The sequence below is a fragment of the Oncorhynchus masou genome, chromosome 25 (assembly GCF_036934945.1).
Source record: "Oncorhynchus masou masou isolate Uvic2021 chromosome 25, UVic_Omas_1.1, whole genome shotgun sequence".
NCBI lineage: Eukaryota > Metazoa > Chordata > Actinopteri > Salmoniformes > Salmonidae > Oncorhynchus > Oncorhynchus masou.
The window spans coordinates 31976536-32039733 of NC_088236.1; the positions used below are offsets into that span (position 1 = coordinate 31976536).

Here is a 63198-nt window from a genome sequence, read left to right on the forward strand (position 1 = left end):
ACGCATGGAGGAGGAGGTGTTATTGTGTGGGGGTGCTTTGCTGGTGACACTGTCTGTGATTTATTAGAATTCAAGACACACTTAACCACCATGGATACCACAGCATTCTGCAGCGATACGCCATCACATCTGGTTTGGGCTTAGTGAGACTATCATTTGTTTTTTCAACAGGTCAATGACCCAACACACTTCCATGCTGTGTAAGGGCTATTTCACCAAGAAGGAGAGTGATGGAGTGCTGCCTCAGATGACCTGGGCTCCACAAACCCCCGCCCTCCACCAAATTGAGATGGTTTGGGATGAGTTGGACCGCAGAGCGAAGGAAAAGCAGCCAACAAGTGCTCAGCATATGTGGGAAATCGTTCAAGACTGTTGGAAAAGCATTTCAGGGGAAGCTTGTTTAGAGAATGCCAAGAGTGTTTAAAGCAGTTATCAAGGCAAAGGGTCACTATTTGAAGAATCTCAAATATAAAATATATTTATATATTACACTTTTCTTGGTTACGACATGATTCCATATGTATTATTTCATAGTTTGAATGCCTTCACTATTATTCTACAATGTAGAAAATAGTAAAAATAAAAACCCTTGAATGAGTAGGTGGTCTAAAACTTTTGACCGGTTGTGTAATTACTTGTGTCTAAATAAAATGATTCAAAATACTTCACCAGAGAGCATAGGCCTATGCGTAGTTGATTATAGAGTTGCAGCTGTCAGTGAAAAGCAACTAAAATAAGTGTGAAGATAATGTGTCTTGAGTATGATTTAAAATGTTGAGACAAGAAGGAGGGATGTGTGGCTAAGATGGTACATCTCCCTCCAGAATGTATGTACTCAGCTCTCCAGAATGGCTCAACTGTTTCCCGACAATTATTGCGCAGTCGTTGTTTCATTGTGTGAATTGTTTGCCCTTTGATTGTTTATTTTTAAATCAATTCCTCATTACATACAGTTGAAGTCAGAAGTTTACATACACCTTAGCCAAATACATTTAAACTAAGTTTTCACAATTCCTGACATTTTATCCTAGTAAAAATTCCCTGTCTTAGGTCAGTTAGGATCACCACATTATTTTAAGAGTGTGAAATGTCAGAATAATAGTAGAGAGAATTATTTATTTCAGCTTTTATTTATTTCATCACATTCCCAGTGGGTCAGAAGTTTACATACACACTCAATTAGTATTTGGTAGTATTGCCTTTAAATTGTTTAACTTGGGTCAAATGTTTCAGGTAACCTTCCACAAGCTTCTCACAATAAGTTGGGTGAATTTTGGCCCATTCCTCTTGACAGAGCTGGTGTAACTGAGTCAGGTTTGTAGGCCTCCCTGCTCGCACATGCTTTTTCACACATTTTCTATAGGATTGAGGTCAGGGCTTTGTGATGGCCACTCCAGTACCTTGACTTTGTTGTCCTTAAGACCAAGCTTTAACTTCCTGACTGATGTCTTGAGATGTTGCTTCAATATATCCACATAATTTTCCTACCTCATGATGCCATCTATTTTGTGAAGTGCACCAGTCCCTCCTGCAGCAAAGCACCCCCACAGCATGATGCTGCCACCCCCGTTCTTCACGGTTGGGATGGTGTTCTTCGGCTTGCAAGCCTCCCCCTTTTTCCTCCAAACATAACAATGGTCATTATGGTCATCCAGCATCTTCACAAGGTCCTTTGCTGTTGTTCTGGAATTGATTTGCACTTTTCGCACCTAAGTACGTTCATCTCTAGGAGACAGAACACGTCTCCTTCCTGAGCGGTATGACGGCTGCGTGGTCATTATATGAATGGAATAGCATTTGTACAAAATCATACAAATTAGAGGACGTATAGTATTATACGTCTTAACTGGTAGTACAACAGCATACGAGTTGGAATATGTCTTTTTTCAAATTGACTTATTTAACCTTTATTTAACTAGGCAAGTCAGTTAAGAACACATTTTTATTTACAATGATTGCCTAACAAAAGGTAAAAGGCTGCCTACGGAGGCAGGGGGCTGGGATTAAACATGTAAAATAAATTAAATACAAATATAGGACAAAACACACGTCATGACAAGACAGACAACACAACCTACAACACACAAGACCTAAGACAACAACATAGCATGGCAGCAACACATGACAACAAAGCATGGTAGCAACACAACATGATAGTAACACAACATGGCAGCAGCACAATATGGTAACAGCACAAAACAGGATACAAACATTATTGGGCACAGACAACAGCACAAAGGGCAAGAATGTAGAGACAACAATACATCACGCAAAGCAGCCACAACTGTCAGTAAGAGTGTCCATGATTGAGTCTTTGAATGTAAGTTATCATAAGTCTTGGAGGACTAAAATAATTATGCTTCTTTCTGAGACCAGTTTGCTTCTTGCTTCAAAACAACAAAGGAGAATTATTGGGTGAATTTATGTTGGTTTTTAGGTGAACTAATGACAAGGGTTAGTTTAATATTAATATTATTCTGTAAGTACATCTGTGACACTCAGTTAGTATGATATGTTACATTACGTTTATATTATGAATGAAATAGCAGTCATACAATATCATAGGAATTAGAGGACTATAGTATAATTTGTCTTACCTCATCATACAATAGCATACGAATTGGAAGAAGTAACTCGAAATGTATCTTGTGGAAGTATTTCATTATACCTCTTTCTCTGAGACCAGGTTGCTTGTTGCATAGTAACAACAAAGGAGAATTACGGGGAGAATTTACGTTGTTACAAAGGTTGGGATAATTTATGTGAAAGGTTAGGGGAACTAAAACTACAAAGGTTAAGTGAATTTATGAAGTAGGTGAATTGGGTTAAGTTTAGAATAAGGGGAAGGGTTAGCTAAAATGCTAAAGTTACCCCCGACGCAACCCGAACACATTGCAACCTTCGACGTCACTAAGAGCCAAAAGAGCTCAAAGGGACATGGTGACATAAAAAAAAAATCCAATAAGGTAAGTGTTTGTCACAACAGGTCCCATCCAACACAATTCTGTCACGTTTGATGACTGTCTTTTACAGGCAATCCAAATGTCACAAACATACCAATAAAGCCTCTGATTATTTCATATTAGTCAATAAAAAATGGAGGACAAAACTTTTTTACTTAGGCTACTTGCTGCAGAGCAGATTACATTTTAGGGGTGTAGAAGGTGGGCTGAAATGTTATCTGCTGCTCTGCAGAAAGGTGATATGATACAGTATGTTACTGTTTGATTTGTGACCTACATCATCTAAAATACAAAACAACCATAAAAAACACAAGTATAATATATTGTATGTGTTCCCCATGTTGTCATGCTGGGGCTCAGAGTTACACATAGGATAGTATGTCAGTCAGGTAATCTCATCACAGACTCAATTTAATTAAAGAGAGTATGAAGAGATATGGCTCAGGGCAGGCCAAGTGATATGATTAGACAGACAGAGTCCTGAGGACAATGACCCTGCTTTGATTCATTCCCTCCCCTATCTCGTCACTCACTTTGACTAGCATAGGGAACACTCAAAAGGCTCGCTGCAGCCAGCCGGGAAATAGAACCAAGTTGAGAAAAGCTCTGGGGTAGGCTAGAGTATCCTCCGGGGAACATGTGACACTAGCCACACCAATCTGTCACACCATCAATAACTGGTGTCTTCATCCTTTATACATTACTGGGAACACAGATGACTTTTTCCATATACCACTGTTCTTAGCAGACAACCTTGATATGTCTCTTGTCGGTCCAGATATCAATTCACACCTTTTTCCAAGACAGTGGGATGTCTGTTAAGCAGCATTTCGATGTTGATATTTTGAGAATTACCAGGGGAGCTCAGAAATCTCCAACAACCAAGCATGTCTTTATCATAGCTCGCTATCATGCAGTACTATGCAAAGCAACCATCTCCCCATTTGAGCGGAGCAGTCATAAAAGATATGTGATAGGCCTCTTGGGAGTGGGATGTGTTGGAGGAATGCATGTGCAGGTATCCTCCTGCCCGTGGGGACAGGGGAGCAATGGCTTTGCACACCAGTTGATCCTGTTTGATAAAGGCCCTAGCAAGACCAGCTTATATGTCTCAGCCTGGAGGAAGTGTCTGACTCTCATTCCAACGCAGAAGAAAGTTGATCCGATGGGAAAGAGGAGGGGCCTGCAGGCAACACTTTTGTGAGGAGGAGGGCAACACACCTTGTCAACAAGACACATCCATCCACTGGTAGCTTTACAACTACCTACACAAAACCACTGTCCTCCATCTGCTCTTCCCCAACCACACCCACACTACCAGACAGACTCCATCAATGCTTGAATCAAATAGCTTCTTGCCACAGTGTCCACTCAAGTCTTCCTCTTTCACAGTCATAATCACTCATTTAGTCACCAAATGTTTTTACACAATATAAATCTGTAGTGGAGACTAGGGGCAATTGTAACAATGTTTGTCTATTACTCCACTGCTCAGAGATCACTTGAACTAGGCTAGTTATTTTTTATATAAGAAAATCACATTGCACTTTATTACGGGCGATAGGTTCAGTACACATCATTGCATTTTGTATCAGAATGTAGGCTGGCCCTCATTGAAGTCTCGTGAATGATGCATTGCATTCTTTTTGTTAATAAAGCCCTCTTGTATAAACTTACGCCATACCTTACCTCATTGTTAACCTTCAGACGTATAGGTTACCAGACCCGGACTCAGGGATGGCTGACCCTGGAAATCCCTTCAATCTCCACTGAGTTAGGTAAATCTGCTTTTTGTTTTTTTGCGCCTCATGTGGAATCATCTCAAAGCGAGCAGGGTTGGTGGAGTTGGTGCCTCTAGGGAAATTCTGGGAATGTTAGAGGGCCTTTTAACTGAATAATGTGTTTCATATAATTGTGTTTCTTTAATGTGTTTTGTGTTTTCTTTTCATGTAATTTGTCATTGATGTGTATATAGATATGTATAGTGTAATAGTTGTTTATTGATGTGTTCAATCAGGGCTCATCTGTGAAAGAGGCTGTGGTCTCAGCATGATTCCCTGCTTAAATACAGTTGAAATATAATACAAATAAATGAAACATTTGTTTCCTAATCAATGAAAATTAATTGTTCCTACAGACAGTGAGTCACGCGGCCGTGGCTTGCTATGTAAAGCAAGCAGACAGGCATCGAGGCATTCAGTTACTGTTTGATTGAATGTTAGAATGGGCCAAATGAGTGACCTAAGCAACTTTGAGCATGGTATGATTGTCTGTGCCAGGCGCACCGGATCCAGTATCTCAGAAACGGCCACCCTCTTGGTTTTTTCTCGCACGATAGTGTCTAGGGTCTACCGAGAATGGTACGACAAACAAAAAACATCCAGTCAGCGGCAGTCCTGTGGGCGAAAACAGCTTGTTGATGAGATAGGTTGAAGGAGAATGGCAAGAATCGTGCAAGCTAACAGGTGGGTCACAAGCAGACAAATAACAGCGCACTACAACAGGGGTGTGCAGAACGACAACTCATCAATCCTTGTCACAGATGGGCTATTGCAGCAGACGACCATACCGGATTCTACTCTAATCAGCTAAAAACAAGACAAGTGGCTCCAGTGGGAACGCGATCACCGAGATTGGACAATTGAGGAGTGGAAAAACATTGCCTGGTCCGACGAATCCCAGTTCCTGTTGTGCCATGCTGATGACAGAGTCAGGATTTGGCGTAAGCAGCTTGAGTCCATGGACCCAACATTTACATTACATTTAAGTCATTTAGCAGACGCTCTTATCCAGAGCGACTTACAAATTGGTGAATTCACCTTCTGACATCCAGTGGAACAGCCACTTTACAATAGTGCATCTAAATCATTTAGGGGGGGGGGGTGAGAAGGATTACTTTATCCTATCCTAGGTATTCCTTGAAGAGGTGGGGTTTCAGGTGTCTCCGGAAGTCCTGGCGTCGTGAGGGAGTTTGTTCCACCATTGGGGGCCCAGAGCAGCGAACAGTTTTGACTGGGCTGAGCGGGAACTGTACTTCCTCAGTGGTAGGGAGGCGAGCAGGCCAGAGGTGGATGAACGCAGTGCCCTTGTTTGGGTGTAGGGCCTGATCAGAGCCTGGAGGTACTGGGGTGCCGTTCCTCACAGCTCCGTAGGCAAGCACCATGGTCTTGTAGCGGATGCGAGCTTCAACTGGAAGCCAGTGGAGAGCGGAGGAGCGGGGTGACGTGAGAGAACTTGGGAAGGTTGAACACCAGACGGGCTGCGGCATTCTGGATGAGTTGTAGGGGTTTAATGGCACAGGCAGGGAGCCCAGCCAACAGCGAGTTGCAGTAATCCAGACGGGAGATGACAAGTGCCTGGATTAGACCTGTGCCGCTTCCTGTGTGAGGCAGGGTCGACTCTGCGGATGTTGTAGAGCATGAACCTACAGGAACGGGCCCCGCCTTGATGTTAGTTGAGAACGACAGGGTGTTGTCCAGGATCACGCCAAGGTTCTTAGCGCTCTGGGAGGAGGACACAATGGAGTTGTCAACCTTGATGGCGAGATCATGGAACGGGCAGTCCTTCCCCGGGAGGAGGAGCAGCTCCGTCTTGTCGAGGTTCAGCTTGAGGTGGTGATCCGTCATCCACACTGATATGTCTGCCAGACATGCAGAGATGCGACATCAGAAGGGGGAAAGGAGAAGATTAATTGTGTGTCGTCTGCATAGCAATGATAGGAGAGACCATGTGAGGTTATGACAGAGCCAAGTGACTTGGTGTATAGCGAGAATAGGAGAGGGCCTAGAACAGAGCCCTGGGGACCCCAGTGGTGAGAGCGCATGGCGAGGAGACAGATTCTCGCCACGCCACCTGGTAGGAGCGACCTGTCAGGTAGGACGCAATCCACGTGGGCCGCCCGGAGATGCCCAACTCGGAGAGGGTGGAGAGGAGGATCTGATGGTTCACAGTATCGAAGGCAGCCGATAGGTCTAGAAGGATGAGAGCAGAGGAGAGAGAGTTAGCTTTAGCAGTGCGGAGCGCCTCCGTGATACAGAGAAGAGCAGTCCAGTTGAATGACTAGTCTTGAAACCTGACTGATTTGGATCAAGAAGGTCATTCTGAGAGAGATAGCGGAAGAGCTGGCCAAGGACGGCACGTTCAAGAGTTTTGGAGAGAAAAGAAAGAAGGGATACTGGTCTGTAGTTGTTGACATCGGAGGGATCGAGTGTAGGTTTTTTTGCAACTCTCGCTCTCTTGAAGACGGAAGGGACGTAGCCAGCGGTCAGGGATGAGTTGATGAGCGAGGTGAGGTAAGGGAGAAGGTCTTTGGTCTGGAGAAGAGAGGAGGGGATAGGGTCACGGGCAGGTTGTTGGGTGGCCGGCTGTCACAAGAAGCGAGATTTCATCTGGAGAGAGAGGGGAGAAAGAGGTCAGAGCACAGGGTAGAGCAGTGTGAGCAGAACCAGCGGTGTCGTTGACTTAGCAAACGAGGATCGGATGTCGTCGACCTTCTTTTCAAAATGGTTGACGAAGTCATCTGCAGAGAGGAGGAGGGGGAGGAGGATTCAGGAGGGAGGAGAAGGTGGCAAAGAGCTTCCTAGGGTTAGAGGCAGATGCTTGGAATTTAGAGTGGTAGAAAGTGGCTTTAGCAGCAGAGACAGAGGAGGAAAATGTAGAGAGGAGGGAGTGAAAGGATGCCAGGTCCGCAGGGAGGCGAGTTTTCCTCCATTTCCGCTCGGCTGCCCGGAGCACTGTTCTGTGAGCTCGCAATGAGTCGTCGAGCCACGGAGCGGGAGGAGGACCGAGCCGGCCTGGAGGATAGGGGACATAGAGATTCAAAGGATGCAGAAAGGGAAGAGAGGAGGGTTGAGGAGGCAGAATCAGGAGATAGGTTGGAGAAGGTATGAGCAGAGGGAAGAGATGATAGGATGGAAGAGGAGAGAGTAGCGGGGGAGAGAGAGCGAAGGTTGGGACGGCGCGATACCATCCGAGTAGGGGCAGTGTGGGAAGTGTTGGATGAGAGCGAGAGGGAAAAGGATACAAGGTAGTGGTCGGAGACTTGGAGGGGAGTTGCAATGAGGTTAGTGGAAGAACAGCATCTAGTAAAGATGAGGTCGAGCGTATTGCCTGCCTTGTGAGTAGGGGGAAGGTGAGAGGGTGAGGTCAAAAGAGGAGAGGAGTGGAAAGAAGGAGGCAGAGAGGAATGAGTCAAAGGTAGACGTGGGGAGGTTAAAGTCGCCCAGGACTGTGAGAGGTGAGCCGTCCTCAGGAAAGGAGCTTATCAAGGCATCAAGCTCATTGATGAACGCTCCGAGGGAACCTGGAGGGCGATAAATGATAAGGATGTTAAGCTTGAAAGGGCTGGTAACTGTGACAGCATGGAATTCAAAGGAGGCGATAGACAGATGGGTAAGGGGAGAAAGAGAGAATGACCACTTGGGAGAGATGAGGATCCCGGTGCCACCACCCCGCTGACCAGAAGCTCTCGGGGTGTGCGAGAACACGTGGGCGGACAAAGAGAGAGCAGTAGGAGTAGCAGTGTTATCTGTGGTGATCCATGTTTCCGTCAGTGCCAAGAAGTCGAGGGACTGGAGGGAGGCATAGGCTGAGATGAAGTCTGCCTTGTTGGCCGCAGATCGGCAGTTCCAGAGGCTACCGGAGACCTGGAACTCCACATGGGTCGTGTGCGCTGGGACCACCAGATTAGGGTGGCCGCGGCCACGCGGTGTGGAGCGTTTGTATGGTCTGTGCAGAGAGGAGAGAACAGGGATAGATAGACACATAGTTGACAGGCTACAGAAGAGGCTACGCTAATGCAAAGGAGATTGGAATGACAAGTGGACTACACATCTCGAATGTTCAGAAAGTTAAGCTTACGTAGCAAGAATCTTATTGACTAAAATGATTGAAATGATACAGTACTGCTGGAGTAGGCTAGCTGGCAGTGGCTGCGTTGTTGACTTTGTAGGCTAGCTGGCAGTGGCTGCGTTGTTGACACTACACTAATCAAGTCGTTCCGTCGAGTGTAATAGTTTCTACAGTGCTGCTATTCGGGGCTAGCTGGCTAGCTGGCTAGCTAGCAGTGTTGATTACGTACGTTACGTTAAAAGAACGACAATAGCTGGCTAGCTAACCTAGAAAATCGCTCTAGACTACACAATTGTCTTAGATACAAAGACGGCTATGTAGCTAGCTAGCTACGATCAAACAAATCAAACCGTTGTACTATAATGAAGTGAAATGAAAATGTGATACTACCTGTGGAGCGAAGCGGAATGTTGACCTGGTTGTTGAAGTTCTATTCAGTAGACGTTGGCTAGCTGTTGGCTAGCTAGCTAGCAGTATCTCCTACGTTAAGGACGACAAATAGCTGGCTAGCTAACCTCGGTAAATTAAGATAATCATTCTAAGTCTACACACTCTAAACTACACAATTATCTTGGATATGAAGACAGCAAAGACAGCTATGTAGCTAGCTAACACTACACTAATCGAGTCGTTCAGTTGACCCAACCTGTCTGGTGTCAACGGTTCAGGCTTGTGGCAGTGGTGTACTGGTGGGGAATGTTTCCCTGGCACACATTAGGTACCCTGATACCAAGTGAGCAATGATTGAACGCTATAGCGTATCTGAACATTGTTGCTGACTAAACCCAATAGAGCATTTTTGGGGTGAGATGGAATGGGCTGTTTACAGCATGAATGTATTGCGTGATGCCATCACTTCAGCATGGACCGAAATCCTTGTGGAACATTTCCGACACCTTGTAAAATCCATGCCCTGAAGAATTCTGGATATTCTGGAGGCAAAGGGGTGTCCGACCCGGTACTAGATGGGTGTACGTAATAAACTGGCCGGTGAATGGAAGTATTTGTATGTAAGCAATATTTACAGTAACAGTTCCGCTCAAAACATCTTGAATAGTCTGATGGTGCCCAGATCATATCTGTTCACAACTTCTTTGGCACCCTACAGGACCCCAAGGCTGCTATTATTTGGTTAGTTAGTATTTGTATAATTCACGTATAATTCATACCATCTTAAAGGTAAAATCACTTCCCACTGGGCAAAAACTGATTAAATCAACTTTGTTACCACGACATTTCAACAAAAAATATAACATGTGATGACGTTGAATTAATGTGGAAAAGTGATTTGGATTCACAAGAAGTCATCAATGTAAGATAATTTCATACCTAAATCCAATGACATGGTGAATTTTTATTTTATTTTCCATGAGTTGACAACTCCACACAATGTATATCAAAACTAGACGTTGAAATGACGTCTGTGCCCAGTGGGTTGTTTTCATCATTTGGCTGCTTGGATTAAGCAGCCACAACAAAACATCATGTGCCTAGCAAGAGACAACAATAGTGACACATGTCAATATTTAGCCAGCATATAGTGATACATTATGCCAGTTTGAATTCTTGGACATTAATGCCCAGGACAGTATAAAAAATCAGACATTTGGCTCAAAATGTCAAGCAGGGAAAGAACCTAAATGGGCATGTACTGAGTGAGTTTCATCACAAGTAACTTGTTTCTGTTTGGAGAAACTCAAAATGTTACAATTGCCCCCTGTTGGAATTGCCCTTGGTCTCCCCCACAAACATTTTGTCTCAAAGAGGCTATGTTTTCAGAGTGTCTATTAGTAGTTCAGAGAGGATATGAATGTGGCTGGACGACACTGCATGCATTACTTTTCCCTTTCTCTGTGACATGTGAATGACAAGTTTATTCTTTCCCTTTGAGTACAAGACCGCTCCCATGATGGGCATGGAGGGAGGAGCAGGGCAGATACTGAGAGACAATACTGTGATGTCCAGTGAGTGACAGGCCTCGCCCTACGATAACCCCCGACTGTCAGTTCTGTCCCAGTGAGCAGAGGGCACTGGGGACCTGTCTCAGACACAGCCATCCCATAGACAGGGGCCCAGCCCTCAACAGAGACCCCTGCATCAACAGCCAAAGTGCATGTATACTCCTTGCCAACAGCTGTCATATTTACCTCAGTGTGCTGTTAGAAATTCTATGCTATACTGCTGAGACTGCTGCTTTCTTTATCCTTTTCTTTTGAAAACATTTACATCATCATAAAAATATTACGTATTTTGTTCCACTGCAAACTGTGTTGCAAGAACTGAACTACAACCCAAAACCACAATAGCCACAGTAGGATGAAAACACAGATGATCATCAACTCCTAACCCTCAATAAAGAGGCTGGCGAAACAACCCACTTGAGAAAGTAAAATATATTGTTTCTGACGTTATTACTGAGTAATTCACAGACCACATTTTTCCTTCCTTGTCTGCATTTGTGCTTCAAAATATTTATTTTGGGTTGTAAGTCTTGATTACAGCTCATTATAGGTGACATGGTTTTAGGGATCTATTCCATCCGTATCACAGAAGTTCCGAGTTATAGTGTGATTGACATTTAAAGGCAATGTTCCCGAGATAGCAGAGACCACATTCACGGTAAACGCTGTATATGTCGTCTGAAACGGAAATGGCCTTTACATTTCTATCACACAATCTGTAGCCCTTCACAGATACAGACTGAACCCTCAGTGGCTATTAAAGAGACCAGTATGTTCATCGGCTCTAACAGCACAGTGCCCCCTCACTCTGGGAATGTGCCCACCCTTCACTTTGGGCACTGCCCCCTCACACTCTGGGCTCAGCATGTGGAGACACTCTGCCTCTAGGACAGGAGACGGCCTCGGTCTCCTCCACAACTCATAGCAGATGGAAGCTGGCCGAATTGATATTCATGAGCACCTGCATTGTACCGATCCCTTTTGTCCCCTTCTACCCCTCATGTGCATTGACAGCCCCCTCCACTTTCTCCTCCCTTGTTCCCATAAATAATCGGCTCAATTGCGATGTGACAGCCAAAGGCGCACAACAACAGGCTGATGTCACCACTCCTCTCTCTGGTGGAGGCTTTAATAAGCAAGTACCCCCGCCATCCTCACAAGCTCCACTTGCTATTGAAGGTGAATAATGATGTCTGATTGACAATGCGTCACCTCTGTGGGGAGTCTGCAAGGTGAAGGGCAGGTCATCTGTCAGTCCTGACAGGGCACAAAGTGTGGACAATAATGGAGGATTTGTGTTGCTTGAAAAACAGAGACATGGAGCCCAAGGTGGAATAAATCAGGACAACTTAAGTAAACAAGAAAATAAAGCAATTCATCTGAGTTCCCTACAGCCATGGACAGGGTCAGTGTTAAAACACCAATAACTAATCCAGCACTCTGTGGAAACATTATGCATTTAAATCAGGCATTTTCTTGAGGCTGAAGCATTCTGTTTTAAAATATAATTCCCAGACTACAAATGAGGACTTTTTATTGACTGATATTTCTTCACACTATGCTTGTTTTTCTCAGTCTCAAAGACTGAGTATGTTCAGCACATCCTAATGACAACAACGAACTAAAAGTTATGTTTGAAGACATCACCTAGCGTTGTCCCACCCACTTAACTTTGCCCCACCCAACTCTTCCTAGACCATCTGTCAAAGGGATAATACCATCCATTTAATTGCACCTGCCGTCTTAGCAATGCATTAGCTGTCCATAAACCCATGTTCCTGGAGTCCATTCTATTCCTATATGGAGCCCTTGACTGTCACCTCAGCCACAGCACACAGATGTACCTTTTATTAGTACGCGTTTCCAGGGATTAATACAATTCCTCCAAAAAACAACATTCCGGTGACATCATTGGCCTCTCAGATTCCAGGAAGGGAACAGAGGCGGTTTCTCATTACCTGGTAAAGGACAGATGAGGCACTGTGTCCCTGGAAAGGCCTTTTCTCAAAACAGTGCCATTTGAAACATTCACTTCATCCCTCCTGCAGCAATTAGTCATTAGTTGACGTTACATATTTCAGTTCAAATACACAGGTTTGAAGGATAAAACAGCTCACACATGAATCAAAAATCTAACTCGTTCTTGCATCCTTCCATATTTACCTTCAGCAATGATATTCCGTAGGCCATAAAGGCTACTTCCATTGAACCTAGCAGTCAAAGCTAGCTCTTAACAGGGATCAGGAGCTGTCCCTCTGTGTGGAGTTAGTTTAAGCCTGTTGCATGGAGACAGCAATCCAGGTGATGCATCAGCCCATAGCAGGAAGCCAGAGGCAGACATGGGTATCAGGGTCTGTGTGGGTTGATGGATGGCACTGGAGAGCCAGCCAAACCAAGCCATTTACACTGTAATAAATTAAATGTTTACGGCTGCCCACGGCTCTCTGTACTAGCGGACATTTCTTCTGGTGTCAGCAGCACATTATCATATTTAATCACCCCCAGTAACCTACACTAAATGGGTAGGAGATTGAAGTGGCCATCAGTCCATCTTCGTAAGTATGATTTACATCAAACAACAAAATCAAGATATTTATGCACCTGTTTATTAAGTCCTTTCAAACTCTGAAAGCTTTATTGATTTTTTTTTTTCGATAGCATTTTATTTAATGTAATTCTTTTACGACGACATAAGTGCTCTGCAAACCTTTATCAGAAGATCCCTGAAAATAAACGGACCTCCTGTTAAAGCATGAAGAGGATACGGTCATTACATGGCAGGCATGCACAATGAAAGTGCATGGTGTTATCTAAAGCATAGAATTCTGGTTCTTTTTAATAAGCATGGTTAACAACTAGAAATCTTTACAGTTGTGATCATACTTAAAATAAACGACAGATCATGAATGAGAAGAGGTACATAAAAGACAAAACCCTCACACGCACACTCCCACAACGTACAAATACACAAGCATACACTTCAGACATTAAACATATGTATGCACGCACAACTACAGCATAGTAAAAGGAACATTGCTGGTGTCTCTGATCGACACCAACTGCAGACATTGAGCTAAGAATAACGCTGTATTGCAGGTTGTCATGAAAAAACATTTGGACCTGAAAAGATTGATAGAAAATACATATGTTTCCACTAGTGGTTAAGCAGCCAATTGATTAATGGTAAAAAAAAGCAAAGCTGACAAATGTAGAAATAGCGAAAACTGGCCAAGTAATATTTAATACAATTTATAGTTATTTTCATGTAGCAACTCCCCTTATGGACTATACTCAAATGGATCAAACATAAGCTTCCTTGTACAAAAAGAAAATAAAAAAAACATGGTAATAAAAATAAAGAGTGCTGTGTAAATATATATTCATATTTATAAATTTAACTGTATTTACAAGGAGATTGTAACATGAATGAAATAACTGACCACTGCACCAATATATACAAGGTAGAGTGCCTTCAGAAAGTATTCACATCCCTGGACCTTTTCCACATGTTGTTGTGTTACAGTCTGAATTTAAAATACATTCAATTGAGATTGTGTCACTGGCCTAAACACAATACCCCATAATGTCAAGTTTAATAACGTTTTTTGAAATTACAAAAAAATGAAAAGCTGACATGTTTTGAATCAATAAGTATTCAACCCCTTTGTTATGGCAAGCCTACAGTCTAGGAGTAAAAATTTGCTTTATAAGTCATATAATAAGTTGCAATAAGTGTTTTAACATGATTTCTTTTATGTCTACCTCATCTCTGTACCCCACACATACATCTCTGTACCCCTCAGTCGAGCTGTGAATTTCAAACAGATTCAACCACAAAAACCAGGAAGGTTTTCCAATGCCTCACAAAGGGCACCTATTGGTAGATGGGTAAAAAATAAAAAAGCAGACATTGAATATCCCTTTGAGCATGGTGAAGTTATTAATTACACTTTGGATGGTGTATCACTAAAGATACAGACATCTTTCCTTACTCCGTTGCCGTCGAGGGATTTCACCATGAGGCCAAAAGAGACTTTAAAACAGTTACAGAGTTTAATGCCGGTGATAGGAGAAAACGGAGGATCAATAACATTGTAGTTACTCCACAATACTAACCTAAATGACAGAGTGAAAAGAAGGAAGCCTGTACCTGGGGCGGCAGGTAGACTAGTGGTTAGAGCGTTGGGCCAGTAACCCGAAAGGTTGTAAGATCAAATCCCCGAGCCAATAAGGTAAAAATGTGTTGTTCTGCCCCTGAACAAGGCCGTCATGTTCCTCGGCCATCATTGTAAATAAGAATTTGTTCTTAACTGACTTGCCTAGTTAAAATAAAGGTTAAAAAATATTCCATAACATGCATGCAAGTAACACTGCAAAAAAATGTCAAAGAATTCAACTTTATGTCCTGAATACAAAGTGTTATGTTTATAGCAAATCCAACACATCATGGAGTACCACTCTTCATATTTTCAATCACGGTGGTGGCTGCATCGTGTTATGGGTATGCTTGTCATCGGCAAGGACTAGAGCTTTTTGGGGGGGATAAAAATAAGCACAGTCAAAATCCTAAAGGGAAATCTGGTTCAGTCTGCTTTCCAACAGACACTGGGAGACAAATTCACCTTTCAGCAGGACAATAATATAAAACAAGGCCAAGAATACACTGGAGTGGCTTACCAAGATGACATTGAATGTTTCTGAGTGGCCTAGTTACAGTTTTGACTTGAATTGGCTTGAAAATCTGTGATCTGTGGCAAGACTTGAAAATGACTGTCTAGGAATGATCACGAAGAACATTTTTAAGAATAATGGGCAGATATTTTACAATCCAGGAAAGACTAACAGTTGGAATCACTGCCAAGTTTGATTACAACATGTATTGACTCAGGAATATAAATACTTATCAAGGTATATTAGTGTTTTATTGTTCATATTTTTCCATATTTTTCTTCCACCTAGATATGACTATTTTGTATAGATCGTTGACAAAAAATGATAATTAAATCCATTTTAATCCCACTTTGTAACAACAACATTTTGAAAAGGTCAAGAGGTGTGAACACTTTCTGAAGGCACTGTATGAATGTCCCTTGTTAATATATTCTCTGGATTTGGTCTTAAAAGCAAAATAATTTCATTTATTATTGATGAACATTGGAAAAATACAACAGACATAATCCTAACTCAGATCCATCCAATTCATAATTCTTTCAGTTTAGTACAGTCTGTTTATCTTGTTCCATGGAATGCCCAAAGTGGAGAAATTAGTCTTTGCTTCTCCTGCACCGTTTGACACAAAAAGAAAGACAATCCCAGCAATACAAAGTGCCCCAAAAACATATCCACCTCAATCACGAGCCAAGAAACTGCTGCAGCCTTGAGTCCTTGATGCCCAACCGGTACGTTTAAAAGTTTCAGAATTAAGCTTTGTCCCACTCTACACCAGTGTTTTGCCTAGTCTCTGGGAGGGTTGGGAGAGTTCATACCAGGCCAGTGGTGCAGAGAAGGAACGACAGTAAGAGGAATGTCAGGGTGTTTGAGGGGAGTGAGGTATCAGCGCTTCTTGAGGGCCACCCCGTTGGAATGGGGAGGGAACTTTGGCAGGCAGGGCTCCTCAGCCCCAGCATCATGGGAGAAGACAGAGTCCTCGCCAGAGGAACAGGTGGAGCTGCGAGTGTCAGGGTAGCTGGGGGAATACTGGTCCAGAGGCACAGACAGCTCCAAGTACTCCTGCAAACACACACAGATGGGATTTATGAGAGAGGATTGGACACACTGGCCAGAACACAGTCATATATCTGTCTTTGGATATCATCCATTTCACAGCCACATACAGACAAGTGGCTTAAATATCAAGTAAACACAACATTTTAACATTTAGCATTTTGTTCTGACAGTAATACAAGGATGTGAGTTTATCACCTTTGTTGACTCTGTGTGAACTGCTGAGGCGTGCTCAATGTGGAGACTCACCTGGTTGGACGTCATGGCCAGGGTGCGGTCCAGGTCTTCCACCAGCTGTTTGAACGTGGGCCGGTGAGAGGGAACGGCATGCCAGCAGTCCCTCATCATCATGTATCTGGGAGAGAGGAGGAGAAATGGAGAGAATAGAGGGAGAGTGGGAAAGAGTCCTAATTCTGCTGCTGGCTTGCCTGTCTTTTTTATTATCAGAGATCGATGTCTTTGCAGCAGCTGCATCCCTGTGCTCTGGGATAAACCCATAGCATCCATTCTAATGATAGAACACTGAGGAAGGAGGCTTACAGTTCGTGAGTGCAGGTGGAGGGCTTGTCCATGCGGTGGCCCTCCTTCAGCAGCTTGAACAGCTCTTCTACAGGGACCCCCGGGTACGGCGAGCCCCCCAGGGTGAAGATCTCCCACAGCAGCACCCCGAAAGACCATCTGCAGATACAGACGGACAGGACAAGCCCCATCAGTCAACACACAGGTCATATCATACAAGCCACGGGTATCTGGCCAACTTCTGCCCATTCCAAATATGGTAAATGTGTATTTCGTCCATACTCACACATCACTTTGGTGCGTGTATATCCTGTCAAATAGAGCTTCTGGGGCCATCCACTTGACTGGTAAACGACCCTATGAGTTAAATGCTAGTGTAAATTGGCAAATTGGCACAGGAGATGGAATAAGGTCAGGGGAAGCAATTTTCACATTGATTGGCATGGCTGAGGTAGGTAATTAGTAGCACACTGACATTGGTGGTCTTCTTATAGTAATCAATATGGTGGATATCTCTGGCCAGGCCAAAATCTGCGATCTTCATCACGTTGTCCTCTGTCACCAGCACGTTGCGGGCAGCAAGGTCTCGGTGGATACACTGTACACAGACACACATAAGAACAAGGTCCAGGCGTCCTGGTACATTCACTGCATCTTTACTGGGTACTCTATACTCAACTGTGCTGATGTAGGTAGAGTCGGATCCTGATGTTACCTTCTTAGAGGACAGGTACTCCATGCCGCGGGCCACCTGGTAGGCACAGGACACCAGGTCTTTGATAGACATGTTCTCTATGGGCACCTGGTCAGGGTTGTAGCAGTACTCCATGCCTGGTGGCCGCCGAGCTCTCAGGTACTCCCGGAGGTTTCCCTTGGAGGCATACTCCACAATAACATAGAGAGGGCCTGGGGAGGGAGACAAGGGTGCACTCACTCACTCAACACCACTGGAGGAAGTGACATTTGAAATACCTTTTATGTGACACCTAACGCAACAAGACAGACTGACAGAAGCACACCATCTTTGCTGTCAGAGAACAGCATTTCCAGCGGTGAGGAGGGATGTCACTGAGCGGTGGAGGGGTCATGGTGAGAGAGTTAAGCTCTGAATTATAACCAACAGCTGTATCTTTCTCCTAACATGCCAATGAGTGCGAAGAGTAATGGTGTATTCTGGACAGCTATTTTGTGGTCAGGGAAAAACACCATTACAAATCAAGGCATTAAGAATTTACAAGCTGTAACTAAAGAACAAGAAAAAGAAACCAAATGTCTGTTAACACTTGTATGTCGTGTGAAGAAAAAAAACATTTCTCCATCACCATCTATAGTAAGTAAATGCAAAGACTTAAACATTTTGCCAAAGATGAAAGTTTGTATGTCAAACAGGTCTGGGTAATAAGGTGTGAAATGCTAACAGATTCCTACAATAACCTACTGGAACTTCTCAAGGGACCAGACAGGACAAAGAGCAGCCTCCTGTGTTCTGCTACATGATATTTAGAACAGAGAGCTTTCCAATGTTCACAGCAGGGTCAGAGAAGGCTAATGTTCCTCCCCAGCAGAACACAGCTCATGGTGCCAGGGCTTGTCAGTCAAGATTTGAAAGATATGGCAACCCTGGCAGCAGCTGTGGTCATCTCGAACTGAGAGATCGGAAGTTGGTGTCAGAATCCCCTTACTCATACCATTACACACATTTCTGCATGCTGATATGATCATGCTGTGCTTTTTGTGGTCTTGTTAAACAACTGAACGCCGCAATGGTCTAAAAACACATTCCAAAACACTCACTCCTCTCCAAACCGAAACATGATTTCAGCCTTTCTGAATGAAGGATTTGAAGGGAGTGTAAAAGTGAGAGACTTACCATCCTGGGTACAGGCTCCCAGCAGATTAATGATGTTCTTGTGCTTCCCAATGATCTTCATCATCTCCATCTCGGAGATCAGATCTGACAGGTCTTTCTCTGTAGCATCAGCTGAGGGGAGGGAAAAATGAGACAGAAATTAGAATCATTACAACAAATCACCCAACCCTGAACTCTATGATTGGCAAATCAAAAAGAGTTCTCATGTAAAACATCCCAGTTCTGTACAGCGCAAAGCACACTGCTTTGCAACATGATTTCAAAGTAAATTTACATACCCTATTTAAAAATGTTTCAAAAGGCACCAACTGTAGGGGAAAGTCTTTCAGAGGGACATGCAGGTAGGGGGAGGGGGGGGGGGGGTGAAGGCAGCACTCTCTGGGGGGAGGCACTTAAAAAGTACCAAGCAATAAATGGATATTTTCCTACATCCTCACTCTTCACAGTTTTATGAACCCTGTCATATATCCAAACCCAGGGGTTCTCATAAATGTTTACTCTGGTCTCCCATTTGCACAGTGGCCAGGAGCCAGTGGCAGATGCCTCTTATGTCTGTGCATCACAGCACTAAGTAGAACTCTCCTCCCATCCTGTAATAGCAGTTGTGGTTTTCGCCTCAATTCTGTACTCCTTGCATTTGAAATAACTTCCCAACATGCAGTATCGGCAAACCCAGCCATGTGCCTAAATCACAGGTTTGATATGGTTTATGAGAAAAAAAAAAAAAACTTGACTTACATTTGAGCATCTTGACGGCCACTTTGGTGACCCTGTTTGGCTTCTCTTTGTCCATCCCTAAAGCCTCTCCCATCACCACCTGGCCAAAGCAGCCTTCTCCCAGGGGCTTCCCAAGCACCAGTCTAGGAAAGGAAAAAAAAACAACAAATGTGAGATGATTGAAACAGACAGGCAATGCTCCCATTCAAAGGAGTGTGATGTTATGTCTGCATTTAATAGGTGTGCTCCAGTCATCTGTGCACCTGTCTCTGGGCAGCTCCCAGCGTGGGTCCTGGGGCAGCTCGTACTCAGACACCCCAGACAGCATAGGAGAGCCGCTGGACGAGAGGCGGGAAGGGCGCACCAACATCACCCCGGAGTGGAGGGAGGAGCTAGAGTCCACTGACACCTGTAATACAGAAGCCTGCCGTTACTCTCTCATAGTGGAGCCAGGGAAGGAACAACAGAGACAGACAGAATGATATCCAGTGTGTGGACAGAAAATTATGTTAACTCTTCAAAATGTTACTTAAATAAGTCAGATGACACAAAATGTAACAACTAAAACTACTTGAATCCCAGTGGAAGCAGATAGCAGGATGAGACGAACACCTGCCCTCTACTCATACCAACCTGACTCACCTCATGGGCTCTTTGAGGAACCAGAAGCTCGAGGAATTAAGGTTTTTTATTTTCACAAGATAATGAACACTTCCATTTGATAAGAACAAGTGATAGGAATACGTTAAAAAAATATTAAGATACCATAAAGATTACACTAAATGGGATGAGAAAGCAGAAAAGGTATAAAGATGTCAAACCCCCTATCTACTTTCTGTTACCTGTCTGCGCAGGGGGATGCTTTTAGCCAGCTTGTGGACAGCCAGCTGACTGTTGAAGTCACTTTTCTTGGACGAGGTGCGCATCTTGATGATGATGGCCACAGCCACCATGACAGCAATGAGGAAGAAGCCCACGCAGTAGATCAGCACTTCCAGGTAGGTTTGGTTGGGTGGTGGGGAGCGGGGGACTGCTGGATGAGGGCAACGCGATGGGGGACAATAGGTCAGCCACACAGGGTCAAATCACACAACAGAGGTCCATGCATTCTCAAATATCAATCGCACTTTCACAACAGGCATGTAACAAAAACACTGAACACACACACACACACACACAAACACCACCCTGATACATTCACTAAGACCACTCAGCTGACATGTACAGAAAAACAGAGCCCTTAACACCACTGGCACAGAGAGCGGAGCACAAACTCCTATTGTGGCACCATAACCACTTCTTTCAGGCATAGGGTTTCACTCCACATTCTTTGCCAGTTTGACCAGCAGCCATATTCTCTAGTGGCAGAGAATGGCCAAGTCCTTTTGAGCTGGGACAAACCCAAATAATACAGAGCCTTGTGCAAACGGATGAGCATTAACACGGATGTACATTAAGTTCAATCTTAGCTTTCTAAAACCATCTTATTTTAATGTATTTATTTGTGTGTGCAAAGGCTCGGTTATTCAGGACAACGCGTGTTAACATCACAGACAAAAACCATGCCACTCCACACTAATACAAATTTTTCAAACATACACTCATTCATAAATGTAATATATATATGTTATAAATATAATGTGTTCAGTAGTTTAACTTAAGCTAATTATTTATTTAAAGTAAATGTCCCATTCTGACTTCCTTAGAGCACATAAAATGGTGGTTCTGCATAAAAGCCCAGTTTGGTTTTAAAATGGCGGCTTGTGTGGTGATTGTTGGTACAAACAATTGTCATTATGATTCCCTTGTAATTTAGACATTACAAAATTTGACATTGTCTCTCACTCTGAGGATCAAAACTACCTATGTACTGAAGACACAAAAGATCATGTTTAATCTAATTATCTCCAAAATATGGTTTAAAATTAACATATTGGATGTTTCTTTTTACCTCGCTTTCCGAAAAACACCAGAATGACACAAACACCAGCAACACAAGTGAGCTGTCCTTGTGTCTTGAGGCTGAATGACAAGCAGCTTGATAATTGGACAAATGCCTATTCCAACCCAGAAGAATGAGCCGTCCACTACAGTGAGCCAATTATCAAAGCTAGCCTTAAGAGCAGGCTTCGTCCTCACAGCAGGAAATGACATCAGGGATATATGTCATTTGTAGTGCTTGTCAGAAAACATCAGCCTCACACAGAATCAAATGTAAACACCAAATTGAAACCAGAATGGGAGAGACAAGTTGGAGTGAAACACCAACAGTAATGCCAAACAACCCCTTCTGAATGGAAAACTTCATCTTAAGGCAGTCAAGTAGAAGTGCATTGTAAAGTTACCCGTTAACCATTTGAAACAATGTGGAAAGCTGACAAATGATTATGACATTGGCAGAGGAAATGGTCATTTATGTAAAAAAAAAAATTTGAGGGTATGAAACACCTAAACTTTCTGATTCAGGAGTTGTCAGTTGAGGTAGATTTTATGGGTCAGATGGGTTGTTTGGCATTCTGTGATTTCTGGGAATCATTTCTCAACATGGACCATACCATCCCATCCAGAAAGGTTGGATGAGCATGGAACCATGCTGACAGGAGAAGGGAGAAGGTTAGTATCACAACTTGGCCTGGCTTCCACACACATCCACATTGCTCACTGAAGTAGGGTCTACAGAGACCATATTCAGATAAATGTGGGCAGTGGATGGTCAAGCCAAAGTGGAGAGGAGGGAGGGGAAGGAGATCAGAGGAGAGAACCATTGATACCTTTAAAAACGATCAACCATGCAGAGTGATGAGAGAACCCGATAGAATTGCCCGCCAAGCAGGTATACTCCCCAGCATCATCAAAAGACACATTCCTCAGTTGGAGGATTTCCATTTCCTTGTCCGTGGTGTTAAGGCCAGCAGTCTAGAAAAGAACAATGGAAGCAGACCCAACAAGAGGCCCAGAGGAAAAATGGAGGCATGAGTAAAAGATTCTGAAAGGGAAAGACCTCTGGTAGAGGAGGGGACAGGACAGAGGGTGGGTGGGGTGTTCATACTCCCCTCTCAGTCCAACACCATCCCCCCCAAGAGTAAAAACCCATATCTGCCCTCCAGTCAGTTAGTGGAGGAGCTCGTTAGGTAGAGACCGCACCGCAGCACTGAACCCTTCACTGGACCATCACCATTTGAGAAGGAGCAGGGACGGACATCCCATGCCCTAAAGACTCATCTCTGCATGCAAGAGATGGGCTACATGGAAGACCCCTCAGCAGAGCACACTCAGCAGAGCACACACACTCAGGGTAGCGGCAGGGTAGCCTAGTGGTTAGAAGGTTGGACTAGTAACCGGAAGGTGACAAGGTACAAATCTGTTGTTCTGCCCCTGAACAGGCAGTTAACCCACTGTTCCTAGGCCGTCATTGAAAATAAGAATTTGTTCTTTAACTGACTTGCCTTGTTAAATAAAGGTTTAAAAAAAAAAAAATTATTCAAGGCCACACACACTTCACCATACAACAAATCCACAAGACAAACAGCAGGAGCTCAGGGAAAGGCTGAGTAAGACAGCTGAAAAGTAGGTGGGGGACAAGGCAGTAATAAGAGAGAGGCAGTCAGAGATCTGAGCAGAAGACTTTGAAGGGCGAGGGAGTGAAAGTAACAGCAGTGGATGGCAGGAGAGGCCCTTATTAGGAGGGCACGGGAGAGGCAAGGGGCAGGAAAGAGAAAGCAGTCCAACATAAAGCAAGACTAAACACATTCAACCACTCTGCTGGGAATTTTCCATAGTGTAATTTACAGTCAGGAGCACTGAGGCGGGATAGAAGGAGGGAGGGAGCGAGGGAGGAGAGAAACAGCTGAGGTCATCCCTAAACAAGTCCCTAGGTCTCCAGGTGGCCCTAGCAGCCCCTGGCTGAGGATCTCTCTATGTGCTGCTGCTGCGTGGGGCGGTTACCTTGGGCCTCATGCCTGACGATGGTCAGCCAGGCCGACTGATTGGCCTCTCCTATATAATTGGACACTTTACATATATACTCCCCGCTCTCCTCCTCAGTGACATTGTAGAGGGTCAACACCTGAGTGTCCGAGCTATTGACCCCAGAGTGCTGGAAACAAAAACATGTCATGTGCAACAACAAATCAAGATGAGGTTGTAACAAATGTCTCTGTTGAATGAGATCACAATCATTTGTTAGCATCGACTTTCCCCTCTCAAGCATAGACTTTTACAAGCCACAGAAAACTACTTATATAGAGGGATAAAATGTACATTTTAGTCATTTAGTAGACACTTATCCAGAGTGACTTACAGAAGCAATTAAGGTGCCTTGCTTAAGGGCACGCCGACAGATTTTTCACTAAGGCGGCTTGGGGATTAGAACCAGAGACTTTTTGGTTACAGGCCGAACACTCTTAACTGCTAGGCTACCTACCTGCCACATCCTCGAAGAGGGATACTATTTGCCATCCTTTGCCAGACAGTCTTGAAGGGTTATAATAGACATGATGCAACAGGAAATAAAAATGATACAAACTACTCAACAAAAACATGCGCTTAAGACTGTACTACACAATTTCATTGAAATCTAATACGGTTTGGCTGTATTACTACACAGTTGTATGTCTGCATTCCCCCAAGCATAACTTAGGGTGTCATCTCTTACTTAATGGAGGTTTTCACATTTAGTTCCTGACTGAACAGAACAAACGCAGCTATGTTGTGTCCTGTGTAGACTTGTGGTGGACCCAGTCAGTGCGCTAAGAGCCCCTACCTTGAGGACGCGGACGTAGGGTAAGCCATCAGGGCCAACGCGACTCCCATTGACCTCGATGTGCTTCAGCCACTGGATGTGAGGCTGGGGGTCGCTGAACACCTTACACTCAAACGCCACATCACTGCCCACCACCGCAGTGAGATTGGCTGGCAGTCCGGCCTGCAGGATGGGTCTGTGTGGGGAACGCTCTGCAACGGATACACACAGACGCATGACAATCACATTAAAATACGAACATTAATAACAAAAAAGACACACAGCGATAACATACAAAGACACACCTTAAATCACATACGAAGACACGCCAAAGACATTGTCGTGGAGAATCCTAGCGGTCAGCGCAAGAGAAATACCTTGGTAAAAGCCACCATGGATTATCATTGGAAAACAACAGCAAATGATTAGGCTATGTTTCTAGTTCATTCCAGTAATGAATAAGCATTGAGGCATGGCTGATCTGGGAAAGTAAAAGAGGAGGAGGACAGCTCTGTCAGTCTGGCCTTGGTAGAGGTTGATCTCAGGCCAGGTTACAAGGTTACCCAGATCTCATGTCCTTTCACTACTTACAGACGGTAATTTCACAGCCAGGGAAATAGCAGTTCCCCCAACTACTCTGCCGCCTGTATAATTGCTGCCATTTTCCCCAAATTACTGGAAACACAAGCTTACAGACAAGTTTCGAGCCATTGCCCTGAGAGAGAAATGTTCTCCGGGTGCCATTTTGATGACTGATAACTTGCCAAACCATACTAATGAGTCCAGCATCTGGCAGGGAAACAAAATGTTCAGGCTTCATTTGCTTTCCTGATACAGAGATGAGTGTGGCGCTTTGCACACATTTTGTAGAATTACTCTGTCTGCAAAATGATCTCACAGTTGACCGAGGTTGGGGAGTGAAGTCACGCCAACACAGGCCCTGGCCGCAAATATCCCAGGAGACACCACTGTCTGTGGAGGTGGAGCTTTGAATTATAGAACCAATGGAGCATGAGTAAGTCACAGGGCAGGTCCAGGATGAAATAATAATTGCACCTTTTCAGACAGCTTCATTGGCAGGGCCACAACGTAAACAAGGTTAATAAAAAAATAAAATGCTAATTTGACAACAGTTCAGACCATATGACCCTCTCCTTGGAAAAAGGGCACACCATTACTTTGATTACTAGGGCCAAGTGTTGTAAACCATTAGCGATATTGAACCAACAACACACTTAAGCTTCATAAATATCCAATTGATGATTAATAAACCAGGTGAATGGATTAGCAAGGAATTTCCCCGATAGAAATGACCCGGAGAGGAAAGAGACTTACCAACAACATCCAGCTGGTAAGTGTGGTTGATGCTTCCATGTTTGTTTTCAACTACACAGGTGTAGTTCCCCTTGTCAGATGGCACCACAGACTCCATGATGATGGTCCACATGTGTTCTCGAACCTACAAATTGGAGAAGAGAAAAGGTAAAATATTTAGTCAGAGGAGGAAGTATTGAATGCACTTCCAGGTGACAGCTGGTCCAACCGAAGCACTGAGACTTAAATAGATCCCCAAAGACCCAGACTTTCACAAAACGTCCTGTAACACCTACTATAAAACACTTTAGTGAGACACTTGTGTCTAGATTATAAAAAAAGATGGTCAAGCCAGCCTGATACAACACTACTCATTCATAAGTTAATTTCTGGAATTATTATTTTCTTTGACATTGGGGTTTACATAACCTCTCAAGAGCACATTTAATTTGTCATGCTGCTAGTTAGTTATTTGTACAAAATGGGGGAACATTTACGAGTTCAATGATGTGTAATGAAATGCAGATCAAACCAAAATGACTTTTATTTATTTTAACATCCATGGGAAGGAGGAGGAACTTGCTATCAGGAGACAATTTCCCATGTCATATAAAACTATATTGTGCTCCATTGCTTGAGGCACAGTACATTAATGCACTTTTGGAAACATATTAGAGCGGGGAAACGGTTTTCTTAGTGGTTACATGACTTGTCACAACCTGCTCCGGGAAAACCTGTAGTTGACTATGACCAGGTTACATCCTATGCACATCTAAGGCTAAATACTGTTCTCTATATTCAAAGTTATTACTTTTCTTCCATATATCTGACCAAGACCGGCAGTGTGTGATTAAACTAACAAACCTCTCAGGCAATGGCGACATCAAACATTCGTACACAGAGCCTGCGTTAAGGTTTCCCACATTTGGCTTAAATGAGCTGGGGTTCCGCAGCTGCTTTTGGCCAGATGTGTTGTGCTTGGGTTAATACATGTGGTCTGTGTTATTCCCCCTGCCTGCCCTCTCCATACATTAAGACTATATAAACAATGGAGCTGTGGTCATAAAACCAAAGCGCGGGGGTGGGGGTTTGGGCGGCGAGCCTCGTTCATAGACGTCCCCAGCTGCCCATCTAGACCTTTGCACCTTGACTGAAAAAACAGCAGCCAGATGGTAAAGTGTGCTGCGTGGCGGAGTGAAGGCAGCTGAAAGGAAACTCTTTAATGTGTCCCCGGGGGAGGGGGGGGGGGGGGCTGCCGAGGACATGGCTGGACAACACCTTGATGGGAAGAGCAGATGCACAGGACCTTAGACTCCTACAACATCCCAGCACATCCTACATGAGGCTGTCGCAAGCCAACACACTCACCTTCGTCCGCACCACGGCACGGATATGGTCAACTTTAAAAGCCAAGCGCACAGTATACACATGCTATCTGCACCAGGGAAAAGAAAAGGAAACAGACTCATCACCACCACGCCCATTATTGTGAAATGTTTACCCCATCTCACTTCCTCTGTGACAGTGAGCTGTCCTGTCCTGCTCCCCAGCACTGAGATGGGGGAGATCTGCAGGATTTATTCCGGCTCCTCATTATAAACAAATTTCCTTTGAGAAGTTGGTTTTGCTATATGCAGAGAAATCTGGACCGAAAACAAATGCTGTAAACAGCAGATATCCAGATATGTTAAATGAGGACAGCCAGGCGTATTCTGCCTCCAGGGCTAAAATTGCCATCCTCGAGGCATGCTTTTTTTGTGGCACAATCATCCCGTTGTGGCATTGGATTTCACTTTGCATTGTTCACTAGTCAGGTGCGACATGCCTCGAATACTGGGGGTGGGGGTTGGTGATTTAACAGTGACGAGATCACCATCACACCTGCACTCATGTTCAGGGAGTTTGGGGATATTCAATTAGGATAATACAGTATGGTCTGTAGCCATCCAGTACCAAGAGGTGAAAACAGGGAGGGGGTTTACCTTGAAGCCCCCGATGCGCTGATCCCTCTTGAATTCCTTGCTGTTCTTGAACCACTTGAGTGTTGGGGTGGGGTTTCCACTGGCCTGGCAGCGGAACTTGACAGTCTTACTGGCTGGGACAGCATGCAGCTTTTTCTCCATCTTCTCGGGCTGAGCCCACTGAGGGGCCATTGCTGAGGAACAATGGGGCGAAAGAGAGAACACTTAAAACACCTATTCTGACAGAAGAATTGACAACAATTGTGTGTGCAGGTAGTTTCTATCTGGCTTAGGAGAGTTCTATTCAGCGATCCACAAAAACAGTATACAAGTCAAGTGACAATTTCCAGTTTTGCTTAAAAACATACAAAACTCCAGTATAGGATTGCCTAGTCTCTTGGGGCCCAAGGTCATCGTCAGGGGTGCCCGCCACGCTAGCTGCTTACTTCCCTGTGGGCACATGGCATTCACCAGACGGCAGTAGCCAGCTGACCATGCCTGACTGGCTTTATAACGCAGCATAGACAAACAGTAATCAGGGGACGTCTGGAATGGACTGAGTTCAGTCACCAGTGTGACATTCCTTACTCAAGTGTAAACAGCAGTGTGGGGTGCTACTGGCCCTCTGAATCACAACTGTGAACAAATCACTCTTATATGAACAGCAAATGCCTAATAGGTGAATCACATATGAAATGTAACAGGAAACAGGGCTGTCATGTTAAGTTCAGGGCATTAACCTCAACAGGAGTTGAATAGGGTCCAAGCCCAGACCTGGTCTACCATTCCAGTGACAGGTGGTAGGACTAGGAGGATCAGACACTTACGTAAAAGCTTTTGACTGCTAGACATCTTTGCCTCCTCTGAGGAAGACTCATCCTCCTCATCTTCATCTTCAGAGGATGCCAGGATATCAACTGGTGAATAGGCAGATAGGACAATATATGTCATTTGACTCGGGCTTAGCTGCATTACCACGTACCTGGAATTGTTTCTCTCTACAGGACCAGTGATTTGAGCCCTCAGTGGTAGCTTTGACCTTACCTGTGACATTGACAGAGAAGTAAGAGCTGTGGTTGCCAAAGGTGACGCAGGTGTACAGGCCAGAATCAGCCGGCTCCACCCCCTCGATCTCCAGCTGGCCGTCTCGTAAGCGTGTGTGCTCCCCGTCCACCACCACTGCATGGTCCTTGGTCCAATTGACTGACTCAGTTTTACAGCTCAGCTCCAGTCGGTCCCCAGGGTAAAGGGTGTAGCGCTCTGCTTGGATTTCCACAGGTGGCACAGGGATGACTAGGGTACAAACAGGGAAAGGAGTGAGGGCCTGATCACCGACAACGATAAGACTATAGGGAGGTCGTCAGAGACCTGGCAGTGTGGTGCCTGGACAACAACCTCTTCCTCAATCTTGTTAAGACATGACAAAGGAGCGGATTTTGGACTACAGGAAACAGAGGGCAGAGCACGCCCCCATTCACATTAACGGGGCTGTAGCGGAGCGGGTTGAGAGGTTCCAGTTCCTCGGTGTCCACATCACTAAGGATCTATCATGGTCCACACACCAACACAGTCGTGAAGAGGGCACTTCAAAGCCTCTTCTCCCTCAGGAGGTTGAAAAGATTTGGAATGGGCCCTCAGATCATCAAAATGTTCTACAGCTGCACCGTTGAGAGCATCTTGACTGGCATCACCGCTTAGTGTGGCAAGCTTGACATCCGACCGCAAGGCGCTACAGAGGGTAGTGCGTACGGCCCAGTACATCACTGGGGCAGAGCTCCCTGCCATACAGGTTCTCTATACCAGGCAGTGTCAGAGGAAGGCCCAAACATTTTTCAAAAGACCCTAGTCACCCAAGCCACAGACTGTTCTCCCCGTTACCAAACGGCAACCAGTACCAATGCACAAAATCTGGACCCAACAGGACCCTGAACAGTTTCTACCCCCAAGCCATAAGACTGCTAAACAAGACTGCTAAATAGCTAATAAACAGCTACCCGGACTACCTGTATTGATCTTTTTTTGCACCGACTACGCACACACACACACACTACTGTCTATTATCTATCCTGTTGCCTCGTCACTTTACCCCTACCTACATGTACAGTACATAGCTACCTCAACAACCTTGTACCACTGCACATCGACTCAGTACTGGTACTCCTTGTGTACATAGCCATGTTGTTATTTTCTACTCCTTGTGTACATAGCCATGTTGTTATTTTCTACTCCTTGTGTACATAGCCATGTTGTTATTTTCTACTCCTTGTGTACATAGCCATGTTGTTATTTTCTACTCCTTGTGTACATAGCCATGTTGTTATTTTCTACTCCTTGTGTACATAGCCATGTTGTTATTTTCTACTCCTTGTGTACATAGCCATGTTGTTATTTTCTACTCCTTGTGTACATAGCCATGTTGTTATTTTCTACTCCTTGTCAAATCAAATCAAATCAAATCAAATTTATTTATATAGCCCTTCGTACATCAGCTGATATCTCAAAGTGCTGTACAGAAACCCAGCCTAAAACCCCAAACAGCAAGCAATGCAGGTGTAGAAGCACGGTGGCTAGGAAAAACTCCCTAGAAAAGCCAAAACCTAGGAAGAAACCTAGAGAGGAACCAGGCTATGTGGGGTGGCCAGTCCTCTTCTGGCTGTGCCGGGTAGAGATTATAACAGAACATGGCCAAGATGTTCAAATGTTCATAAATGACCAGCATGGCAGAACAGTTGAAACTGGAGCAGCAGCACGGCCAGGTGGACTGGGGACAGCAAGGAGTCATCATGTCAAGTAGTCCTGGGGCATGGTCCTAGGGCCGCGGTTCAGTTGAAACTGGAGCAGCAGCACGGCCAGGTGGACTGGGGACAGCAAGGAGTCATCATGTCAGGTAGTCCTGGGGCATGGTCCTAGGGCTCAGGTCCTCCGAGAGAGAGAAGGAGAGAATTAGAGAACGCACACTTAGATTCACACAGGACACCGAATTGGACAGGAGAAGTACTCCAGATATAACAAACTGACCCCAGCCCCCCGACACATAAACTACTGCAGCATAAATACTGAAGGCTGAGACAGGAGGGGTCAGGAGACACTGTGGCCCCATCCTTGTGTACATAGCCATGTTGTTATGTTCTACTCCCTGTACATAGCCATGTTGTTATTTTCTACTCCGTGTACATAGCCATGTTGTTATTTTCTACTCCGTGTACATAGCCATGTTACGTTCTACTCCGTGTACATAGCCATGTTACGTTCTACTCCGTGTACATAGCCATGTTACGTTCTACTCCGTGTATATAGCTATGTTGTGTTCTACTCCCTGTGTATAGCCATGTTATGTTCTACTCCCTGTGTATAGCCATGTTGTGTTCTACTCCCTGTATATAGCCATGTTGTGTTCTATATGTTATGTACTACTCCCTGTGTATAGCCATGTTGTGTTCTACTCCCTGTTCTACTCCCTGTATATAGCCATGTTGTGTTCTACTTCCTGTATATAGCCATGTTGTGTTCTACTCCCTGTGTATAGCCATGTTATGTACTACTCCCTGTGTATAGCCATGTTATGTTCTACTCCCTGTATATAGCCATGTTATGTTCTACTCCCTGTATATAGCCATGTTGTGTTCTACTCCCTGTATATAGCCATGTTGTGTTCTACTCCCTGTATATAGCCATGTTGTGTTCTACTCCTACTCCCTGTATATAGCCATGTTGTGTTCTACTCCCTGTATATAGCCATGTTGTGTTCTACTCCCTGTATATAGCCATGTTGTGTTCTACTCCCTGTATATAGCCATGTTGTGTTCTACTCCCTGTATATAGCCATGTTGTGTTCTACTCCCTGTATATAGCCATGTTGTGTTCTACTCCCTGTATATAGCCATGTTGTGTTCTACTCCCTGTATATAGCCATGTTATGTACTACTCCCTGCATATAGCCATGTTGTGTTCTACTCCCTGTATATAGCCATGTTGTGTTCTACTCCCTGTATATAGCCATGTTGTGTTCTACTTCCTGTATATAGCCATGTTGTGTTCTACTCCCTGTATATAGCCATGTTGTGTTCTACTCCCTGTATATAGCCATGTTGTGTTCTACTCCCTGTATATAGCCATGTTGTGTTCTACTCCCTGTATATAGCCATGTTGTGTTCTACTCCCTGCATATAGCCATGTTGTGTTCTACTCCCTGTATATAGCCATGTATATAGCCATGTTGTGTTCTACTCCCCATGTTGTGTTCTATATAGCCATGTTGTGTTCTACTCCCTGTATATAGCCATGTTGTGTTCTACTCCCATGTTGTGTTCTATATAGCCATGTTGTGTTCTACTCCCTGTATATAGCCATGTTGTGTTCTACTCCCTGTATATAGCCATGTTGTGTTCTACTCCCTGTATATAGCCATGTTGTGTTCTACTCCCTGTATATAGCCATGTTAATCTTACTTGTTATTGTTATTCAGTATGTATTTATTCCTTGTGTCACTGTTCCTATTTTTTATCTTATCTTTATCCCTACATTGTTGGAAAAGGACCAGTAAGTAAGCATTTCACTGTTATTCTACACCGATTGTTTTCCTACACCTACAAAGCATGTGACAAATAAAATTAGATTTTGTGGGCTGAGTACCTTCCAGTACAATAGTATACATAAAAAAAATGCAGGCAAGGTCCAACTAACACAATAGCTTAATCACTGGGCAAATAGTAAAACCACAGACATATTCAATTGTTCATATGATACTGGGAGATGCATATCAACATGTATGTAATAGTATACAGCAGGAGACAGCATATAGTATCCACAACAACCAGTCTTGCGGAAATGTATTGAAGAAAAAAGTGCATAAATCAAAAGTGCAAAAAACTCAACATGTCTGACATTCGGTAAATGTCCAAAAAGCTCATATACTGTAATGCAACCATGAGCCTAAATGTTGTGCACAGCTACATGAGAAAGGAATGACAAAGACAAGGGAGCAGCTCTTTCCTCGATGTCCCTGAAAGAAACATCGTCCACATTCACGGGCAGCTTATTGAATCTAGGCTCTTGTTTGTGTTTGCAGAGCTGAAAATCGAGCTACAGCCTCGTACCTTCTTCACCCAATCCCTGCCTATCCTCTCCCTTAAATTAAATCTCACCCCGAATTAGTCAAGGGCCAAATTGTGAGGCTGGCAAGGAGCTCCTCGGGAGAGGAAGGTGGAATTAGATTTGAGGAATGGGGAGGAGGACGGCGACACAGAGATAGACACCTGAGCCCCTGCTCTCTACGACTACATCGTCGACCAGGGGGAGGGGGTAACCCAATTATGTTGACACATTGTCCATCACAACGGTGTTGTCTGTCTGGTTACAAAAGCACACAGTGTCACAAGCTAAACTTGCCTGGGAGTCTTGCTCTTTACGGGGAAATGTGTTGAGTAGACACTGGAAAAGCATTAGAGGACAAAGTGGTCTGACTCCTAGCTATAGGCTGCGGACTGGGCGATACAGTGAAAAAGCCATCTTTGCCATTTCCAGATGGTAATGTCTGTCACAAACACTGTGGCCCAAATACATGTCCTGCATCCTTTGCCATTCTCATTGCTCCTCTGTCACAACTATCTGCGCATCTCACGTACCTACAGTGGGGCAAAAAATTATTTAGTCAGCCACCAATTGTGCAAGTTCTCCCACTTAAAAAGATGAGAGGCCTGTAATTTATCATAGGTACACTTCAACTATGACAGACAAAATGAGAGAAAAAAAATCCAGAAGATCACATCTATTTATTTGCAAATGATGGTGGAAAATAAGTATTTGGTCAATAACAAAAGTTTCTCAATACTTTGTTATATACACTTTGTTGGCAATGACAAAGGTCAAATGTTTTCTGTAAGTCTTCACAAGGTTTTCACACACTGTTGCTGGTATTTTGGCCCATTCCTCCATGCAGATCTCCTCTAGAGCAGTGATGTTTTGGGGCTGTTGCTGGGCAACACGGACTTTCAACTCCCTCCAAAGATTTCCTATGGGGTTGTGATCTGGAGACTGGCTAGGCCACTCCAGGACCTTGAAATGCTTCTTACGAAGCCACTCCTTCGTTGCCCGGGTGGTGTGTTTGGAGATCATTGTCATTCTGAAAGACCCAGCCACGTTTCATCTTCAATACCCTTGCTGATGGAAGGAGGTTTTCATTCAAAATCTCATGATACATGGCCCCATTCATTCTTTCCTTTACACGGATCAGTCGTCCTGGTCCCTTTGCAGAAGAACAGCCCCAAAGCATGATGTTTCCACCCCCATGCTTCACAGTAGGTATGGTGTTCTTTGGAAGCAACTCAGCATTCTTTGTCCTCCGAACACGACGAGTTGAGGTTTTACCAAAAAGTTATATTTTGTTTTCATCTGACCATATGACATTCTCCCAATCTTCTTCTGGATCATCCAAATGTTCTCTAGCAAACTTCAGACGGGCCTGGACATGTACTGGCTTAAGCAGGGGGACAAGTCTGGCACTGCAGGATTTGAGTCCCTGGCGGCGTAGTGTGTTACTGATAGTAGGCTTTGTTACTTTGGTCCCAGCTCTCTGCAGGTCGTTCACTAGGTCCCCACTGTGTGGTTCTGGGATTTTTGCTCACCGTTCTTGTGATCATTTTGACCCCACGGGGTGAGATCTTGCGTGGAGCCCCAGATCGAGGGAGATTATCAATGGTCTTGTAGGTCTTCCATTTCCTAATAATTGCTCCCACAGTTGATTTCTTCAAATCAAGCTGCTTACCTATTGCAGATTCAGTCTTCCCAGCCTGGTGCAGGTCTACAATTTTGTTTCTGGAGACCTTTGACAGCTCTTTGGTCTTGGCCATAGTGGAGTTTGGAGTGTGACTGTTTGAGGTTGTGGAGAGGAGTCTTTTATACTGATAACAAGTTCAAACATGTGCCATTAATACAGGTAACGAGTGGAGGACAGAGGACCCTCTTAAAGAAGAAGTTACAGGTCTGTGAGAGCCAGAAATCTTGCTTGTTTGTAGGTGACCAAATACTTATTTTCCACCATAATTTGCAAATAAATTCATAAAAAATCCTACAATGTGATTTTCTGGATTTCTTTTTCTCATTTTGTCGGTCATAGTTGAAGTGTACCTATGATGAAAATTACAGGCCTCTCATCTTTTTAAGTGGGAGAACTTGCACAAATCGGTGGCTGACTAAATACTTTTTTTGCTCCACTGTATATCCTTGATGGATTCAAATCCATACATTCCAACAATTATGATTCCAAGAACATGGAATCCCAAATGCTTCTAGACATAATCTAAAGATCGCGTGGTTATGAACAGCTAACCTACAGATTGATGTAAAGAAAAGTTAGTGTTGTTGAATCTACTCTCTTCCTGGGTCCAAAGAAGACAGATTCTTGGTGCATTCATAATGAAGTGAAGACTGAACATACAGCACACTGCTACATGTAACATATACTAGGCTCTTCCTCAAACACAGGGAGCACACCGATGTACCATACCCTCAGGACAACGTTAGCAAACCTGATCACAGTAATCCCTCCCTCCATCTCAACAAAGGCCCCTCAACAATAAAGGGGGAGAGAGAAAGAGTGTGCACAAGAGAATGAGGGAGAGAGAGAGAGAGAGTGCGAGTTAGGGCCTGCAGTGGCAAGTTCTAGTGCCAGTTGCCATGGTGACCCTCAGTTGGGCCTAGTAAAGGTATTTCCTGGATCACATATGTCTGACAGGCCCTTAATCCCAGCAGGAAAAGGGGCCAGGGGGTAGGATCAACTTTCTCCTCAAAAACAAAACCAAAGGGAAGGGGGGGACGGGAAGCCCAGAACTATCCAATTGAGACTTGGGCTAAAACGTTAAGGGCTCCACCATGCTCTGTGTGGGGCCATGATCTTGCTTGTTTTTTTCCTCCTCGTCCTAAACCTGATAAGGCTATGTCAACATTAGTTATTAATCTTGCTGCAGACGCCCCATAAATATCCCATGAAAGATGTACAAAATGTACATGTCACTGTTGTGAAGCAAAGTCAATCCGGTTTTATGATTACAGCTGGGAACAGCAACCAAGTACAACATTGTCATCACTATTGAGGAGCAGACAGAGGTCGACCGATTATGATTTTTCAACATTGATACCGATTATTGGAGGACCAAAAAAAAGCCGATACCGATTAAATCGCCCGATTTAAAAAAAAAATGTATTTGTAATAATGACAATTACAACAATACTGAATGAACACTTAACTTAATATAGTACATCAATAAAATCAATTTAGCCTCAAATAAATAATGAAACGTTCAATTTGGTTAAAATAATGCAAAAACAAAGTGTTGGAGAAGAAAGTAAAAGTGCAATATGTGCAATGTAAGAAAGCTAATGTTCCAGTTCCTTGCTCAGAACACGAGAACATATGAAAGCTGGTGGTTCCTTTTATCATGAGTCTTCAATATTTCCAAGTAAGAAGTTTTAGGTTGTAGTTATTATAGGAAATATAGGACTATTTCTCTCTATACCATATTTAATACACCTTTGGATGTTTTTATAGGCACTTTAGTATTGCCAGTGTAACAATATAACTTCCGTACCTCTCCTCGGTCCTATCATCTCAAAAACAAGACGTTTTTTCTTTCAGTGAAATACGGACCATTCCGTATTTTATCTAACGGGTGGCATCCAGTCTAAATATTCCTGTTACATTGCACAACCTTTAATGTTATGTCATAATCACGTAAGATTCTGGCAAATTAGTTCGCAATGAGCCAGGCGGCCCAAACTGTTGCATATACCCTGACTCTGCGTGCAATGAACGCAAGAGAAGTGACACAATTTCACCTGGTGAAATGCTAACCTGAAATGCTAACCTTTCATCTGGTGCCTGCTAACCTGGATTTCTTTTAGCTAAATATGCAGGTTTAAAAATACATACTTCTGTGTATTGGTTTTAAGAAAGGCATTGGTGTTTATGGGTAGGTATACGTTGGAGCAACGACTGTCCTTTTTCTCGAATGCGCACTGCATCGATTATATGCAACGCAGGACACGCTAGATAAACTAGTAATATCATCAACCATGTGTAGTTATAACTAGTGATTATGATTGATTAGGTTTAATGCTAGCTAGCAATTTACCTTAGCTTCTTACTGCATTCGCGTAACCTTGTGAGGCAGGTGGTTAGAGCGTTGGACTAGTTAACTGTAAGGTTGCAAGATTGAATCCCTGAGCTGACAAGGTAGAAATCTGGTGTTCTGCCCTTGAACAAGGCAGTTAACCCAACGTTCCTAGGCCGTCATTGAAAATAAGAATGTGTTCTTAACTGACTTGCCTAGTTAAATAAAGATTAAATAAAGGTGTAAAAAGAAATATATATTTTTTTTATTAAATCGGCAAAATCGGTGTCCACAATTACCTATTTCCGATTGTTGTGAAAACTTGAAATCGGCCCTAATTAATCGGCCATTCCGATTAATTGGTCAACCTCTAGCAGACATACCTTGCATACATAATCACCAGATTTCTTTCTTCCAAATGGGAGAATCAAGTGGGAAGCGCACATGCTGTAAGGACATTGAGTCAATGTCTAATTGAGGCCTGTCTAGTTGATGTATAAGAGTCATCTTAACTAATACTGTGAGTCACAGTATTTTCACAAACAGTCATTCCATTATTATTTACATTCAGTAAGTGGTATCTGTGTGTAACTCAGAATATAAAAGGTGAACAGACAGCTAGCCCATTAGGAAATTGTGGCTCAGTTAATCCTCCTGCTTCAATGATTGGATTAGAGACCATATTTTCAGAAAGCACCCCAGCTGGAATATTCCCGCTTGCATGCTTTCTTCCAACTATTTGGAAAGATTGATTGACATTCCTGAAAATCAACTTAATTACACAAAATCATGAAAGGTATTTTGACCGAGAAGTAAGCATGCAAGATAGGTTTTGAACAAAAAAAAGTGAATGAGTCTATGAGCGCAGGACTGAATCCAACAACGGAACATATAGGCGGCAGTCTATAGAACCTGTGCTGGCTTCCAGATAGGAAGCAATATGCCATGTGAATGACTGTTGGGATTTCCTGTCGGAGTGGAATAGCAGACAGGAATAGCAGGAAGTGAGAACACAGGGTCTATTAGCAAACGCAAACGTTTACATTAATGGGATAACCGTTGCTTAAAGTTTTTCAATGGCCAACATTTCCATCTGGACCCCTCATGTCAACTTCATTAGCACCATAACATTCCTGATGTTCAGCAGGTATAGTGCCTTTAACCTCTCTCTCTGTATACAGTGCCTTTAACCTCTCTCTCTGTATACAGTGCCTTTAACCTCTCTCTCTGTATACAGTGCATTTAACCTCTCTCTCTGTATACAGTGCCTTCAGAAAGTATTCACACCCCTTTACTTTTTCCACATTTTGTTCTGTTACAGCCTGAATTTAAAAAGGAGCTAATTGAGGTTTTGTGTCACTGGCCTACACACAATACCTCATAATGTCTAAGTGGAATTATGTTTAGACTTTTTTACAAATTAATAAAAAATGAAAAGCTGGAATGTCTTGAGTCAACAATTATTCAACCCGTCTAATGGCAAGCATAAATAAGTTCAGAAGTAAAAATGTGCTTATCGAGTTGCATAATAAGTTACATGGACTCACTATGTGCAATAATAGTGTTTAACATGATTTGCAAAGACTACCTCATCTCTGTACCCCCCACATACAGATAATTGTAAGATCCCTCAGTCGAGCAGTGAATTTCAAAACAAACAGATTCAACCACAAAGACCTGGGAGGTTTTCCAATGTCTCGCAAAGAAGGGCACCTATTGGTAGATGTGTAAAAACAACAAAATGGTGTATCAATACACCCAGTCGTTAAAATATATATAGGCGTCCTTCCTAACTCAGTTGCCAGAGAGGAAGGAAACCGCTCAGGGATTTCACCATGAGGCCAATGGTGACTTTAAAAACAGTTACAGAGTTTAATGGCTGCTATAAGAGAAAACTGAGGATAGATCAACAACATTGTAGTTACTCTACAATACTAATCTAAATGACAGAGTGAACATAAGGAAACCTGCACAGGATAAAAATATTCCAAAACATGTATCCTGTTTGCAATAAGTCACTTAAAGTTAATTTCCATTTTGTTTTGCAGTTTTACTTGTCATGAATACAAAGCGTCATACACTACAATGTCAAAAGTATGTGGACACATGCTTGTCAAACATCTTATTCCGCCCTTTGCTGCTGTAACAGCCTCCACTCTTCTGGGAAGGCTCCCAATAGATGTTGGAACAATGCTGCGGGGACTTGCTGTAGCATTACATTTTCCCTTCACTGAAACTAGGGGGCATAGCCTAAAACCATGAAAAACAGCCCCAGACCAAACTTTACAGTTGGCACTATGCATTTGGGCAGGTGGCATTCTCCTGGCATCTGCCAATTCCAGATTTGTCAGTCAGACTGCCAGATGGCGAAACGTGATTCATCACTCCAGAGAAAGCGTCTCTACTGCTTCAGAGTCCAACGGCGGCGAGCTTTACACAACTCCAGCCAACTCTTAGCATTGTGCATGTTGATCTTAGGCTTGTGTGCAGCTGCTTGTCCATGGAAACCCATTTCATAAAGCTTCTGACGAACAGTTCTTGTGCTGACGTTGCTTCCAGAGGCAGTTTGGAACTCGGTAGTGAGTGTTGCAACCAAGGACAGACAATTTTTACACTTAGCGGTGCTGTTCTGTGAGCTTGTGTAGCCTACCACTTAATGGCTGAGCCGTTGTTGCTTCTAGACATTTCCACTTCACAATAACATAACTTACAGCTGACCGGGGAAGCTCTAGCAGAGCAGAGGTTTGACAAACTGACTTGTTGGAAAGGTGGCATCCTATGATGGTGCCATATTGAAAGTCAATGAGCTCGTCAGTACCAGACATTCTACTGCTTAATGTTTGTCTACGGGGATTGCATGGCCTTGTGCTCGATTTTATATAAGTCAGCAACGTGTTTGACTGAAATAGCCAAATTCACTCATTTGAAGGGGTGTCCATACACATTTGGTGCAAATCCAACACTGAGTACCACTCTTCATATATTCAAGCATGGTGGTGGCTGCATAATGTTATGGGTATGCTTGGTTTTTATTGGGTAGGTAAACGGAATAGAGCTAAGCACAGGCAAAATAGTATTTCTCTTTGTATTTTCAAGTAAGTTATCTTAGCGCACTCACCATCTTGCGTGTTATAAACATGTGGAGGCTTGAGTATATGTTTGTTGCTTGTTTGTCTGTGAGAAGGATTGGGATTAAAAGACCCTCCCTAGAATTATATAGTGTTTCCCAGTGGAATATTTTGACTGTGCTGTCCTCCTGTCCTGAGGCCTAAAAACATGACAAATTCCACATAAGCTATTTTGTTTCCCACCCACGTGAAACAAAAACGTGACCAAATGCTTCTACCGTGATGGTTTGTGGACAGCTGAAGCGATCAGTCCCCAGCGGGAGAGCACAGGGAAGGGACTGGAGGAAATGCAGAGGGGGCCCTAGATAGTACCTGACCATTTGGGTATGAAAACTGTTTGGAGAAAGACAATGCATCATGCTCCCCACCGGCAATATGTGACTTGTTTCAGGAAACTAGGTGTATGTCACGCGTCACTACTTCACACGAGGCATTTGAACATAAAGTAACTTTAATCAAAATGTGTTTTTTGGCAGAAATGCCTTCTGAAACTTGTGAACTTAACAACCAACGTGTATACCATCTGTAAATATGAATACAATTGTTAAATGACGAGCCTAGTTGGTTTAGCCACAGGAAAAGACTGGAACCTTCCAGCTAGCAATGATTGGCTGAGATAATGGATGGCCTGGACATGCCGAGAGAGGAGCTGCAATTGGTCTACCATGTAGAACGCTTCAGTCTGTAACTGAAGGCCTGCTCAGTATGTGTAGGTAATCCTTGCTATAGCTTTTTTTGAAAGATATCACAAATAACTGCAAAAGCGTTCCTCTACACTTTCTGGAGGACAGTTTTGAAATCAGTAGAATTTCCGGTGGAAGCAGAGTAGGATAGCTAAGGAGGTGAGGAAAATTCTGGCATCTGATATTCGGGTCGAAAAGAGAACACACAGAAGGCTGTTGTATCAAACACCCATCTCTGGATTATATTGTAATGGCTTCCGAGTGGCACAGCAGTCTTAGGCACTGCATCTAAGTGCTAGAGGCATTATAATAGACCCTGGTTCAATCCCAGGCTGTATCATAAATGGCCGTGATTGGGAGACCCATAGGGCGGCGCATAATTGGACCAGCATCGTCTGGGTTAGGGGAGGGTTTGGCCGAGGTAGGCCATCATTGTAAATAAGAATTTGTTCTTAACTGACTTGCCTAGTTAATTAAATACAAAAATAAGGGCAACCATGGCATCCGTGACAGAGAAAGAGAAGAGTGTCTATCTAGCTACATTTTCAGATTTTAAACATTTAAGTTAAAGCGCATTGTTCCTCCACTTAACTGGCTGGCTCATTAGCTAACATTAAGTGTATGATCTGTGTAGTAACATTATTTGTATCTCAGAGCCATTTGCATTGCTAGTTATATAGCCTAATGTTAGCTAACTAGCTAGCTAGCAAGCTAATAGTTGATTAGCTTCCTGCAGATTCATGCAGGGTATTAACATTATGAGTTGGGGTTACAGTTAATTGTTTAGCTAGCTGGCTAGCTAGCTAGCTACATGTCTAAACAAAAGACTCAACTATGCAAGGTACCATTTCATGTGCATGTGAAACTTGGATTTTATTTCATATAGTGTGTGTTTACCAGAGACGGTAATGTGAAGAACATGACCTTCACCAGAATCAAATTAGGATATAACGTTAGGCCAACGAAAGTGTCCAAGTTCTAAAATGATCAAGTAGAATGCCCTGCTTTTGTTTCGAGACTCACAACTGTAGGCTATTTTCTGTAATTAGCTTGCTATAAACGTTTAAATAATTATCTTGGTGTGAGTTTATTTTTCGGTAATAATTCATACAAATTAGCTAAAGTAATGACGTTGTCAACTATAAGATGTGGCAATTATTATTTATTTGAACTTAACGTTAGCTAACAAGCTAGAAAAAAAAATATAAATATAAATATAAATGTATATATCTATATATATATATATATATATATATATATATACACACACACACACACATATACACACTCAGTGGGGCAAAAAAATATTTAGTCAGCCACCAATTGTGCAAGTTCTCCCACTTAAAAAGATGAGAGGCATGTAATTTTCATCATAGGTACACTTCAACTATGACAGACAAAATGAGGGAAAAAATCCAGAAAATCACATTGTAGGATTTTTAATGAATTTATTTGCAAATTATGGTGGAAAATAAGTATTTGGTCAATAACAAAGGTTTCACACACTTTTGCTGGTATTTTGGCCCATTCCTCCATGCAGATCTCCTCTCGAGCAGTGATGTTTTGGGGCTGTTGCTGGGCAACACAGACTTTCAACTCCCTCCAAAGATTTTCTATGGGGTTGAGATCTGGAGACTGGCTAGGCCACTCCAGGACCTTGAAATGCTTCTTACGAAGCCACTCCTTCGTTGCCCGGGCGGTGTGTTTGGGATCATTGTAATGCTGAAAGACCCAGCCACGTTTCATCTTCAATGCCCTTGCTGATGGAAGGAGGTTTTCACTCAAAATCTCACGATCCATGGCCCCATTCATTCTTTCGTTTACACGGATCAGTCGTACTGGGTTCTTTGCAGAAAAACAGCCCCAAAGCATGATGTTTCCACCCCCATGCTTTACAGTAGGTATGTTGATCTTTGGATGCAACTCAGCATTCTTTGTCCTCCAAACACGACAAGTTGAGTTTTTACCAAAAAGTTATATTTTGGTTTCATCTGACATTCTCCCAATCTCCTTCTGGATCATCCAAATGCTCTCTAGCAAACTTCAGATGGGCCTGGACATGTACTGGCTTAAGCAGGGGGACACGTCTGGCACTGCAGGATTTGAGTCCCTAGCAGCGTACTGTGTTACTGATGGTAGGCTTTGTTACTTTGGTCCCAGCTCTCTGCAGGTCATTCACTAGTTCCCCTCGTGTGGTTCTGGGATTTTTGCTCACCGTTCTTGTGATCATTTTGACCCCACGGGGTGAGATCTTGCGTGGAGCCCCAGATCGAGGGAGATTATCAGTGGTCTTGTATGTCTTCCATTTCCTAATAATTGCTCCCACAGTTGATTTCTTCAAACCAAGCTGCTTACCTATTGCAGATTCAGTCTTCTCAGCCTGGTGCAAGTCTACAATTTTGTTTCTAGTGTCCTTTGACAGCTCTTTGGTCTTGGCCATAGTGGAGTTTGGGGTGTGACTGTTTGAGGTTGTGGAGAGGAGTCTTTTATACTGATAACAAGTTCAAACAGGTCTCATTAATACAGGTAAAGAGTGGAGGACAGGGGAGCCTCTTAAAGAGGAAGTTACAGGTCTGTGAGAGCCAGAAATCTTGCTTGTTTGTAGGTGACCAAATACTTATTTTCCACCATAATTTGCAAATAAATTCATTAAAAATCCTACAATGTGATTTTCTGGATTATTTTTCTCATTTTGTCAGTCATATTTGAAGTGTACCTATGATGAAAATTACAGGCCTCTCATCTTTTTAAGTGGGAGAACTTGCACAATTGGTGGCTGACTAAATACTTTTTTGCCCCTGTGTGTGTGTGTGTGTGTGTGTGTGTGTGTGTGTGTGTGTGTGTGTGTGTGTGTGTGTGTGTGTGTGTGTGTGTGTGTGTATGTATATATAGTTTAGAAAGTTGCTTTTAGTTGCCTGGTTTGCTATATTGACATATACTAAATTCATTTTATAAAGGATGGGTTTATTGGTGTTAAAATACACCAGTTATACTATTTTGGGCCACCAGGCTGCTGATGCATGTGAATCCTTAAAAGAGATGGGTGGGGCTAAGACTTAAGAGGGTATGCTGAATGGGTGTAGACAAAGAAGAGCTCTACAGTACGTGTACCAAAACATTTAAGGGCCATTTTCTCAAAAGTTGATCAACTTTCAAAGCAGAATTATTTTCACATTGTTCCTCAACTGTAGTGTATGATATACAATTTTCTAGCTCTTAGTCTCTACTTTTATCCAATGTAAAAAACACAATTTCAAATTTTGCTACCTAAGAGCTGGGCGGTCACATATCCAGTCTCTCTCATTCTAGCTGTAAAAAATAAACTGTTTTCTTAAAAACCATATCTCTTTGGTATAAAAAGGGTTCCAAGGTTTCCAACCTTAAATAAAGTTTTTTTTTTAAAGTTGTACAGCTCATTTATAGTTTCTCTGTCAGTTAACTCATCTCTCTGTGACAAAAAAAAATATTTTCATTACAAAGGAGGAGAGGATAGGAGCAGGAATTGCTAGCTATGTAGTGTAGCTGCCTAGACCTGAGGCTACAGATGGGAGCTATTTACTCCCTCCCTGTCTCAGTGTTGGGATAAACACAGCTCTGCCTAGTTTTATTTTAAGGCTTACTGCCCAAAAAAAGACCCTCTTTCATAATTACTCTAATTATAATGCAGGGCTTTATTATATTCCATTTACAGCACTCTACTTCCGATTCCAGAGTGTAAACACCCAAAACTATCCACCCACAAGTCCAGGCAGCCATTACAGTACTGGAATTCAGCCCAAATAAACATTTTTCAGGATTCTATTTCAGTGACTCCATTCCATTTTTTTTCAGCTGAGCTTGTGCAACAAATAGGTAGCCTACGAAAAAGCAACTTAGAAGTTAGCTATCTGAACTTTACAAGAATATAAAAGAGTAGATACTGAGAGCATACAGCAAAATGTCTCCAGGGTTACAAATGCAGCCCTGTCAAGTTAGATCCAGTTAGGCTCACTACATTACATCAAATACAGGGAAATGGGAGGGGGCTACACAGACTACAAAGAGAAAAACTTCAAACACTGGAAAAGTCTCCAGATTATTGAACAGCTACAGAGATCAGGGGAATTAAAGAATTACTGGTCAAATGGAGTGCTTGTAAAATAAATAACTACATCTCATTTCTAAATCCATCTACGGATGTAAATGAATAATAAAAAAGGCCAGCATATGACCCATTTGAAAAGGGTCTGGGATAAGAGCCAGTAAAATACATTGTGGTTCATTTTGACTAGAAAACATGATGAAGAGAAATGTGACACACAAGAAGACATACATTTAGGTGCTAGACTGGCGCAATATATATGTATATTTTAAAAGAAGCCAGGCGGGAGCCTTACCTTCATCAGGGATGGCAGGCCGGGCCTGGGATGGTAAAATGTGGGCAAGCAATGCCAGAACCACCAGCGTACTCCGCACCGCCAACATCCTGTGAGGGCCGCTACAGCTGTTGATTGCTCTGTGAATGGAATGCCATCGGGACCACTGGGGAATCAGCACTGAGCCAGTCACTGTGCCAACCTGGAGGAACAAAAACACCACAAGGTGAAACTGTGCTCACAACTGAGGCATGTCAAACACAAATGCAAAGTTATGAGCCTTTGTTGAGTGCCTTGCATAAAATGAGAGCTTTGAGAGTTGACGTGCGGAGGAAGAGAAGATGCTGAGCTGTGCTGAAACACTCAGACAGATTTCTCACAAGGGATCTATTGCATTTCATGCCAAACTCACTCATTATTCATGTAAAGACTAACACTGCACAATTGAGCATGAACAAGTACAGCAGATTTTTTAAACAGCATTGTTGGTTAATAAGGTCTTGTAAGTAAGCATTTCATGGTAAGGTATAATACACCTGTTGTATTCGGCGTTGTATGTGACAAATAAAGTTTGATTAGATTTTTTTTTTTTTATCGATTTTTGGACAGCATGATTTTGAATTTCAAATGAGCTTGGTGGCTTGCATTTTTTGCAAATGCAGATAATCCCAGTGTGATAAGAAAATACAAACAAAGCATGCATCAAATTGTTCAGGTATTACAAAATAAACAGGTGAAATTGTATTACGTAGTTCTAAAGTAAGAACAAAAGAAACAAAAAAGAGGCATGATACATTTTCATGGTCTGTACGTAATAGTATTACTACATACAAACCCTGGGAGGCGAGTTTCAAATGTTTCACTGTCAAACTCATACAGCTCGTTTCTAATTACACAGAGGAAAAAGGTTATTTTAACACACATTGTAACAAAAAGTATTTCTATGCAACAGTATCTAAAAAAACTTTTCTTCACAACCAGTAACTTTAAATAAGCGTGTTCTAAAAAAGGCTACAATGAGTGTTCGTCATCTTCTTGCCAAGATACAACAAGGACGATACAATTAAGAATGAAGAGAGGAAGCAAAAGGTGAATTCCTATAGGGATTCATGAAAGGCCATAGATAACTGGGCAAGCAGAGCTCATGTCACAGACAGGGGGGGATGGGTAATCCCAAGAGCATTGAGAGTTTTGCTCCCCCATGGCTGTCGATGGCATAATGAAGCTGAGGACGTGTTGTAAATAGACACGCTGCTGTGGGTGACCCTCACATGCACATCTGCTCGCCCCATCACCCTGCAGCATCTGGCCAGGGAGATTAACACTTGCCCCTAATTCCCATAATCCCCCTTTAGGAATTTGTTAAAGGACCCCAAACTCAGGGTTGTTATGTGATACCCCTGTAGAGAGGCAGCCAAGATGTAGTTTCCACACTTACAGATCTATCACCTAACAGTTGGTTTTGGCCCCAACCCCCATTTGTTCTCATGCCTGTCAAGTGGTGTGAAACAAATGCTTGTTGTAGGGTGCAGGCTTCTGGGAACTAGCCAAATTGTTGCATTAAAACAATCATGAAGTAGGCTATACACAATTAACTTACAGATTGTCCAAAGTATCAAGCATTAAAAGACATGGAAATATTAATAATCTCTAGAATGAATCAGCAATAAATATGAGGAGATATAGGATGTGTCAGTGCATGTGGTAACAGTCGACATAGTTCACTTATGTAAAAGAAGGTTGGTGTGATCCAGATTCTACAGATCCAAGCAAAACAGAAAATAATCCAATGGAAACATCCAGTGGAGGTCAGGTCATCCCCATGACTCGACAGAGGAATAATGTTCAGTCAATTCTCATGGTCTTCATAACTGTTCTCCACTTAAACATGTTCCTTGTACTGTCATCTAAAGAAATTCAATTTCACTTTCCAAGAATGGCCCAGTGTTCCGGCAGCTGAGTTGGATCAGAGGGTCCCGGGGGATAAAGGAGCTTGGTCATCACAGGCCCGTAAGCAGTGAGTCAGTGCCTGGTCAGGCTCCAAGTATCCACTTCAGCTGCCAGACAGAAGTCCACACAGCCAACCACGTTCCCGAGCGCGACCACTACACAACCATTTAGACAACGTTTCGTGATGAAGGAACAAATGGGGTCTTCGGGGAGTGAAATATGATGCAACGGCCCACTTCCAAGTTTGTCAAGTGCAACCTGTGTTTTTACTGTAGGCCTATGCTAAAAACATACCGCACAAGACACACACTAATGGTGAGTGAATGTTTTCTGAATATTACGTCAATCAGAAAAACCCATCACCTTTGACAGTTATTTTTAAATTCACATAAAAGGGATAATTGACATGGACAAAGTGTTCAGGCCTTGGTTGTGGTCTGCTCGTCTTTTCTGGAAACTTTGAGAAAAGCACACAAAATAGGAACAAGACATGAAATTAATTTATTCTCAGCATTTCCTATAACTAAGGAGAATAACAGTCATTGACATATTATGCATTGTGAGTCTGCAGCAAAGCTTGACTTGCGTAATAATATCCTCCTCATCTCATGGATGTTACAAAAGATGTAGCCTCTGACAGTTGACACTAATATTGTTTTTATGGGTCCTTGAAATGGGACCCTAAGGCTGCTTCAATACAATTACACTGAAAGTAAGCAGACATTTATCCAAGTAAACAAAAACATTTTCTCCAAAACAATAGCTGTGGGGGGGGGGGGGGGTCACTGCTCATCGTGTCACATAGCTTCCACTGAATTTACGATCACACTGAATCCACACTGAGCCACACTAGTTGAGACAGAGATGATGGATGGATCAATGAGCAATGAAGTTTGAGTTCTGCAAAAACAACACTATTATAGAGAGACACAGAAATCTGAAGATAAAACGTGAAGTTATTAAGAAATCAGAATGCTCTGCCTTCACAATGACCATGAAAAGTTATGGTGCATTTATTTTCCTTCCCACCCAAACATGCAGAGACAGGGTATAAGCTCAAGCATGGCCCCGTAATTACTGTTCACTGTATCCATGCATGAAATTCCTTAGCTCTCCGTTTGATTCTGTAGTCAAACCCCACTAATTTCTCCACTCCCAGCGCCAGTCTACTGTGCAGATTCACCAAGCTTCTCTCCATGGGGGTTCAAGTTTAAGTTTTATTAGTTGTATGTACATGAAGAACCAAAAAAACAATAGGAGAGCACTCCGGTGAATAAACTTAACTAAACCTATTTGTATTGCCGCACAATTTTTGGGGTATGAGTCAGTCTTCAGCATGGATAGGAGGCAATGTTATGACAACAATACAGGCCACAGGTGGGCATAGTTGTGGGGGAAACACACAAACTACATTGTGATGTTAAAGCCTATAGGAGGGTATATTTGGCCTACAAATGTATAGCCTTCCACAAAAAAACAAGAAAAAGGAACATAACTCATTGAGACCTGCTGGGGAAAGATTGCCCAAGTGGTCTAACCAATATGTCTCTCTTTGGAGAAGTAATTTATCCCAATCTCCTCCCCTACATGGCATCTTCACCATTTCAATGCCCATATAACGCAAGGTACTTAGTTCAAGATTATGGCTATTGAAATGCGAGGTTGCAAATGGAGCTCTTATGCTCAAAACTCCTTGTCTTCAATTCCCGTTTGGTCTTTCCCACATAATAAAAATAGAAGATCAAATCAAATATATTTGTCACATGCACCGAATACAACAGGTATCAACTTCACAGTGAAATGCTTACTTACAAGCCATTGTCCAACAATGGATTTAAAAAAAAGGAAATAGTAACAATACAATAACAATGCTATACACAAGGAGTACCGGTACTGAGTCAATGTGCAGGGGTATGAGGCAGTTGAGGTAATATGCACATGTAGGTAGGGGTAAAGGTGACTACACAATCAGGATAGACAGAGTAGGAGCAGCGTATATGAAAAATGTGTAAGTGTGTCGACATGGACAGTACCAGTCAAAAGTTTGGACACACCTACTGATTCAAGGGTTTTTCTTTATTTTTACTATTTTCTAAAATTGTAGAATAATTGCACTTGTTGGCTTCGCTCTGCGGTCCAACTCATCTGGGTTGAGGTCGGGTGATTGTGGAGGCCAGGTCACCTGATGCAGCACTCCATCACTCTCCTTCTTGGTCAAATATCACTTACACAGCATGGAGGTGTATTAGGTCATTGTCATGTTGAAAAACAAATGAGAGTCCCACTAAGCTTAAACCAGCTGGGATGGTGTATCGCTGCAAAATGCTGTGGTAACCATGCTGCTTACATTTTCCTAGAATTCTAAATAAAATCAGACAGTGACCCCAGCAAAGCATCCCAACACCATCACACCTCCATGCTTCAGGGTGGGAACCACACATGCAGAGAGCAGCCGTTCATCTAATCTGCGTCTCACAAACACATGGCGGTTGGAACCAAAATCTAAAATTTGGACCCATCAGAAACAAAGGACAGATTTCCACCGGTCTAATGTCCATTGCTCATGTTTCTTGGCCCAAGCAAGTCTCTTTTTCTTATTGGTGTCCTTTAGTAGTGGTTTCTTTGCAGCAATTTGGCCATGAAGGCCTGATTCACGCAGTCTCCTCTGAACAGTTGATGTTGAGATGTGTCTTGAACTCTGTGAAGCATTTATTTGGGTGCAGATAACTCTAATGGACTTATTAACTCTGGGTCTTCCTTTCCTGTGGCGGTCCTCATGAAAGCCAGTTTCATCATAGCCATTGATGGTTTTTGCGGGTGCACTCAAAGTTCTTGAAATTGTCTTAAAAGTAATGGACTGTCACATTTCTCTTTGCTTATTTGAGCTGTTCTTGCCATAATATAGAGGGCTATCTTCTGTATACCACCCCTACCTTGTCACAACACAACTGATTGGCTCAAACGCATTAAGAAGGAAAGAAATTCCAAAAATGAACTTTTAACAAGGCACTCCTGTTAATTTAAATGCATTCCAGGCGACTACCTCATGAAGCTGGTTGAGAGAATGCCAAGAGCGTGCAAAGCTGTCATTAAGGCAGAGGGTGGCTACTTTGAAGAATCTCAAATATATTTTGATTTGTTTAACCCTTTTTTGGTTACTACATGATTCCATATGGCTTATTTCACATATAGTTTTTTTTTTTTACAAAAACCCTGGAATGAGCAGCTGTGTCCAAACTTCTGACTGGAGTTCAACACAAATAGTCCGGGTAACCATTTGATGAACTGTTCAGCAGTCTTATGGCTTTGGGGTAGAAGCTGTTCAGGAGCCTTTTGGACCCCAGACTAAACACTCCAGTACCACTTGCTATGCGGTAGCAGTGAGAACAGCCCATGAATTGGGTAGCTGGAGTCTGAACAGTTTTAGGACCTTCCTCTGACACCGCCTGGTATAGAGGTCCTGGATGGCAGGGAGCGCCTTGCAGTTAGATGTCAACCAGTTGCCATACCAAAGGGTGATGCAGCCAGTCAAAATGCTCGCAATGGTGCAGCAGTAAAACTTTGAGGATCTGAGGGCCCATGACAAATATTTTCAGCCTCCTGAGGGGGAAGAGGCATAGTCGTGCCCTCTTCATGACTGTTGGTGTGTTTGGACCATGATAGGTCCTTAGTGATGTAGACACAGAGGAACTTGAAGCTTTCGACCCACTCCACGACAGCACAGTCGATGCGAACGGGGGCGTGCTCGGCCCTCCATTTTCTGTAGTCCACAATCAGCTTTTTTGTCTTGCTGGCATTGAGGGAGAAGTTGGCGTCCTGGCACCACTCCTGCCAGGTTCCTGACCTCCTTCCTGTAGGCCGTCTCATCGTCATCGGTGATCAGGCCGACCACCACTGTGTCGTCGGCAAGCTTAATGATGGTATTGGAGTCATGCAAGACCACGTAGTCGTGGGTGAACAAGGAGTAGAAGAGGGGACTAAAATGCCCATCTGAGAGGCCCCCGTGTTGAGGGTTAGCATGGCGGATGTGTTGTTGCCTACCCTTACCACCTGGGGATGGGCCGTAAAGAAGTCTTGGATTCAGTTGCAGAGGGAGGTGTTTAATCCCAGGGACCTTAGCTTAGTGATGAGTTTGGATGGCACTACGGTGTTGAAGACTGAGCTGTAGTCAATGAACAGCATTCTCAAGTAGGTGTTCCTTTTGTCCATGTGGGAAAGGGCAGTGTGGAGTACAATAGAGATTGCGTCATCTCTAGATCTGTTGGGGCGATATGCAAATTGGAATGGATCCAGGGTGTCTGGGATGATGGTGTTGATGTGAGCCATGATCAGCCTTTGAAAGCATTTCATGGCTACAGATGTTCACTCTAAGGGGTGATGGTCATTTAGACATGTTACCTTGGCATTCTTGGGCACAGAGACAAACTTCCGGTTTGATTTTTTAAGCAGGAATCAGGGGGATAGAGTTATGGCCAGATTTACCAAATGGAGGGCGAGGGAGAGATTTGTATGCATCTCTATGCGTGGAGTAGTCATCTACAGTTTTTCACCTCTAGTTGCACAGGTGACATGCTGGTAGAAATGAGGTAAAATGGATTTCAGTTTCCTACATTAAAATTACCGGCCACTAGGAGCGCCGCCTCTGGGTGAGCATTTTCTTGTTTGCTTATGGCACTATACAGCTTGTTGAGGGCGGTCTTAGTGCCAGCATCAGTTTATGGTGGTAAATAGACCATTAAGTAAATAGTATTGTCTCCAGCTTATCAAGAGGTATTCTCCTGATTGGAGCAGAAACTCGAAACTTCATTAATATTAAAGATCGAGCACCAGCTGTTAACAAAGAGACACCCCCCCAACCTTACCTGAATTTGCCGTTCTGTCCTGCCGATGTATAGAAAAACAGCTGTGTATATGTTTTCCATGTTCAGCCATGACTCTGAAAAGCACTGGATATTACAGTTCTTCAGATCACGTTGTTAGGATAGTCTCAAACGGCGCCCGTCTAGTTTATTCTCCAATGATTGCACGTTCGTCAATGGAACGGAGGCTAGAGGTGGTTTATCCACTTGCCAACGTAAACTCGTCAGGTATCCTGCACGCCAGACTCTAACGGCTTTTTTTTTGTTTGAGTGTCAGGGATTTGGGCCTGGTAGTGGATGAGCAGTTTGTTCTTCGCTTCCGACTCGTTGAAATAGAGATCTTCATCCAAATCGAGGATAGTGATCACTGTTGATGTCCAGAAGCTCTTTACAGTCATAGGAAACGATGGTGAGAACTTATGTACATAAAAAGGTAAGATCAGCGGAAGAAAACTCCACAAAATAACACAATTGGTCAGGAGCCCGTAAAAAGACTGCTGTGCCATTCAGTTAGAGGAACACTTAAGGAGATATACAACATATTTAATGTTTCAGGTTATTCAACCTCAAACCTTTCTCCTGTCAGCCGAATGGAATGGATAAGAGAGCTCCCTCAGATCATGCCATAACAGTGAACATAGTTGTGATAGGGGAAATTGCCACCTTGAATGATAGACATTAAATGCTATGCTTTTTTGGGGGGGTGCAAATCTGACCTTAAACAATTCATTCAATTCAGTCTTTTATAGGAAAAACCTCAGGACGGATTCAAACGCTTTACCAAAACTGAGGTCACTGTGAAATAATGCGTCAATTTCTATTAACGGGGCAGCAGGGTAGCCTAGTGGTTGGAGCGTTGGACTAGTAACCGGAAGATTGCAAGTTCAAACCCCCGAGCTGACAAGGTACAAATCTGTCGTTCTGCCCCTGAACAGGCAGTTAACCCACTGTTCCTAGGCCGTCATTGAAAATAATAATTTGTTCTTAACTGACTTGCCTAGTTAAATAAATAAAATTAACCACTTCCTTGATCGACCAGGAAATGGGACTGTAGGTGGACAACAAAGTTGCAGAGGGAGGAATTCCTTTCAAGTGGTTGGAATAATGCATTGTAATGTGTGTGTGCAGCATGTATGAGTGCCTTCAGAAAGTATGTATACTCTTTGACTTATTCCATTATCGAGTTACATCCTGAATTCAAAATTGATTAAATATATTTTCTCAACCATCTACACACAACACACCATAATGACAAAGTGAAAATATGCTAGAAACCTTTACGCATTTATTGACAATTTAATACAGAAATATCCCATTTACAAAAGTATTCAAACCCCTGAGTCAAAACCCTGAATATCCTTGGCAGCGCTTACAGCTGTGAGTCTTTCTGGGGACATTTCTAAGAGCTTTCCACACCTGGATTGTACAATAGTTGCACATTATTCTTTCAAAAATTCTTTAAGCTCGGTCAAGTTGGTTGTCGATCACTGCTAGACAGCCATTTAAGTCTTTCCAAAGATTTTCAAATCGATTTAAGTCCAAACTAACTAGGCCACTCAGGAACATTCAATGTACTATTTGGTATGTAACTCCAGTGTAGATTTGCCCATGTGTTTTAGGTTATTGTCATGCTGAAAGGTGAATTTGTCTACCAGTGTCTTTTGGAAAGCAGACAGAACCAAGTTTTCCTCTAGGATTTTGCCTGTGCTTAGCTCTATTTTGTTTTATGCCAAATCCCTCCCTAGTCCTTGCCGATTACTTTTATACCCTTATTTTACCAGGTAAGTTGAATGAGAACACATTCTCATTTACAGCAACGACCTGGGGAATAGTTACAGGGGAGAGGAGGGGGGATGAATAAGCCAAATGGAAGTTCGGGATGATTCGGTTGCCATGATGGTATGTGGGCCAGATTGGGAATTTAGCCAGGACACGGGGGTTAACAACCCTACTCTTACAATAAGTGCCATGCGATCTTTAGCTACCACAGATAGTCAGGACACCAGTTTAACGTCCCATCCGAAAGAAGGCACCTTATATAGAGCAATGCCCCCAATCACTGCCCCGGGGAATTGGGATAATTATTTATTTTTTAGACCAGAGGAAAGAGTGCCTCCTAAGGACCCTCCAACACCACTTCCAGCAGCATCTGGTCTCTCATCCAGGGACCAGCCCTGCTTAGCTTCAGAGAGAAGCCATCAGTGGAATGTAGGGTGTTATGTTGCTGGCTAAAGGATACCCATAACATGATGCAGCCACCACCATGCTTGAAAATATGAATGTGGTACTCAGTGATGTGTTGCTGAATTTGGATTTCTAAACATAATGCTTTGTATTCAGGACAAAGATAATTTATTTGCCCGTTTATATTGCAGTTTTACTTTAGTGCCTTAATGCAAACAGGATGCATGTTTTGGAATAGTTGTATTCCTTACAGGCTTCCTTTTTTCACTCTGTCAATTAGGTTAGTATTGTGGAGTAACTACAATGTGGTAGATCCATCCTCAGTTCTCTTATTACATCCATAAAACTCTGTAACCATTTTAAAGTCACCATTGGCATCATGGTGAAATCCCTGAGTGGTTTCCTTCCTCTCCGGCAACTGAGTTAGGAAGGATGACTGTATCTTTGTAGTGACTGGGTGTATTGATACACCATCCAAACTGTAATTAATAATTCACCTTGCTCAAAGGGATATTCAATGTCTGCATTGTCTTTGTTTGTTTTACCCATCTACCAATAAATGCTCTGCTTTGCAAGGAAAACCTCCCTGGTCTTTGTGGTTGAATTTGTGTTTGAAATTCACTTTCTCGACTGAGAGGCTTACAGATAAATGTATGCTTGTGGTACAAAGAGGTGGTAGTGATTAAAAACGTAATGTTAAATACTATTGCATACAGAGTGAGTCCATGCAACATATTGGGACTTAAGCTCATTTTTACTCTTGAACTTATTTAGGCTTGCCATAACAAAAGGGGTTGAATATTTATTGACTCAAGAAATGTCAGCTTCTCATTTTGTATTAATTTGTAAAATCAGAATTCCATTTTGACATTATGGGCACTTGTGTGTAGGCCAGTGACACAATATCTATATTTAAGCCATTTAAAATGCAGGCTGTAACAAAATGTGGAAAAAGTCAAGGGGTGTGAATACTTTCTGAAGGCACTGTATGTCTAGGTGCGTGTGTGTGCTAAGGTGCAGGGAGTCAGTGCAGGTTCTCAGATCAACCCGATAGTAAGGGAGTGAACAGCTTGTGGCTGGGTCCTTGATGATGCTATTGGGCTTCCTCAGGCACCATTTTGTGTAGATGTCTTGGATGGGTGGGAACACGACCACAGTGATATACTGAACCTTCTTCACCGCCCGCTGGAGGGCCTTGCGGTCATGGACAGAGCAATTCCCGTACCAGGCTGTGATGCAACTGGTCAGAACACTCTCGATGGTGCAGTAGTAGTATTTGGAGAGGACCTGGCTGGCATGCCAAATTTCTTCAGCCACTTTAGGAAGTAAAGGCACTGTTGCGCCCTCCCGACAAGAGTGGTGGCGTTGTTGGTCCATGTCAAATCCTCGGTGATGTGGACTTTCTCAACTGCAGTCCTATTGATATGGACCAGGGCGTATTCCCTCCTCTTCTTCCTGTAGTCAACAATCAACTCCTTTGTTTTGCTGATGTTGAGGGAGAGGTTGTTGTCCTGGCACCACAATGCCAGTTCACTTACCTTCTCCCTATAGGCAGACTCGTTGTTGTTGGTGTTCATGCCTACAACCATGTTGTTGTCAGTTCAATTTTGAGGACTTAAATGTGTCAATTACAGCCAGTTATGATGCTTTCACATGACGGCAGCAGTCACATTTGTTAGGTCCTTCGAATTTTCCCAAGTGTACAATTATTTTAGTTATTATGCACACTATTGTATTGTAGCTGATCTCCATTTCAAAAGATGTGTAACTTCAGTCTATTTTTTGAAATACACAGAGTAATCCAAACATTAGAAACACTACCATTCCCCCTTTCAAAAGGCACTTAAATATTTTGTCTTACCCATTCACCCTCTGAGAGGCACACATATATAATCCATGCCTCAATTGTCTCCGGGCTTAAAAATCCTTATTTAACCTGTCCCCTCCCCTTCATCTAAACTGATTGAAGTGGATTTAACAAGTGACATCAATAAGGGATCATAACTGTCACCTGTATTCACCGAGTCAGTCTTCTTAATGTTTTGTAAACTCAGTGTAAGTTACACATACAGTGCCTTGCGAAAGTATTCGGCCCCCTTGAACTTTGCGACCTTTTGCCACATTTCAGGCTTCAAACATAAAGATATAAAACTGTATTTTTGTTGTGAAGAATCAACAACAAGTGGGACACAATCATGAAGTGGAACGACATTTATTCGATATTTCAAACTTTTTTAACAAATCAAAAACTTGAAAAATTGGGCATGCAAAATTATTCAGCCCCTTTACTTTCAGTGCAGCAAACTCTCTCCAGAAGTTCAGTGAGGATCTCTGAATGATCCAATGTTGACCTAAATGACTAATGATGATAAATACAATCCACCTGTGTGTAATCAAGTCTCCGTATAAATGCACCTGTGCTGTGATAGAGGTCCGTTAAAAGCGCAGAGAGCATCATGAAGAACAAGGAACACACCAGGCAGGTCCGAGATACTGTTGTGAAGAAGTTTAAAGCCGGATTTGGATACAAAAATATTTCCCAAGCTTTAAACATCCCAAGGAGCACTGTGCAAGCGATAATATTGAAATGGAAGGAGTATCAGACCACTGCAAATCTACCAAGACCTGGCCGTCCCTCTAAACTTTCAGCTCATACAAGGAGAAGACTGATCAGAGATGCAGCCAAGAGGCCCATGATCACTCTGGATGAACTGCAGAGATCTACAGCTGAGGTGGGAGACTCTGTCCATAGGACAACAATCAGTCGTATATTGCACAAATCTGGCCTTTATGGAAGAGTGGCAAGAAGAAAGCCATTTCTTAAAGATATCCATAAAAAGTGTAATTTAAAGTTTGCCACAAGCCACCTGGGAGACACACCAAACATGTGGAAGAAGGTGCTCTGGTCAGATGAAACCAAAATTGAACTTTTTGGCAACAATACAAAACGTTATGTTTGGCGTAAAAGCAACACAGCTCATCACCCTGACCACACCATCCCCACTGTCAAACATGGTGGTGGCAGCATCATGGTTTGGGCCTGCTTTTCTTCAGCAGGGACAGGGAAGATGGTTAAAATTGATGGGAAGATGGATGGAGCCAAATACAGGACCATTCTGGAAGAAAACCTGATGGAGTCTGCAAAAGACCTGAGACTGGGACGGAGATTTGTCTTCCAACAAGACAATGATCCAAAACATAAAGCAAAATCTACAATGGAATGGTTCAAAAATAAACATATCCAGGTGTTAGAATGGCCAAGTCAAAGTCCAGACCTGAATCCAATCGAGAATCTGTGGAAAGAACTGAAAACTGCTGTTCACAAATGCTCTCCATCCAACCTCACTGAGCTCGAGCTGTTTTGCAAGGAGGAATGGGAAAAAATGTCAGTCTCTCGATGTGCAAAACTGATAGAGACATACCCCAAGCGGCGTAATCGCAGCAAAAGGTGGCGCTACAAAGTATTAACTTAAGGGGGCTGAATAATTTTGCACGCCCAATTTTTCAGTTTTTGATTTGTTAAAAAAGTTTGAAATATCCAATAAATGTCGTTCCACTTCATGATTGTGTCCCACTTGTTGTTGATTCTTCACAAAAAAATACAGTTTTATATCTTTATGTTTGAAGCCTGAAATGTGGCAAAAGGTTGCAAAGTTCAAGGGGGACGAATACTTTCGCAAGGCACTGTAATCTACATTCAGAACATATTGCTAAGTTATTTAACGCCACAACTTTCCACATCAACAGCAAGCAACAATAATGGTGTGCCAACCCAGCAGCCCAGTAAATTAGAGGGCAGGAAAACTCCCTTTCTTACAGCTCAACAGAACAACTGTTTTCTTGCAGAATGCCTCTTAGCTCAACCATCCATTCTCTCCCTCTCATTTCAAACCAACTTGGAGTAACATTTTAGGGTGCATTGACACTATCCATTCGTACCCTGCTTCCAAAGAAAGGCAACATCAGCAACACTAAAATTGGCAAAGCGGGCTTTAGGGACGGACAGATGATTTCACATAGTGAGTTTCACTAAGGTGTGTACTACAGAAAGTGAAGGGAGAAATTTTCCTTGCAACACATAGGCCAAACGGATGATACCCAGATGGAGTGTCATGGACATTATCCTTTACCTTAATTCACATAGCAAGAGATGGTAGATCTCAGTCAGTTGTTTTCAAGAAGAGTCACAAGTAAGGATTAATCAGAAAACAGCACAGTCACCTGTTTGCATTGTATATGCTATTCTCCCAGTAAGTATGTACCCCTACCTGGGATTGACAACCGAGGGGCCGAAATCAAAACCTGTAACTGAAACCTCTAAACAGCATTCTTGTACCTCAAGAAAGCCTAATTCAATCAATAAGCATTTGAGAGTATGTTTGTAAGTGGCTCTGGTTAAGAGTGTATGCTAAATGTAAATGGTTGTTTCGCACTAAACACTTTTTGTGTACATTCAACATGTGCATTCTTGCCACTGCATGTCATTTTTGACTGAGCTCATTCTCAAAAACCCGTTTATAGTTTTGTTTTTGTTTAACAGAACACCTCTGGAGTACTGAAGCATCTTTCCCCTAAAAACTATCCAAAGATGCTGAACCTGAGGGAGATGGACTATGATGGTGTAGTGACTTGGCTGCTGTAAATCAGGATTCTTCCCTCTTGAAAAGATTGGGGATGTTAGGATGGGTGATGACTTCATGACTCCACTGGAAATGTTGCAGAGAAAAGAAGTGATGTGCTATATATAGAGAGAGCAGGGGCGCGGTGGTCCCCTTCCTCTGATTTCTTCTAAAGCAAAAGGTGACCCATCTACCTTTAAAGTATGACACCCTCTCATTTTTTAAAGGTAAGGGCACCGACTTCCAATCTCGCTGGTGTAAATGAACCATGCTAAGGAAACTAAAACTGTTCTTCAGACATTCATTTCAGATGATTGGCTATTTTGAAGATGCACTCAAGCAAATTATTGCGCAAAAGTGTTTTATGTCAAAACAAGCACCGACTTGTATTTGTAATTTGTCAGTAACATAGGTGAGGGAGGAAAAGGCTCTAGAATATCTTTGGTAAAGCTTGGGAATGACATACAATGATCAAATCAAACATTATAAAGAAAACAGAGTAACATACATTGCATAGCCACCATGCTCTAACATTTCTTGATTTAAAATGCAAACCGATGCACAACCCTATGCCAAATGTATTTACATTTTGCATGTCACACTGACCTAGGGTCATTTGAATCCTAATGTAAGTTTATGTGTGGGCTAATTGAAGAGATCAAGCAGGAAAGTCACAATAAATTCCAACAAATACTGACAACTTTAATGTTATCTCTCTAAGTGTTAGCAGTGGTGACTGAGCGCCCACAGATGGCAAATCAATTGCCCCCCAATCTTCCCAACCAATGAAGCACATGAAAAACAAATTAAAATACAAAAATACCACCAAATGTTAATAAATTGTCAACCGACTTCACAAGAGGGAAAACAAAATTCTAAAATCTGTGAAAAAGGGGGAAAGAAAAGCTCTAGTCGCGTCATTAGTGTCAGGGTTTGTTTCCAAACTAGAAACACATGCCCTCTAAGGACTCCATATAGGAGGGGGTCTACTGCTACTACAGACTATTAAAAAAACACAAACAAAATGTCCTTGCTGAGACCTGTGTGTATCTGTCAAAATGTGGATACCTGATACAGATCTAAATCCTGCTAGATACCTCCCTAAAAGTTATTCTAACCGCACACTCTGTGCCGAACATGTAGCCTTAATAAGTAATGATTCCAATTCCCACCTTGAAAAAAACCTACCTTCTTGAGGGTCGACGAAACAGCCAGGGTAGAAAAATGTCGTACTCAAGAGTGCGAGATTTGATGTTAAAACTTTACAAAAGCTTGAATATCCAACGTCGTTAACTTTAGCCCGTAAAGACGCTCCAGTATTAAGAGGAAACTTTTAGAAGAGATTTGCCTTTACCCACGTTTACCCTACTTGCCGAAAATAAAATAAAATCCGCAAGGCATCAAGAGAAAAATCGCTCCTGAGAAAAGCGTGCCCCAATCCCAGATCATAGAACTCAAAATGTCAGTAGCTACGTAGAAAGAGGAAAACATTTAGCATAGGCCTACATCGGCTACAATAAAATATGATTTGAGTCTAGTTGTACTTTTGTCATAAATCTCCCCTACTCCAGTTCTAATAGATTTTAGAATCGATAGAAGATCCGTTCGTCTTTTATCATAAATCCATTTACTCACGAAGAAAAAGCAAATCGGCTTAAATATTCCTTTACTATGATTTTACTGTCCGATAGACCACATGGTAAATGTATAAACAATAAAAATAATTGTGCGCTCATGCCTATCTAACTTCTCTCGACTCAGGCGTCTCCTCACCACCCCGGGTCAAATGACTGCATAGACAACGAGATTCCGGACTCGTGGAAGCCTTCCCCCCTAGCATCGCATAGCAAATGCCTTTTCGCATCACTCGGATTGAAGAAACCTGGCTCCCCCTGCCATCCCATCCACAACACCGCTGTAGCGTACCCATAGAGGACTATAGTGCCCAAAAACCTATTTTAGCATGGGCAGCGCCATTGATACTACTATGTGCCAAATGATAATTACATTTTTTTTAAACATTTAGTTAACTAGGCAAGTCAGTTAAGAAAAAAAATCGTATTTACAATGACGGCCTACATGCATTGTTCAGGGGGAGAATGAAAGATTTTGTAACTTGTCAGCTCGGGGATTCGATCCAGAAACCTTCCGGTTATTAACCCAACACTCTAACCACTAGGCTACCTGCTGCAACAAATTATCTATTTGTGAAATTGACTTGTCATTTCAATAAGCATAGACTACTGAATAAAATCTGGGTTTATGATTGCAATTCAACTTTGCCATGGGTTACTGAGCTAGATGCAGGTAGTTTATAGCCCCCGATGGGCCTACATCTAATTTCAGGGTCCACAATAATACTGACAATAAATATGGAGAATGATACATTTGCGATGGAGCTGTGACCATGATCACAATTCATAACTTCCAATTAATGAACTAAACATGTCCATGAATAATTGCATAATAACACAAGGCAATAAACATCAACTTAAATTATAGGCTATTTATTAAATCAGTTTGCCAGCTCCAGGTAGGCTACACAAGTGGCACAAATTGATTTGCAATGACTCCAGCGATATCATAATTTCAACATATTTTTTTGTATCAAATGGTAACGTTAGGCTACAGTAGCCTTTAATGGCATAAATAAAAATGTATAGACTACTTAATGGCCAACAGATGCAAATGTGTCATTCTCCACATTTAATGTCAGTTTCATTGTGGACTTCGCACCCCCCATAACAGAAGCACAGGAGGGAGTTCCATAACATCCATTTCAAATGTCCACTCGCCGCGGCGGGGCTAGAGACCCAAAAACTGAGGATTCGTAAAACCCTAAACTTGATACGGTTTTCCATAAGCAGACATTAGAATGCAGTTAACTTTAAACCAGCTCTGAGCGAATTTATCTAAAGCGCTCTAATGCACCTAATGTTGTTTTCCAATTCTTTGTCGCTGTTATTTCTTGATGCGCACGTTCATATGTTTTATGGGAAGAGGGTTGGATATAGATGTCTCCATAATGACAATCTAAATAGCCTACGTACAACTGGTAAAAAGTTATCACGAATTGCGCAAGTGACTCAGCTGCCGGCTCCAGCGCTCTCTTAACCAGTGCTCTCAACACACATACAGCCTTCCAGCCAACCCCACCAATCACTTACTCACTCACGCAGCAACAGCCAGCTCACTGACTAATAGTCAGCAGCAGCAGCAGACCACGGTGAACTACAGTACGTTACAGCCTTATTCTAAAACTGATTAAATAAATGAAACATCCTCATCAATCTACACACAATACTACACTATGTCAAAGGGGGAAAAATGTTTTTTATATATTTTTTTCAAATTTCTAAAACATTAAAATCAGAAATACCTTATTTACATACATATTCGGATCCTTTGCTATGAGACTAGAAATTGAGCTCAGATGCATCCTGTTTCCATTGATCATCCTTGAAATGTTTCTTCAACTTGATTGGAATCCACCTGTGGTAAATTCATTTGATTGGACATGATTTGGAAAGGCACACACCTATCTATATAAGGTCCAGTGACAGTGCATGTCAGAACAAAAACCAAGTCATGAGGTCAAAGGAATTGTCCATAGGGCACCGAGACAGGATTGTGTCGAGGCTAAACATCTGGGGAAGGGTAAAAAAACATTTCTGCAGCATTGAAGGTCCCCAAGAACACACTGGCCTCCATTATTCTTCAATGGAAGAAGTTTGGACCCACTAAAACATTTCCTAGAGCTAGCTGCCCGGCCAAACTGAGCAATAGAGGGAGAAGGGCCTTGGTCAGGGAGATGACCATGTTCACTCTGACAGAGCTCCAGAGTTCCTCTCTGGAGATGGGAGAACCTTCTCTGCAGCACATCACAAATCAGGCCTTTATGGTAGAGTGGTCAAACGGAAGCCACTCCTCAGTAAAAGGCACATGACAGCCTGCTTGGAGTTTGCCAAAAGGCACCTAAAGGACTCTCAGATCACAAGAAATAAGATTATCTGGTCTTATGAAACCAAGATTGAACTCCTTGGCCTGAAGGCCAAGTGTCACGTCTGCAGAAAACCTGGCACCATCCCTACGGTGAAGCATTGTGGTGGAAAAACATCCCCATCATGATGTGGGGATGTTTTTCCATGGCAGGGTCTTCATGAAAATCTGCTCCAGAGCGCTCAGGACCTCCGAATGAGGTGAAGGTTTACTTTACAACAGGACAACAGCCCTAAGCACACAGCCAAGACAACACAGGAGTAGCTTTGGGACAAGTTTCTGAATGTTCTTCAGTGGCCCAGCCAGAGCCCGGACTTGAACCTAATCGAACATCTCTGGAGAGACCTGAAAATAGCTGTGCAGCAACATTCCCCATCCAACCTGACAGAGGTTTAGAGGGTCTGCAGAGAAGAATGGGAGAAACTCCCCAAATACAGGTGTGCCAGGCTTTTAGCGTCATTCCCAAGAAGACTCTAGGCTGTAATCACTGCCAAAGTTGCTTCAACAAAGTACTGAGTAAAGTGTCTGAATACTTATGTAAATGTGATATTTCCTCTCCTTTAACATCAGCAAGACAAAGGAGCTGATCGTAGACTACAGGAAACGGAGGGCTGAGCACGCCTCCATTCACATTGACAGGGCTGAAGTGGAGCGGGTCGAGAGCTTCAAGTTCCGTTGTGTCCACATCATTAAG

General features: G+C 42.9%; 1 protein-coding gene across 6 annotated transcripts; it reads right to left on the bottom strand.

The window, feature by feature from the left end:
• Window positions 1-13983: 13983 nt before the first annotated feature.
• fgfr1a (fibroblast growth factor receptor 1a) lies at window positions 13984-60386 on the bottom strand. Of its 6 annotated transcripts, none has more exons than XM_064937368.1 (18): window positions 59694-60386; window positions 44915-45095; window positions 28665-28913; window positions 28448-28537; window positions 27642-27814; window positions 25681-25804; window positions 24367-24557; window positions 23550-23700; window positions 20447-20637; window positions 19868-20013; window positions 19626-19747; window positions 18888-18998; window positions 17733-17923; window positions 17493-17615; window positions 17304-17374; window positions 17039-17176; window positions 16748-16853; window positions 13984-16504 (listed from the first exon to the last, which is right to left on the bottom strand). In XM_064937368.1, the coding sequence occupies exons 2-18, from the start codon at window positions 45000-45002 to the stop codon at window positions 16328-16330; spliced, it is 2442 nt and encodes an 813-aa protein (XP_064793440.1). In that variant the 5' UTR covers window positions 45003-45095; window positions 59694-60386; the 3' UTR covers window positions 13984-16327. The 6 variants fall into 6 exon arrangements, with proteins under 6 accessions (XP_064793440.1, XP_064793438.1, XP_064793439.1 ...); XM_064937366.1 differs by having other exon boundaries at window positions 17697-17923; XM_064937367.1 differs by having other exon boundaries at window positions 19868-20012; window positions 20440-20637.
• Window positions 60387-63198: the final 2812 nt, after the last annotated feature.

What these genes read in the sequence shown, in the direction of transcription:
- fgfr1a (XM_064937364.1), bottom strand. Translation starts at nt 45,002, where the DNA reads ATGTTGGCGGTGCGGAGTACGCTGGTGGTTCTGGCATTGCTTGCCCAC. An exon ending in AGCGCATCGGGGGCTTCAAG is followed by an intron (nt 25,805 to 27,641) that starts GTAAACCCCCTC and finishes TCCAATTTGTAG; the next exon opens with GTTCGAGAACACATGTGGAC. An exon ending in TTACCAGCTGGATGTTGTTG is followed by an intron (nt 24,558 to 25,680) that starts GTAAGTCTCTTT and finishes TATCCGTTGCAG; the next exon opens with AGCGTTCCCCACACAGACCC.